The 71,060-nt window shown below is 40.5% G+C and overlaps 2 protein-coding genes and 1 long non-coding RNA gene across 10 annotated transcripts; 2 read left to right on the top strand and 1 right to left on the bottom strand.

Moving 5' to 3' along the window:
• Positions 1-15,652: 15,652 nt before the first annotated feature.
• NDUFAF6 (NADH:ubiquinone oxidoreductase complex assembly factor 6) lies at positions 15,653-35,753 on the top strand. 4 transcript variants are annotated; one of them, XM_017837750.1, is made up of 9 exons: positions 15,653-15,743; positions 19,211-19,314; positions 20,226-20,348; positions 24,661-24,717; positions 26,374-26,476; positions 28,898-29,031; positions 30,942-31,043; positions 34,984-35,040; positions 35,546-35,753. In XM_017837750.1, exons 2-9 carry the CDS (start codon positions 19,294-19,296, stop codon positions 35,672-35,674), a joined length of 726 nt encoding a protein of 241 aa, XP_017693239.1. In that variant the 5' UTR covers positions 15,653-15,743; positions 19,211-19,293; the 3' UTR covers positions 35,675-35,753. The 4 variants fall into 4 exon arrangements, with proteins under 4 accessions (XP_017693239.1, XP_017693242.1, XP_017693241.1 ...); XM_017837753.1 differs by lacking the exon at positions 20,226-20,348; XM_017837752.1 differs by lacking the exon at positions 34,984-35,040.
• Positions 35,754-37,277: 1,524 nt separating this feature from the next.
• On the bottom strand, positions 37,278-44,763 carry LOC108508724. Of its 2 annotated transcripts, none has more exons than XR_001878478.1 (5): positions 43,826-44,763; positions 42,766-42,990; positions 41,991-42,119; positions 39,685-39,783; positions 37,278-38,752 (listed from the first exon to the last, which is right to left on the bottom strand). It is a non-coding gene; the product is annotated as an uncharacterized LOC108508724 (long non-coding RNA). The 2 variants fall into 2 exon arrangements; XR_001878479.1 differs by having other exon boundaries at positions 37,278-38,318.
• Positions 44,764-49,162: 4,399 nt separating this feature from the next.
• On the top strand, positions 49,163-68,992 carry PLEKHF2 (pleckstrin homology and FYVE domain containing 2). Of its 4 annotated transcripts, none has more exons than XM_017837758.1 (2): positions 49,163-49,261; positions 65,638-68,992. In XM_017837758.1, exon 2 carries the CDS (start codon positions 65,652-65,654, stop codon positions 66,399-66,401), a length of 750 nt encoding a protein of 249 aa, XP_017693247.1. In that variant the 5' UTR covers positions 49,163-49,261; positions 65,638-65,651; the 3' UTR covers positions 66,402-68,992. The 4 variants fall into 4 exon arrangements, with proteins under 4 accessions (XP_017693247.1, XP_017693249.1, XP_017693248.1 ...); XM_017837760.1 differs by lacking the exon at positions 49,163-49,261 and adding an exon at positions 49,319-49,651; XM_017837759.1 differs by lacking the exon at positions 49,163-49,261 and adding an exon at positions 49,712-49,894.
• The last annotated feature ends 2,068 nt before the right edge of the window (positions 68,993-71,060 follow it).

Here is a 71,060-nt window from a genome sequence, read left to right as displayed (position 1 = left end):
AGTTAGTGCAAAGATTTCTGCAACATTGGCTTCAAGATGACAGATTGATTGCTTCTGCTGTAAGTCACAAGTTTCTAATGCTATTTTCCCAAACAACGAGTTACAATTTTGAGTAAGAGCAGGCCTTTCCAGACTTTTATGCAAAACAGGTGTTAGAGACCTGTTTCTTGTATTTCTAGAGCATGAATTCAGCGAATTCAAGAATCCAGTTTTGACATGACTAGGAGCCTCATGATTTGGCTGAGCAAGATCCAAGGAGGCAGAAATTACTGGATATGATCCTCTAAACCAGACTGAAAAAGTTGAGGGATTTCATTTTCTGTGGAAGAACTATTACCTTAAAACATCCAACCTGTTGTCCTTTTCAGCAGAGTGCTGGTTAGAAAAAACCTCTTTTTCCTTTGAAACTGTCAAAACGCAAATCCTGCTTTTCATATTGTTTGAGAGCAAAACCAGGTATAACTCTGTCTTCAAATTGCCATTGGCAGGAAGCCATTGTAAATCACAGCCAGACTGAAAAAATAATGGTAAGTTTTAGCCACACTTTGAGCTCTTTTCCTCCACTTTGTCAAAACAAAAATCCTCTCAGAAGTCAGTATAGATTCTGATGGTCTGAATAGCTCTGCTTTTGTCTAGAGCACCTTCAGTGGCAGCATGTGAATTGTTAGCTCGGGCTGGAGCATGCCAGGCATCTCAGCAGGTAGTGCCAGCCAGCAAGGAGCCAGGGACAGATGCCTTGTCTTGTGTCATTATGTGAATGATTTTTCTCCTGAGCCCAGAGGCAGTCATCAAACATTTTCCAACAGGATTTTCTGTCCTCTCTCATATTTGTCTCTTATACTAGGAGAAGTCCAGCATATTTTCACTATTCTAGCCTGAACCTGTCCTCTCCTTCAGTACTCAGTAAGAAAAGACTATTGTACCTCTGGGTACAGCCAGGAATCATGATCTTCACTGTTCTCTTCTTTGCCATGTGATTAGAGAGCCTTTCCACAAGCACATCTCCCTCCTACACAGCCAAGCATAGCGTTCTTAACATCTGAAAGGGAAATGACCCATGAGTTTTTTACTATGGCATTGAACGTGCATTTGTTACATTTATGAAATTCCCGCATGCTTCAGATGTTGACAGATTATTACCACGGTTATTAACCCTTCATCTTTTTTGTTCTTCGTTCCAATGTTGATGTTAGGATGATAGGCACCCCACAGCCAACATATAGGCAAGTCTGCTTGATAAGCTACTACAGGTTGAGTTTAGAAGGCACTTACCTTGATGACACAATTTATTTTCCTATGTTGGATTTATCTTTTTAATGATTGTCAGTTAATGTCCACTGAGATAATAAGCAATCTCTCTCTGTAGCATATCTATATTTTAAATCACATGGGAAGGACGGACAGTGTGCAAGAGTGCTTCCTCCTTAAATTGTTCGGCCCAAAACATGTTTTGTTCTGTGGCTAGCCAGGCTTAAAACCCTTCCTTGAATTTTTTCTGCAGAACCGCAGAGTCAGCAGACACGCTGTTCACATCTCTGAGGCATTTTTAGTCTCACCAGTGATCCATTTGTTTCCTTTCAGCTCTCCCACTGATTCATATGCTTCCTAAAATAGTGAGCACTATCTTTGTTCTGTTGTGATGAGTTACAAAAGAATTAGAAACATCAGTTTAGCACCAAGTAATATGAATCCCATCATATGCTTAGATGTGCTTGGATTTCAACTGTAAGACTCCATCTAATTGCAAATTACCAGTATTTTTGAAAGCATTCTTAGTCTTTTCAGGGTACAAAGCCACACAGCATACTTCTGCATTGTTATTCTTTTCAGCCATGGATGTTTCTTGCAAATACTGCGCCCAGTGTTTCTCAACATAGCTGACATCAGTCCCAATAGATTAAAAAAAAAAGGCCAAGTACTTCTGAGAGACGATCAAATAATGTCTATTGCAATGAAGCTTGGGGTGATCATGGTGGATGAAAAAGATGTGACCTTTCCTGCTCCCAGGTCTCAGGTACTGCATTGGTAACAAAACCACTAAATACTTCACAATGTTCTTAGTTTGCATGTTCCAACTTCATTTTAGCATGTTATATATACAAATATATACCTGTGCCTCTGTGTATTTAATAATTTTTGCAGTGTATTAAAGTATATATGAATGTTTATGTAGCTCAGAAATATGAATGCCAGCACTTTGTGCCAGCTGAGCATGGCTGAATGAATAAATAGTGTGGGAGGTCTTGTCAGTGGGGTTAAGCATTTCATGGAAACCAGGTGCGAGCGTCATCGTTGCATACGAAATTGCTGCAGCTCAGGATCTGGTATTACAGTCATCTGAGGAGCTCTTTTCAGGTAGCATTTTAAAACTGGCTCTGCACAATAACAAATTAATGAGGTCTCAGTCTCAAGATCTGTGCTAATGAAGCCTCCAGGCAAGGGACAGATCGTACCACATGCCCTTCCAGTCTGGAAAAGTCAGTGTTCATAGAAAGGTTTAGCTTCCCTACACAACAATAGAACTCCCCAGATGACATCAAGGATTGTAGTAAAACTTGCCAGCAAGGTCATCTTGTCCAGCCATTACAGCAAGAGCCCTGTAGTTCCAGATTTAGTTGTTAACCTGTTGCCTGGCTTTGGGCAGACTATGAAACTCAGCCTAAGTTCCTCATAGGTAGGATGTGGTCAGGTAGTTAGGCACTCCACTGGGATGATGCAAGAGAGTAGTTTGCACTTAACCCTTTTTACTCTAGGCTGTCTATGAACTTTTCAAATGGCAGTAAGGTGTTGCAAAGGTGCTTGGATAAGGTGAAGTAGAGATGCTTCCGGGGTATTCTTCCAGCTGATAGTTCAGCATGTGTGGTCCAAAACACAGAGAAAGTAAGTTAGTATGCTTCAATTCTTAAACATATACACCTAAAACAGCACTTTCTTGGCTATGAGTGACAGTGTGACAGAATGTGACAACTTGACAATGATGCTCTCAATCTCCAAGATCCTGGTAGTCCCCAGGGCTCAACTCCAACAACTGATGTGCTAAGAGCCATTTGCCTCACCTGCGCCAGTGCTTCGACACATGCTACCTGATGTATTTTAAAGATACATCTTTCATCCTGCTGTGGTGAAAGTGCTCAAGTATTAGAAATGTTTTTTTACGAAAAATTCCTGGCAGAAGCAGGGCCTTACAGAGTCTTCCAGGGTTTTTGGAAAAACATCATGACTGGTTGTGACAGAGTGAGGAATATGCTGTGAGAAAACACACAGTTCAAGAGAACAGCTAAATAAAAGACACTGAAATTGGAAGAACCCTTTTTCTCTGTGCCTAAATTTTGGACATATTATCACTCAAATGTCAGTGTTTGAATTATTAAGGTGGTGTAATAAGATGTAATGGCCAGAGCTGCAAGGACAGTAAACATAACTGCATTATTATCAGGACAAGCTGAGCTTCCAATAGTGCAACAGGTCAAACAGCTATAATCAGACCACTGTACCTGGAACAGGATAAGTGAAGGAGCCATGTCCAGGCTGCACATGAACAGACTGTACCTGGACTCTGGGACTACAATTAGAGCAGAGCTGAAGGTTTATAGATCCCAGGCACAAATCAATGTGATAAAGCTAAAAAAAAATTGAAACTAAGTTGGAAGAAATACAAGTATTTGACTCAGTATTCAACTGAGCAATTTCACATTAAACTACAGAGCTGGGATTGCTAGTGAAGAAAAATAGGGGGCTATTTAAGAATATGAAATCCAATATTTTATGTCTGGTTCAGAATAACTCACTGCAAGAAACACAGACTGAGGAGCAAATGAGTAGGGAGCAGCCCTGAAGAAATATTCTGGATGTTGCATACTCTTTCAAAAAAAGCAAACTACATACTGAGAGGCATACAAATATAAATAGAGGCAATAAAACATATGAAGTGATTCTTCCACTTTCCTCAGTACTGGCAAAGATCAGCTGAAGCTCAGCAAGCCTGGCTTGGGCCACCATGGTTGAGTAAGATAAAACACTCATCAGGCTACAGAAGAGAGCAACGTGTATGATCACAGCTCTAGAAAAGCACAACTTACATGAGAAGATTGGAGAAATGGGGTGCTGGCTCTAGTGAAGAGAACAGAAACATGACAGCAGTCTTCAAAAATACAGATACTGCAGATTAATAAGACATTCCATTGCAGCAGAAATAGACTTTGGTTAGACATTGGGAAAAACTTTCTAAAAATAAGGCTAATGATACATTAAGCTAGATTGCCTGGGGACTGTAAATCTTTTGAAAAGAGATCAGATAAAACTTAGTCAGTAATGACAGAGATAAAATTTATCCATCTGTAGAGAGTGGGATGGTATAGATGACTTCTTGAGATCCCTTTTCATCCCTATTTTCCATGATCATCCACAAGATGAGTGTTTGGTTTTTTTCTGACTTGCTTGTTTATTCATGCTATTCATCTGCTTCTTCAGCTTAGAAATGGAAATCCCATTATTCAGTCCCAGTCAGCACTGACTTCAGGTTTTTCTTGTACTCCATAGCAACACAGTGTCTGTTCAAGGTGAAAAGACATCAAGACAAAGTTTAAAACTGTGTTAAATTAATAACTTTGAAGCAACAATCATACCATACAAAATACTTATCGTTGGCGTCAAATCAAAAGAGTTCATGAAAACAAGTCCTAAGTCATGAGACTCAGGTAATTCATGGGGTCCTTTTGACACTTCAAAGAGACCAGGTTGCTTGGATGAGATGTATAAGTTTACTGGGGCAGGCAAGATGGACTCAGGAACAAACACATTCGGATCCACTCTGCTAAGCAGCTATTCCCACTCTTGCGACAAGGGAAGCAGGAGATCTATCACCTTTTCACTATGCTTCCAGCACCATTGACACTTCTATACATATCCATATCCACTGCCAACAACAAGGAATCCCTCTAACACAAAGGAAGGGGTAGGTGGATTTAAAGCCTGCCCACAGTGCTCCCACTGGATGACTGGGGCCTTCAGTAGGATAAACGTGAGACAAGCTCAGCAACATAGGCCTCTTCCTGCTTCCATGATGCCTTTGATGTTTTTCTTCCTCCAGTGTTCCTACAGCAGTGGAATCAAAGCACTGAACAGCTAATCCTCCTGCCTGTATTCTGGAAGATTCAGGCAACATTTGACTATGTTTCTGTCTCCATGTAATTTTGGTTATTACTGAAAGAATTTTAGCTTGTTTTCGAACTATTTAACTCCATTACAGTGATCCTTGTTGTGGCACGCTAAGGCACTTACATCCCGAGCAAGTGCTTTACAAGGATAAAGTGCTTTTACCTACTATGATTAATATTACTTTGTTAAACATGGAGGGCACTTTGGCTGCCCTCCCCCTAGGTTGCTAGAGCAACACACATCTGCAAGGACTCATTCTTCTAATCATGCCAATTAGGCTTATATAAAGGTATTTCAGTGAGCCAAATGCTGTGGAAAGCACAGTCTGAGGTCTGGCTGAAGACGAACCTCCTGCTCCAAATGCTAACAAAATTATTTTAAACTTCCTTCTGGTGTTACTGTGTTAGTCATGGCGAGCAGGAAGCAGTGCAGTGGCTCGCTGAGCTGGGCAGGTTTGTTTGCCTCTCTGATGGAAAGGAGCACAAAGGGGAGCTTCTGAAATGCATTTCTGAAACAGAGAAGAAAGTGAGCTTGCATTTTGTTTGCAAACATTATCTTATGATCAAGCAAATTAAGTTAGAATGCAAACCCAGCATGTAAAGAGGTGAGATTAATGATTAATACTTCACATCTAAGTGGTGCCAGATTAATGACTAATACTTTACAGCTATCCATTGCTTTTTGAATAAAGCCAGCCTGTGAAGAACATATAGATGCACAAGTCAGCAACAGTGAAAGTGCAGCAACTGTCTGATTGACACCTTTGACTGGAGCAATGTGAAAGCTGCAGGGCCCATATGGAAACTTTCCAGGCAACAGCAGTGTCTTTCTCATGCAAGAAAACTGCTCCTTTCCACACAATACAATTAAATTAAGAAGTTTGTACTAACTAGCTGTTTATTTTATTAGCTCTATCCTCCAGGGGTATTTTGCAACCAGACCATTATGTGGGAATAACAAACACTTTCTGAAAACTTGGACTACTTGAGACAGTTGTCATTAAAATATTAGCAGAAGACACTGACTTGCTGTTACATGACACTACACCATCACACTTGACATGTTTTGCCAATGGTGTGACTCATCATAGGAGTTCGCTCGAGACCGGCTATTGAAACACCGTCCAATTGCACTAATTGCTGGCTGAAACCTCCTGAAACAAAGAAGACGGTATCTTTAAAATGAGACAACTATGTCTAATTACAGCCTGTAATGGTCATAAAATAACAGTCCAAACATAACAGTATGATTGTTCAAATATGTAACTCCATGCATCCAAAGAAATTAAAAAGTTTCAAAAATCAACGTTCTGACTCCGATTCTAATCTTGTGTTGTGATGGACTTACTGGCCGGGCTGGAATATTATTTATTGTGTAGAATATGGAGCGACAGGTCTTTTCACACATTGTTTTCAGATTATAGAATTACAGATTCATAGAATGCCTTGGGTTGGAAGGGACCTCACAGATCATCTAGTTACACCCCCCTGCTGTGGACAGGGACACCTTTTTATAGGAAAGTATACAAAAATGGCACTTTGAATAAAAGTTCATGTTCCCTTTACTTTTAATGCAGTTACTGGGGGCCACAAATTAACTCACAGTTGTGTATGCACAGAAGACAGAACTTGAAATGTCTTTGTGTTAAAAGATGATAGTGGCTTATATAGGATAAAAGATGGCAAAAGGACCCCTTACACTCATAGATGCCAAATCCCAATGCCACCTACATTTAAAGACTTGCTAACTGTAGGCTAAAGTAAGAATTACCACATTGGAGCAATTTATTTTACCCTTGCATCAGGCTGTCTAGTGCTGCAGCCTTTGGTTAGGAATTAGATTGAGGAGCTGACTGTGAAATGACAACACCAAAATGCTTCCCTTTTTCAAAGAGGGGTGGGGTGGAGGCAACATAGCGTAAGAAGGCAACCAGAGAAGTTCCCCAGCTTAGCATTTGCAGTGCAAGAGCTGACCTACATTGACCTGCCTCCCAGAACTGAAGCTTTGCCATGCTGGTGCTGAAAGGATTCCTTCCCTATGGTTTTTTGTCGTCAATCTTCCAACCTAATGCTCCTTTCTCCTTAAGGTTCTCAATAATTGTTCTGTTTCAGCAACCAGAGAATCACCATAAATCACCTTTCTACATTGGCACTTTATCCCCTTCTGTGCTCTTTAAGGTTTTGTCATTGATCTCGTCTGCCCTGCAACTCTTTTCACTATTTTAGCTGCATTTAATTAGCATGACCATTTATAATGCTCAGAACTGAACTCTGGACTGTTTGTGTATTTGAAAAGAGTTGGTTTATAAAAGGTGTTTTAGAAATGCTTTGAGATCGCACATCACCAGAAAAATGTGGGGAAGTGAGAAGCAGGGCAGCAGCTAGGCATCACATTTTTTTCCAGCAAATTCTATGTTCTTCTAGTTATTATGGTTGGCTGATAAGGAGCGCTTTTGGGGGTGATTGTTTCTACTTACGACTGCAGATTTCCGTATCAAAATTCCTATATATGCTTGTGCCCTGAAGCCCCGTGCAGAAGATCCTCCTGGCTCCTGCCTAAGTGTGTCCCCTCTCCTAGGCCCCCTGGATCTGACAAATTGTTTTGTCCAAGCAGAGCTGGGAGGGATTCTCTTTGAGAAGTAAGAACACCATCTGTAAACAAAGAAGGATGCTAACTGCTGAAGGAGGTGTGAAGTTTCCCTATCTGTGATGGCTCTGCTTTTTAGGTCCTTCATGTGCTCAGGGTCAGGGGATGGGGGGGAAAATTGGCATTATTTCCTGGCTACATGGATATTTTACTATCTGTCCGCTTCCCTGAAGCACTTTGTAAGTTACTTCAGTGTGATGTCCACAACCAGAATGTCAGCTTCCCTGTTTCCTCTGCAGGTTTCTGCAGTTCTTTCTATTTCTACTACATTGTAAGTACTCTTCCCGAGGATACTCAAATGTCTTCTGTTCATCCAGTGAGGACTGATACTATCATTTACATTTTTCAGTCACAGAATGACAGAATCAGTGGATTCTGTCAGTCTGGAATGTGCCTCAGGAGATCATCTAGTTCAGCTCCGCTGCTGCTGCTGCTCAAAGCAGAGCCAACTAGAGCTGTTCTTGGGCTTCCTTTCATCATGTAAGGGGAAATGTTCAAAAAGGAATGATCACATGGACAGCTGAAAGAGCAGGATCCCACTGTGAGATGGAGCAGACCAACGTGACAGGGTGGGAAGCACTCTGTGTGACTTCTGAGGAACCAGGCTGAGTTTCAGAAGGGGACACAGTTGCCTGAGGTAAAGACTAGGCAGAAAGCAGTTTAACTGGACATTCAGGCCCAGTTTGTTGATCTGAAGAGCTGGAAGTACCCAAGTCTTTGTCAGGAAAAATACTTAGACACCCAAGATCCTGCTTCTGCGTGTGGCTGGAGGTGCCATTATCTCAGTAGAGCTGGCTTCCACAGCATCTCTGGCACATCAGCATCCCTTACTCACCTGACGAACCAACCCAAGAAAACCTGAGTCCTCTTAACAACCATTTTAAAATAGGTACAAATAGAACAAGTGTAGAATCCCAGGAGCCTACCTAGGTGTCTCTACACTGCAGTATTCTGCAGTCCTGTCCCTACAATTGTTCCCTATGGTCTGCACTGTATAAAACTGACAAATCATTTAAGGGTATTTCAATTGAGTGAGCACCCCTGCACCCTTGCACAATGGGTTTCAAAAAGAACCTTTTTTCAAAAAGAGACTTGCAGGATTTGGGGAATTCTCCTGCTAAGCAGCTGACTCCACAGCCTGTTCTCACTGGGACTGCCTGGCACCTGTCATGAGGGTCTGGGATGAAGGAAAGAGAGAGCAGAAGAGGCTAGTTGCGTATAATGCTCAGGGAAGAAGCCTGATACTGGGAGGCAGAGAGTAAAAGTCAAAGTGAAATGAATCTGTCTGTGTCCTTGCAGCTCTACAACTTTTGGACATGTTGCTGCCAGTCATTGGTTACAGGTGAGCTTCCCAAAGCATTGTCTCATCCCTGGCAACTGGCACACTGCCTGCCCTGCAACACCCTAGGAGTGTCTGTTCTGATGGAAAGTTTTCTCTGAGCCCTTTTACAAGCTGTTATAAGGGCCTTGGAGGCAGCAAAGGTTCCTGGGTTGCTGTAGCACTGCCAGCAAATCTGTAATGTTTTGCCCAGCTGCCTGGCAGCACACTTAACCCTGCAAGAGTTTGGAGTCTGGTTAAAGTACCTGGACAGGTTAGGGATTAGGCTGAATTGACCATAATAAAAAGGGATCCCCTCAGGCCACCAGTTTTTTAAAAAGGAGAAGACAACAGAAGTTTCTGGCTTGTGTCTGGTGGAACATATTCGAGTGCCAAAAGATGCTGTCATCTTGGACTCTGCCAGGGTAACCAGCTTTTGAATTATCCTCACTGACTGACAAGGCTCGGGCAGATCAGGCGAGGGATCCTTCCTATCTGCTTTTGCAGATACAGACCTGTGTGGCAGGCAGCAAAAGGAATGCAGGTCCTTAGTCTGTCTCTTGTTGAAATGGTATTGGGTAAACTCCTCTGCAGGGCATTCACGATGCCAAGTTCTACCCTCTAACACATAAGTTCTACCCTCTAATAAATTCTGCAGTCTAACACACAAAAGTAACAAGCACCAGCATGCCTCCACAGGGAGTGCAAGGCAGAGGATAAATGGCAGAAGAGGGAGATGTCTGTACCCAGCCACAGCGAGTGCTGCTGGTCTCATCCCTTCTGTCTCAGGTAGCAAAGCTGGAAACAGGCCTGTGGAACTTTCCCCAATGGGACAGGTCTCATACCACCCTGTGTCCCCGCTAATGTGCAATAGTGATGTGCCCTGTGCACCCAAAAGGCCCTCAGATCTGAACACTAAAGATATGAGTCAGTTAAAACGACCTGGTTCATGAAGTGTAAGCTTCTCTCAGATGTGACTATTGCAGACAGTACACGTGTTGCCACAGGAACTCAGTGACAGGACTTCAGAAGACCAGCTGCCAACCTTGTGCTTTAATTACTCAATAATAGTCCCTCCTGTAAGTTTCTAAAAAAGAAAACATAGAGAAATGTGGAGATCTCAGTAGAACATGATAAGGTTCTGGAACAAATTGTTCTCTCTGCTGTTGCCTCCTTGCCCAAATGCCTGAGGCCTCTCTCACTCTTCTGTATCTGCTGTCACTTCTTTCCAGACTTGTCAGGGACAAGTCCTAGGGATGCAGTTTCTCGTTATTCACCTTTCCTCCTTCTGAGTGTTAGTCTGGTTTGCAGGGGTCCAAGCAAAGACATATAAACAAGAGCAGGGTTCAAAACAGATACACCCACCTTCAATACAGCAGACACAACATTTAGCTCAATTTTCGCTCTGGGGAAAAACCATTCACTTGGTGAATTCCAATAAAATCCTTGTTATATGTGCAGTTGACTTCATCCACATGCCCAAAACCAATTTGCACACCCCCAGCTTCCTCTCTTTCTCTCTCTCTCTCATCACCCTCCCAACAACTTCACAACAATTTCAAAGAAAAGATTGGCAAGTGGTTGAAAGAACACAAAGACCTTGTCCTTGTTAGCCAGAGAAAAAGTGCTGGCACCTGTATGTCAAAAACTTATGGCTTTTCAGTTTGCATGTTTCTTGCTAATACTGTTTATCCAGGTAGCACAGATGGGGCATATCATTTGGCAAGCTCACCCCTAAGCTTTTTACAACAAAGATGATAACAGGTGCAAGATAAGGGATACAGATAAACCCAAGAATTCATTACAAAAAATTTGCATCCAAAGCAGCAGCAGGACTTGGCTTTACTTTATCTTAAAAGTACACACTTTGTGAATTCCATTCAAATACTAACTGTATTTGCATCTGATATTGTAAGTGTGTCACACTAGCCAACAACATGGAACTAAACTGTGTCTGTGTGGGCTTCAGCTCCCGTGCAAGGGCAGCCAAGCAAGTCACCTCTTCTCATGGCAGCACGAAGGCTTTAGGACGGGTCTTGAAAAACTAGAGACAAAATTCTGAAGAGATTACATTGTCCCCACAGAGCGCAGGATTTTCAAAGGCACTCATTAGATTAATAGAAAAGGCCTCTTAATTCTAAAGGTGTTATTTTGATCTCAGAATGGAAGCTGAGCAGTTAGGATGCACTAAACACTTGAAAACTTGGCCCCAAGTTCTGCTTTTGCCTGCTTGTGTGATCAAAGAATGTGGCACAGCTGTGTAGAGGTTCCTGGTCAGAGATCATCCATAACATACAGCCAGGAGAGAGTTAGTTAGAGGCCAAGGTCAATTAGCATGATCTGAGTGCTGAAGCTATGTCTGTATTCTCAGTTACTGTCTGTAGAAGTCCTATTTTAATCCACTGTTTAAAAAGAGATAAGAGACTATCCTAACAAAAGATAGGTATGAAAAGTTGCATGACCTGAACATCCACTGTTTCACTCACAAGTCTGCAGTCCGAATCAGAAGTAATTGGGAGCTGGTAATACCTGGCCTTTACTTGATGGTGTATGTAAAGTGTGTTGATAGATCCATTCATTTCATAAGAGTAAACCTCAATCCCAGGTAAAACACAGGAGGTTTGAGAATGTCAGATGAGCAGCAATTCCTATTAGTGCAGTGGTGTATGCCCATGGTTGGCAAAGGTGCCAGTGGATAAGGAAAAATTGCAATTTCCTTTCACTCTGAAGGACAGTCACTCCAGCTCAGTTCTATAGCACAAAGCCAAGGAAGCATGCAGTGGTCCTCACACTCCATTAAATCACCAAGACCTTTGTGTCCCTCTGCTTTTAGCATACCATCTTGTACAACCCCATTTGTGCTCGAAACCAGGGAGTGAAAGAGCACAACAGTAACAAGAAATAAACAAAAGTTTACTAGCAATTTATCTACAGACAAACATACAACAAATAAAAAATGGAGCTGCAAACAAAGATGAAACCCTTTCACTGCAACATCCTTTGGGAATTTTTCATCTACTTTGTAATTAAAGACTGAGATGATTAAACCACGGAAGATGGGAAAAATGCATTTTAAAGTGGCCTAGTGCTTATTAGCACATTTATTAATGTATTATTCTGTGGCCATGACTGAAACAACTGCCATTAAATACATTTTCTTAGTGCACTCCTTTAAAACAAAGATTTTTGGTTGAATAATTTTAGTTGTTCAGGTAAAATAACTGCATAGGCCTGTTCACTGTGGCATGGAACTAGGCAGGAAACACTGTTGTTAGCCCACACAAATTTTTCCTTAACTCTGATAATCTTGAATCCAGGATTATTCAGATGAGGCAAATGAGAGGGAGAATATATCCTTGCCCATGTAAATGTAGAGAACAGATCTCCCAGATCATTGTGCATATTTCTGCTCTCTTCGCTAGAGATGAGGGATCCCAGTGACCATCCTACATCCCAGTGAACACCCCAGCCTCTGGTCACTGGATATTTTGAGGCAGGTCTCTCTCTCTCCCCCTCTGTTCTCCTCCGCATGAAGAGTTTTTTGGTACAAACACATGACTATATGTAGACCTCCTAAACTTCCACTTGTGTTTGACCATGAGGGTCTTTTTTTCTCATTTCTGTGTTGACAAATAATATCTGGATGTTCTTTTTAACAAGAGTCAGCTATAACTGATCAGTGTTTCCATGTTTTCCTTGTCCAGAACTTGTTTTTTTGTTGTTTTTTTTTTTTTTCCCAGAAATGCCAGGTTAGAGTAATAACTGAATTATCTCTGCCTAAACCAGCTGTTGCTGTCACTAGCACTGCTGCCCAAGGATTTCAGAGTTTTGTCTGAGGAGTCAGAGGGACAAAATACTTCAATAAGAAGTACACATCAGAGAGGCAGTCACTTTTCAGCTTCTGAGGGAAATATTGAAAAAGGTGATGAAATGTGTTCCTTAACACAAGGAGATAATTAAAAAAGGTTTGTGGTTGACTCTTACAATACTTCAATCTTTATATAGTGTTCAAAACTCAGTAAAACATTAAGCCAAATCCTTACTTCCACTGAGCTGGTGGCACAAAAAGCTAACTTATTAGAATCTATACAGTCTTGAAGAAGCTTTTCAATAACTACACATGACATATGGAACATTTTCTTAAAGAAAAAAGTAATTTAGTAAGAACAGTAAAGGTACAGAACAATAAGAAACAAATGTCAGCACACTGAGAATGAGGTTGGGATTGTTTTTTATAAACAACTGGTTTATTCTTTTCTTATTACAGGTTTAAATCAGTTTAGCACCATTTTTGTTCATTCAGAGACTAAAAAAAGTTAATATTTTAAAAGATTTATTTATAATACCCTTGAGGTTTAGAGTATGTTTATGTAACCCTTCTGCCAGGAATTGGCAGCAGCTGAAAGAGCTGGATTCGTTTATCTAGGGGTTCTCTCTGAAAACTTAAACAAGCAGTTTCAGCCTCCACCCAAAGCTAAATGACCTCCTTTGGGTGTCCTGACAAACAATAAATCCTGCTCAAGGCATAGCAAGGGTTTAAAACAAGGTTCAGAGTTTCAAGACAAAGAGAACTTTGGAGATGAGGGAAAGGGAAGAAGAAAGGCTCAGGGTAAACCCACAAGAGCCACTAATAAATAAAATAAATAATGCTTAAGTGATCCCTAACCTCCCGCTCCTCCTTGCCTCTGTGACACAAAATAAGGGCTTGCTCTCATTTCCAAACAGATGCCTTGTCCATTGAACATCACTGCCCACTCAAAACTCTCCCTGTATTTACTGTGTGGCTTCACTTTGCAGCTAAGCTAATGAACATATGTATCAGTGCGCACAAACCAGGAGACCCTACCCTCTCCACAGACCCTTGCTCATGCTGACACTTAGCTGACCATGCAGTGAACTGATTCAAGGCACCAAACTGGCAGATAAAGAACTTGTGAAAAACAAAAGTAAGCATTGGAGGGTTTCTGCTGGTTTAACTACCTGAATCAATTTACTGTAGTATAAAATGAAGGTCAAAGGTGGCACCAAGGAAGAGGATGGCATGGCTGGGGATAAAAAGAAGAGCCAGACTGCTGTTGTGTCTCTTCTAGTAGTAACAGCTAGGCTGGGTTAGCTACTAATAGGTGGGGCTGGTGCAGTTTCAAGATGAAACTGCTTTTAAGCATAGTGGCATTATTGTATGAATCTGCTGGCTTATTCCCATATAGGCCAAATTTTGAGTAAGCACAGCTGCTCTGTCTGTGACTATGGGGCTAATTCTATCTCTAAATAAAAGTCCAGCCGACCTGTAAGGTGTGAGGATCCCCTCTGCCAGCCAAGAGGAAGAAATAGGGCTTTTGATGCAAATCTTAAAACACCACATTTTACTAAGGACAGAGCCCTGGGGCCAGCTTTTCTGCCCAGTAAGAATTGCTCTGCTCTACTCCCTCACACAGCAGATCAGCCCTGAGACTTTTCCAGGTCCCTCAGCTGTTCCTATGCCACACTGTCCACAGCGAGGAAGCTTCTAGAACTCAGCTTCCTCAAATTTTTGGGGCATCAGATTTAAAAAGCTAATCACAGAATTAATTAGTTTGGAAGAGACCTCCAAGCTCAACCTAAGCCTGATCACCACCATGTCAACTAGACCACGGCAATAAGTGCCGCATCCAGTCTTTCCTTAAATACTTCCAAGGAGGGTGACTCCACCACCTCCCCAGGCAGTCCATTCCAGTGTCTAATTACCCCTTCTGTAAAAAATTCTTTCTAATGTCCAACCTAAACCTCCCCTGGTGCAGTTTAGGACTATGTCTTCTCATCCTGTCATCCTCTCATCCTGTTGCCTGGGAGAAGACACCAAACGCCATCTGGCTACAATCTCCTTTCAGGGAGTTGTAGAGAGTAATAAGGTCACTCCTGAGCCTTCTTTTCTCCAGGCTGAACAACCCCAGCTCCCTTAGCTGTTCCTCATAGGACTTGTGCTCCAGATCCTTCCTCAGCTCTGTTGCCCTTCTCTGGACTTGCTCCAGCACCTCAGTGTCCTTCCTGTAAGGGAGCAGCCCAGAACTGGACACAGCACTCGAGGTGGGGCCTCAGCAGTGCTGAGTACAGGGGGACAATCATTGCCTAGTTCCTGCTGGCCACACTATTCCTGATACAGGCCAGGATACCAAAGGTCTTCTTGGCCACCCGGGCACACTGCTGGCTCATTTTCAGTCGGCTGTCAACCAGCACCTCCAGGTCCTTTTCCGCCGGTCCGCTTTCCAATTACTCCGCCCCCAGCAGAGTACCCGATTTCCCAGGGAGCGGAGGAATTCTCCCAAGGAGCCTGTGGAAACACAGGCGTGGGCGGCTCTTTGCCGGGCGCCATTTGCAGCACACAAAGGGCCGCGGGGCTCCGGCAGCGCCCCGGCCGCGGCTCCGCGGGTGCCACCTGCCGGCGGCCCCTGCGCTGCGCGGGGCGGAGCGGGGCCATGGCCATGGCGGGCAGCGCGGCGGGGGCAGCGCTGCGGCGCGGCCGGATCGGCCTCCGCCACCGCCTGGCGCGGCCGCCGGGGCTCGGCGGCGGGAGGGCGGCGGCGGACTGGAGCCGGAGCCGGGCGGCGGCCGGAGGAGCGGTGCAGTACTGCGCCGAGCTGGTGCGGTGAGTGCCCGCGGCCCGGGGGCTGCAGGCGCGGCGGTGCGCGCTCCGCAGGGGGAGGCTCCGAGTCTGTCCCCGGAGGGCTCGACAGCGCTTCCCTCCCGATGGGGAAGCTGGCGAGTTCCCTGAAAGGGTGACTGGGATTCCCCCAGGCCGCCCTTGGCCTCTCCTGGCCCCGAGAACGGTCCCTATGGCCGGCGCCGGTGGGCCGGCGGGACCGCGCCGTGTTGGGAGCGTGGAAGGCAGGCGGATATTTCACCTGCGTGGATGATTTACCCTGCACACAGGATCACAGAACCGATAGGGTTGGAACGGACCTCTGGAAGGCGTTTCGTCCAGCCCCTTGCCAAGGCAGGGTCACCCAGGGCAGGTTACACAGGAACGCGTCCACGTGGGTTTTGAATGTCCCCGGAGAGACATTTGAATGTCTCCAGGAGATTCCCACGACCTTCCTGGGAAGCCTCCCACGGAAATCCACACACGGCCCCGCCCCTTCACTGCTGCATTTCTTCAGATATTTTGAATATTTCAGTTTCTTTGCCTCGGGATTTTGGAGAGAGAAATCACCGAAGTGGATGTTTAAAAATAATGGGTTTTGTCAGATTTTCTTGGCTGCTGGGAAACAGCCAAGCTTCCGGAGTGCTTCTTAGAAAAATGGGCAAAAGCAGACGACATCCGATAGCTGGACAGGCAGCTCAGTACCTTCTCTGTCCTGAATGCAGGAGGGAGGCTATGTTCCAGAAGCATGCATACATTTTTTTGTCAAATCCAAAGTGCTCCAAGAGGAGCAGGAGTACAGCTCAGGCACTTCCAGGCCAAGCCATGTTTCCTGCTGGGCTTCTGGGCTGTAAACAACGTGCAGAGCCCCTCGGCTGTTTTCTAATCCACAGAAGTTCAGTTCTTTTCAAAGTAAAATGTTTAACAAGTCTCTTTTTAAAGACCTAAGTAATTTCTCTTTGGATACTGTTGTCCTAGATGGTTGACAAAAGCAGGGAGGCAGCTTCCAAGTGTGTATAGAAAGAGTGGAACGGGATCATCTTTTCCAAACTAATGCTTGTAAAAGACAGAAAGGTGTGTATAGTCAGCAGTAATGCCTGAGGTAGGAAAACTAATGGGAAGAAATGGGACAATCTTAAATGTTCAGTGCAGCAAAAACCAGCAGATCTATACAGATGCAGCAGAGCGCACAGCCAGGTTGCAGTTTCCTTGACAAAGCTTCAGAATATAGCTTTCTTTTCCTAGTTACTCTACCCAGGATTTGTTCACCTGATGCTCAAGAGCCCAGAGGTTGTTTGTGCAGTTGATATACAAATAAAGGTAATGTATACAGGTAAAATGTTTTCAGTAACAAACAACTGTGAACAGAATAGTTAGGTTTGAAGGCACAGAAGCTGAGATGGTTGAATTAAAACGTTTTTAATATACATTTTTGTTAAATGATAAAAAGATTAATTAGAAAAATACATGACCATTCAAAATAGCAAAATGAAAGGTGGTTACGCTTTTGGCTTCATTTAATTGAAGCTGCTGTTCCCAGTAGCTCATATATTGCATGGAAATAATAAACTATAAAAAAAAGAGAAAGGAGTTATTATTCAAACAGAAATAAAACACCTGTGGCTGTGCAAGCATCAGCAATTCCCTAGTCCTGAATTTGATTATCCCACACACTAGGAAGAACAACTGAGTTATGCTTTAAGGATATACATTTGTGCAAGTTTTTGCAATATGCAAGATGTCCTTTCTCTTGGGCTTTCCTTTTTATGTCAAGCAACTCTTTTAAAAGTTGCTTAAAGCTATTTAGTTAAAAATATGTATCTCTAGTAGGTATGTTTTCCGTCTCTTGCTGCTTACGATGTCTGCTCTGGAAGACAACCATGTGGCTTGATGGTATTATGAAGTTTCATAACATGGAGGAAATTCATCATACTGAAAGTCCAATAATGGTCATAGCCAGCTTTTCTTCTGTGTGTGTGTTCATACATAAAATATACTTATGTGAGAGAAAAACTACGAAAAACACTCAATACCTGACTTAAGGTCATTGCCTTCTTTCTTCATTCCTTACACTAATACATGAAGGACGTTGAGACAGAACGTGATCTACAGCAATATCAGTTTTATTTTACACACTGTGGCTTAATAGATTTGCTACACTTCATTTTTAAGCTTGGAATAATTGAAAACCAACATGTCAACACCATTACTCTAGGGAAGACAAATTTCTCTGTTGTACTGCTGTGTACTTTGTGTAACCTGTTTCTTTCTAAAAGTAGAGGTGTTGCCTGAACAACTCAGGCAAAGTGGAACTGGGAAAATGTGGCTGTAAACCTTGCAGCTCTGCATAGAGTGGGAAAAACTCGGTATTACTGCAATCAGTCTTGAAAAAAATACTAGGTTTTGAGGTGATAATACTTTCAGAAACTGTCTTAATTGAGGGAAATTTGATGCATCTGTTCTTTAATACGAATATGACCCTTAAAGCCTGCTAAAATTCACAAATGTAAATTTTTTTGTTTATGTTTGTGAATTTGCATCAAGCTCTAAAACAAGTTTCACAACCATTGTGAAAACTCTTAAGTGTTTGTTGTCAGCTGCTGTAGGGTTAAGAAACTCTGTTAAAGCTCACTTCCATTTTGTTTGATGCTAAAAGTAGCAACCCTAATAGCCCTTGGTTTTAGTTTGGCTTTGCTATTTTAAGCTCATATTCCAAAGAAATATGAGTACATGGAAGAACAGCAAACTTCATGAAAATGAGCAAATGTGTTTTCCTTGACACCTGTTTCTCCACTTTCCAGGTGGAACTTGGAGTTGTTGGACTTGTTCTAACAAAGAATCAGGTTTTAGGCTTATCAGAAAGTACACAAAAACATTGTTCAAAACGAGCAGTTTAGCTTTTCAGAAGTGGCCAGGTGATTTTATTAGCTGCAGTAATGTCTGATTTTGCAGTCTGTGATTCTGTGCACCGTGTTGTTTTTAATTTCATGGCACACCCACGTGGCCAAACGATGGCATGTCACTCCAGGGTGACAGTGGGTTGCCTGCAGCGAAACTGCCAGCTCCCACAGTTTTTATGCTTTGAATATAATTGCCAATATAAACAAAAACTTAATGGTTAAGTGAGCACTCTTCTGCCAAGCTCCAAAGCACAATCTTTTAAAGAAATGTGGTTTCATGTTTGGAACAGAAATCTGGAGGTCGGACAAGCTGGATTCTTTTTGCAGTTCTGCCACAGCCTTTCTTCTGCCTTTAGTCAGATATCTGAGATCTGGATTTCAGAGGTGCACTGAGAGTTCAGACAACCTCCCCTCTCTTAGAGTTTGTCTTATTTTAAGCTTAAAAGCTGCTACTTTTGCAAAGTTTTGAACTATAACTTATTGCTACTCTTTCAGGAGTTCAGTGCTAAGCAGTAACACACCCAATGTACATAGAGCTATAAGTAACAAATATATTTTTTCATCCTTTTATAGAAAGCGTGACTATGAAGGGTTTCTGTGTTCTCTGCTGTTGCCTGCGGAATCTCGAACCTCTGCTTTTGCCTTGAGAGCCTTCAATGTGGAACTGGCTCAGGCAGGTATTAAAATATATTTGTGAACTCTGGAAATGTAAAATAACAATTTTGATATTCTAAATTACACTAGTAGGTTGTGTTTTGCCAGGATTAACTTTTTGTATTGTGAAGGGCAATGAATAACTAGTGCAATACAAACCTCTAGTTTTGAATGGCCCATGGAAAGTAGGCAGCCTCCCCCAATTATTTTGCTAATGTGTATAGATTTTCTCGCTTTCCTCTTTGTCGTGCTTTTTAAAATTAAAATTAAATTATAACAATTATAACAGGCAGTGGTCCTTGATACTGTTATGTGATTGCTTCTACATCCTGGCTTCACATGCAGTGACTGAATCAGTCAAGTGCAGCTAAATCCTGTCTGTAGAAGGTCTGTCAAAAACTTGGATAACCAGGACCAGGTCTTTGTTGGCAGAAGCAATGTGAGGGAAATGCTGCAAGGAGGGAAGTTTGCTGTCAGTGTAGTGGGAGAGGAGTGGCTGCAGTCTCTTCCCTTTGCTAGGTGGCCAGAAACTGCCAGTGCAGCCAGGAAACTTGGCAAAGCTTGCCAGAAAGGAGTGATCCAGGAAATGAGCTGACCAGGCTAAACCCCTGACCAGCTCCTGTAGGCTGTGCTTCTGGCAACCCATGATGTGCTGTCCTGCACTGCTGGCACCACTGCTTCCTTTCCTTCTGGGAAGAAGGCTAGGGTGATGGTCACCCGAGACTTAATCTCCATGGGTTTCAAAGTTCAGGTTGTGGGGAAGATTTCTTTTTTAGTTTATGTAGTGTTCACAAGCTGTATCGGGAATAAACATCAATTGAAAACTGAGCATTTTCCCTACTGAGTGTGGCTATGTCCTGTGTCTCTTTTCAGCATAGATAGACCAAGTGTCTTAAAGACACTGTGAGTTTCACTCCAGATGTGTCCTTTCCAGATTAAAGACTCCATAACTCAGAAGACTACGGGTTTGATGCGGATGCAGTTCTGGAGGGAAGCTGTGGAAGACATATACTGCGATAACCCACCACATCAGCCAGTTGCTACAGAACTGTGGAGGGTAAAATATGCCTTTATTGTCCTAAAATTCACTTAACTTTAGTATTACCATGGGAAATAATGTCAGTGTTGTGCGTGTGCTGTGTTACATAGTTAACAGCATTATTTTATGTAAAACAGGTAATGTAAATTGTGTTTGTGTTTCTGTGTGTAAGCTACCTACAAGCAAAGAGCTGAGTTGGAGAAGGAGGATATTTATGTGGGACCTGCTTGAAAGGTCAGACTTCTCTGCACCATCTGCTTTTTTCTCTTCTGTTTAGGTGAAGGGCTGAGTAAATTGTGGTAAACCATAAGTTGATAGTTGAAGTGCAAAAGTGTACTTTTCTAAGCCAGTGCTAGTTACGTCTGAAGAGATTCAGCTGTAGAAAAAGACAGAAAGTTGAGCACAGAAGGTGAACTAGCAAATAGGTATGAGGAAAGGCCCAAGACTTTATGCAGTTACTGGATAATAGGGAAAATCTTAATACAGTCTTCTCCTCACATCAAAAGCTGCATGGTGGCTTCTGTTTATGTATTGCACAGATCTTTTTATGTGCATTGAGTGACAAGGATGTTCTTGTGATCTTAGCACTTTATTTTTACCAAGATGCCCAAGTTCTGCAGGGACTAGAACATCACATATGAAGTATTCCTACATATCTATCCCTTTGCTGACCATGGCCAAAGAAACAGAGGCTTTCTTCCAAATTTTTCTGTTTCTACTTAGGACTGTCATTAATATGTTCAATGGGAGATTGAAGGTCTGAAGGCAGTGTAAATGGCAGTGTAAATCCTCTTGATGGTGATGTAAAACCACAATGATTTCATTGGTAGGTTGTCATCTAGTCCAGCTTGCCATTCAGAGATGATCTAACATCAAAGTTAGATCAGGTTATCAGGGTCACATTGAGGTGAATTTTGAATTTTTTCAGGGATAGAAATTCCATATGTTGTTAACTTGGCATCTTAGGGCCACGGGCCACAGCAAGTGTTTGGAGCAGCAAGTCCACAAGTGCTCCAAGAGAACAGCTACTCTTACTCTATAAGATCAGACCTGGATTTAAACTAAAGATCTCTGAGTTCCTGGACAGGAAAAGCTGCAGTTTGTCTAAACCTCAGTAGCTGAATACAGTTGACATAGATCCATAGGTAGTTAGGTTTGTGGACCTGCTGAAAAACAGGCAGTGAAATGTGGAGTCTTTGTCCAAATATTCATCTGCATTGTTCCTGTTAAAATCCTGGGAAAAGCAGGACACTCACTGTAACTCTGGGTTAGAACAATGCAGTTTCTGCAGGATTAGAGCATTTCTCTTGTTGCAGTTTTGATTTCACTCAGCTTCATGAAACGGCCTGGGTTAGAAAGGACCTTGTAGATCATCTAGTTCCAGTGCCCCTGCCATGGACAGGGACACCTTCCACTAGACCAGGTTGCTCAACGTCCCATCCAACCTGGCCTTGAACACTTTCAGGGATGGATGCAACTCTGCTGCACCTCCGAGACCACAAAAATTAGTCCTTTACAAAGAACCTTGGCCTCTCCCTGACTCTTCCTCCTTCAAATGTGACATAAAGCACAAGTGAGCATTTGTTCCTGTCTGTCAACACTCATGTTTAGATTAAAATTGAGATTTAAACTGAGATACACTTTGTTTAACTAAGAGAAAACATAGGTAATGCCAGGAAATAAAATGTTACAGTCACTTCTAGGGAAGACCAGAGCTTTTCCTAGGTGTCTCCAGCTCAGATAAATCATGTGCTTTAGCTACAGCAAAGTGTTCGTACAGTTAGAATGAAGACTGGCAAATGTTGTGAGCCTTTTTATGGGATTATGGGAGTTGAAGATGTACTTAGCATTATACTTTAATGCAGATTTTAAAGTGCAGAGCACTTGTTTACCATGTCAATCTGTCTGTGCTTTTGCTTTTTATTTCCTTCTCTCTGTCACTCTTCCAACAAATGGCAAACTTCCCAGGTACAAGATGGTTTTCTCCCAAAATGCTTTTTTCACCTTTCTAAGGAGCAACTTTAGTGTAGCCTAACTTATTTTTGCTTCTGAAGATATCCTCTCATTTAGTTGTCTGATTGAGCAGGTCAGGTACAAGTTAGTTGTGGATACTATTGTATCTTTTCTTTCAACCGCTTTTATTTTCAGGCTGCTTATATGTGTGTCAGTGTGGGGTGTCTGCGTCAAAGCCCAGCCAGCCTCTTAGCAGAGGTGCCCTCTCCCTCCTGCCAACCTCCCCCTTACTTTACTGCTGAGCTGGATGCCAAATGGTCTAGAATATGTCTTTGGTCAGCTGAGGTCAGCTGTCCTGACTGTGTCCCCTCCCAACTCCTTGTGCACTCCCAGCCTCCTCCCTGGTGGGATGGTGTGAGCAGCAGAAAATGCCTTGACACTGTGTAATCACTGGTCAGCAGTAACTATAGCAGCAGTTCTTAGCAACACCTTTTCCAGCACAAATCCAGAACACAGCCCCATAAAAGCCACTGTGAAGAAAATTAACTCTATCCCAGCCAAAACCAGTACAGCATTCAGATATAAATCATTCAGATACTGGAATACCAATTGCAACCCTTCCCAGCAGCTAGGGCCCAGTCATGCTCCTTTCTCACAAAACAGAAAATTGATTTTGAAGTGGAAGAAAGGATTGCCTATCTCTCTAGTAAGATTTCACCTCATGTGTGATTTCTCTAGAGGAAGACCAATATAATACAATCCAAACAGAACTGGTTGCGAAATAAGATGTTGGAAAATAATTCAGAAGGTATTTCTAGGAGCTCTGAAAGCTCTGAGCACTGCAGAGCACTGGAATGAACTGACAATTCAACCTTACCTGGTGAACTTTTCAGTCAAGATGTGATTTTTATTTCTGTACTTTGGCAAATACCCCAAGGATGACCTATTTGAAGATCATGGCTTCACAAATGTCCAGGAATGTCATTGCAATTCTTAGAAAGAAGCATTTGGAAAGACACCTGAACTCACAAGTATTGCAGAACTGTTAATAGAATTAGCATGTCTTTGCACAACATAATCAATGTGTACTCTTTTTTTGCTTTTGAGTTTATATGAGGACAATTTGATTTTCCAGAATAAATTCTAATTTATCATGCTAAATGTGTTCCTGAAGTTTTGTATATCCCAGGATACTCACATTTGGATTCCTAAAGTTTTATGCACTAGTAAAGTAGATAAATAGCCTTTAATAGTATTTCTTGAATTATTAATAGCTCATTTCTTGGTGACTTTAATATAAATTTATACAGTGGCTGTATAAATTGTTCCTACTTGTCCATTTTGAACACATGAAGAGTGAGGCCTAATTCTCCATTCGTTTCTGGTAGAAGAAGCCAGTTTTTGAAGCTTGAGAAGTGAGGACCTGTGTGTTTGAATGAAGGTAGCTTAAAATGGATGTAATGTTCAAATTGCATAATTTAGCAGAATTCATTTTGGAGCTTTAAGTCTTGACCTGTGACTGTTTAAAGGATTTAGTTTACAAAATGATACTCGAGGTGAACAAGTGAGAATCAAACCTGACATTTGTAGTTATAACTTAAAATTTGTCTTTTCACATACGGAGTACTGTCTCAAGCAGAATTTGTTGAATCAACAAGATCTGGTCTTGTCAAACCTTGAAAAAATATTTACTAATATGATGGATGTAAAGAAGAAACTGAAAATGAGCTATTAAGCTAAATGGTGAGAAATCTGCTCCACAAATCTTGTTTGTAAATGTTTATATGTGTGAATGTAGCCTTTCTGACAATGTGTTCTGGAAAATTCAATGTGTGTAATTAAGAGGATTGAAGGTAAGTTGATAGAATGAAGTGGTACAGGAAGGAAGTTAAGTACAAGCTAAAAGCCAAAAGAATGTATGAATATGAGATGCTGTGGGATACATTTTAAACAAACCCAGAATATTCAGTATAATAATTTGTTAGGTTGCTGTCTTTACAGTTTGTATCAGTATGTTGTACTGATGTTTTCTTGAAAATGTATAGGGGAAATGTTTTTTATTGCTTGACTCTGGAGGAAACTGTGTTCTTTTTGGAAAGTGAACATAGTTATCTGCAAATATTTTGTGGGAACGTATGACTCCAAGAATAAATTACTTGCAAAAACATTTTTAAAGAAAAGCTTTTAGTTAGCTGGCTTGATGTCCAGTATTTCATTTTTGTGTGCAGCAACTTGCAGTAAATGTCATTTGAAAATTTCTGTATTTGAATCTCTGTATTATTGTATTAAATATCTAAAATATATTTCAGCCTTCAGAATGCAGTATTACCATCACTTTGTATACATTAACATGGAGGTTTTATTTGATAATTTTCAGGCTGTCAAGAGGCATAATTTGACTAAAATGTGGTTCATGAAGATCATTGATGAAAGAGTAAGTATTTACCATTCAGAGTCTGATTCTAGTTTTAGTCATATTTGGCTTTTCTTTTCCTTATTTGTGCTTATGTGTAGAACAAAAGCTTATATAATTCATCTTTTCCAGACAGCAGTATTTCTCTTTAAAAATAATACTGCTATATTTCTTTTTAATTCTCCCTTGATGCCACTCTTCATAGTTTCTGCTCTTTTCTGGCCAGAATGGCTAATAGAATCCTTTGTTTATTTTTGCTTTAAAATAGGTGTAGTTTGTGAGTCCACATAGATGTAGGATCTCAAAAATTAAATGACTTGTCTGAACCTTTCTGCCACACTTTTCTGCTTCTTATCATGGCTATGGAGTTCTTCCTAAGCAATGTTGTAAACTGGAGCATTCAAATCACATGAAGTTTAAAATATCCACCCTTTTCTGGGAAAAAATGAGGAAGAATTTCACTGGTACAGTGATGCTGCTACCAGCTCTGACACAAGGGCAAGAATGAAAAGCGGGGGGGAGGAATTTCTTAAACTATTTTTATTGCTAAAGTTAGTGTCTCATGAAGTTATACATTGAGAAAATTGATGGTCAGTTACTTGCAGAGTGTCATTGCTATGAAAGACTTCAGAGTTTATTAATCTTAAAACTGGTTCTTAATCCTATGACTAGTATGTTTTAACCACAGAAACAGCTAGGACAGGAAGAATGCTGGAGGATGTTATATTTTTTGATGTATTTTATTAGTTACTACATTATTTGGGTGTATTTTATTATTTTTGGCTGTATTATTTATTAGAGGCCCTAAGTTGATCTGGGGGCTGGAACACCTTGCCTATGCAGACAGGCTGAGAAATTTGAGGCTGTTGGTCCCTTAGAAGAGAAGGCTCTGGGGGACAGCACCTTATAGCACCCTCCTGAAGGGGGCTACAAGAGGCTGCAGAGGGACTTTTCACAAGGGCATGTAGTGATAGGACAAGAGGGAATGGCCTTAAGCTGAAGAAAGGTAGGTTTAGATTAGATCTTAGGAAGAAATTCCTTACTATGAGGGTGGTGAGGCAATGGAACAGGTTGCCTAGAGAGTTTGTGGACTGTCCATGAAGTGTTCAAGGCCAGGTTGGATGGGACTCTCTGCAGCCTGCTCTATTAGAAGGTGTCCCTGCCCATGGCAGGGGAGTTGGAGTTAGATGGTTCCTTTCAGCCCAAACCATTCCATGGTTCTGAGTCAATGATTTGCGTATGACTTTGAAACTCGTGTGTATTTGATAGATTTTATGCATGTTTTAAACCATACATTCATATTTATCCAAATTTCTCTGTGCTTCAGTTGCAAAATAACTATTATAATTGAAAACCTCACGGTGTAAGAATACCATACGATGTTTTGTTTTGGCTGTATCTTTTTTTAATGAAGAATTCTGATTTCATATTACTGCAGAAAGTTATATCTGCTCGAGTAAGCAGACATGGCTGCAGTTGCATGTAGTTGGTTATGTTAGACTTGCTATAAGCTTTAACGATTGCTTCTATCCGAGTTTCTACTTTTCTGTCTCTCAATTTTTGTCCTTTTTTTGTTTTGTTAGGTTTTTTTGTTTTGAATTAGGTTGACATGACCGTAGTAATAAACTTGTGTAAATAGCAGTTATGTTTTACTGAAGTTCTGTGTTTATATTACAGGAGAAGAATTTGGATGATAGGGCATACCGTAACATCCAGGAGCTCGAAACGTATGCTGAGAACACTCAGAGTGCTCTCTTGTACCTCACCTTGGAAATGCTGGGTAGGTGTTTTGCCCTTTTTTATGTTTTGTTGTTGACTCATTAGTGCAGGTACAATATTTGTTGATGTTTCAAAAAGCCCATTCTTTTCCCACTGGAGTTTACTTTCATAGAAGTTGCCTTAGGTAATACTTCATATATCTTTTGAATGTGGAATCGTACTACAGCTGTCCTGGACCTATGCTTTCCTTGGAAGCTGCTCAGTGCAGAGCTCATTGAAATGCAGTTTCCTACTCCTCCATTCTTTGTTGCTTTGTTTTGTCTCTTCTTGCTCTTATGTGTGGTAAATTCAACTCTTCACTATATTTAGATTGTCCTACAGAACACAAGGTGTTGTAGATATTCTGCAGCTGTTGTTCTGTATTGCAGTGATGTACACTGATTATCTTGAAACAGCCAACTTCCCAACCTATAAGCTTCCCTTGGTGATGTTTTAAATTTGGGTGTGAATCCTCTTAGAAGTAGGTTAACTATCAATAGTTGAATAGCTAGAAAAAATGCAACAAAGATGATCCTTGTGGTCAAGAGCTAGTTTCATGTCTAATATAAGAGTTACAGATTGGGAAAGAACTGTTCATCTGTAGTGAAGGAAAGGGTAATTTTCTTTTAGGTGTCTGTTGCACTATGGAAGTATTCCCTGTATAAGCTCAGATGTAGAAAAAAGGTGGAAAAAATTGTTATTTAGTAGTATTTAGTATTGTAGTAGCAATATTTTCTTCTTGTCTATCAGAGTGGTCTGATGGAAGGCCAATACTGAGGCTAAAAGACTTAATAAAAATTAAATTAAAAGAATTAAAAAGAGATATGGTGAGCACCTTATTCTTTGGAAGAAATGAGGAACTTAACATGTAATGTTTGCTTCCTCAGTAGGAAATCAGTGAAATGTTGCAAATGTCTTTCTGAACCTCTGATTGAAGAAATGTAGGAGTATGAGAAATGTCAAAATCTTTCATTCTGAGGAATGTTTTTGATCCTGAATAAGTTCAGTCATGCTTGGGTCACTCCTGGTACAAATAGATAAATCTGTTTTTGAAAATGGGTATGGAGGCTCTGGATATTCTAGGTGTTCTATTGTCATGTGTCACTTCTCTTAAATATATGAATGTAATAAAGTATCTAAGCAAAAGTCTCCTTCACTGCATATTAAACAGTTAACTTCTGTAATTTTTTCTAACCAGTCTCCACTGTGTGTGTATCTCTCCCAGTACTAGTGCTGTTTTATTCTTACTGATTTCAGGTTATCTCTCATTTTGACTGGTAATTGTGTCAGCCAAAGTCCTCGTACCTCCTCTCAGCTCCTGTCATTTAAAAATATCAATGGTTGTGCTCTCTGATTAATTGCCTCAGTAATTAGGAGTTTGATACTACTAAATAATTCTGTTAAACCTTTTAAGAATGTCACTTTTGGGATATATTCCCAGGTTGAGCATGAGTCACTGCTAACTCTGAGCTTTTTTTTCCCCCCAAATTCCTAGTTATATGTAAATCCTGAGCTGCCCAGTCAGTATCAGTAAGTTATATCCATTGATTCCTCCAAGACATACTTTCCTTTCTGTGTAGTTAATTTATAGCCACTGTTTTGCAGAGGCTTTTGAGACCCATTGAAGGCCCAGACAGGCTTCTGCTGGGAAGCTGGTATGCCTGGTACAATCTTCAGAAGTTAGTTAGGCTCATTGACTGTCATTCCTGTATCCTCATTTCTTTCTTCATGGAATGCTGCTTCTGCTAGAGCTTTTATAAGGTTTAATTTCAATTTTCCTTTAAGTTTCATTTTATCCTGGGTCAGTCCTGTGAAAACATTACAGCTTTATGATCCCTTTTTCAGTTCTCACAGTTGTGTGACTGTGCAGTAACTAAAGTTACTTTTCTGTTGTTTTGCTGATCTGATTCAGTTTTCCTCATTGTCAGAAACAGCACAAGGGAGGGGGCAGAAATATGGGTTTGGGGGGTGAAGTGTAGGATCATTCTCTATGTCTTCACTACCATGATGAATCAGCTGCAGTTAATCATGAAACCACATTGTAAGGATTAATGCTTGTCAGGAATCTCACACTTGAATGACTTTTTTTGGCAGGAAAAGCAGTTCTTGGGTTACTGTTATCCTGGGAGAGGACATATAAATGAAAACGAGTTTGTGTACTGATGTGTTCTATCTGAATAGGTGCTGCTCTGCTAAGTATACCTTTTGCAGACACTGCAACAAAATAATAGGCATCTTACTCCTGAATGTGGAAATCAATGACTTCTCCTGCTGCTTTGCACCTCTGAGATGAGATCGCAAGGCAATTTATGCACAGAATGTTCTGTCATGGACCAATGCACTTAGCTTTCCTAAAGTATGACTGTGATACACATCAGGGAAGACCATACTCCTCAAAAGGTCTGACTGCGTGTTTCTAAACATACTATTTCTGCAATTTTAGGTGTGAGGGACATCCATGCTGACCATGCAGCCAGTCACATTGGGAAAGCACAAGGCATAGTTACCTGTTTAAGAGCAACTCCGTATCACAGTACAAGACAAAAGGTCTTTCTTCCCATGGACATTTGTATGTTGGTAAGAGAAGCAATTTGTCTGGAATTGAACAGTATAATGTTTCTTCTAACTGTGTTTCTCAGTGCTAGATATGAGATCATGATTTATTCTGCCAGAAAGAAACAGGATTTTTTTTCTTTAATTTAACTTTCTGCTGTGGCCTAGTAATATGCCATTGTCATGGTTTTGTATCCTTTGGGAGGTGAGAGGAGTGACCTTCAAGAAACTCTAGGGTTTCTTTTTGGGTTTTTGTTTGTTTGGTTTTGTGTTTTGTGTGTTTGTTTTTTGGAGGGGGTTGTTTGTTTTATTTGTTTGTTTTTATTAAATGTAATATTTTGATTTTCAGGAATTTTTCCATTAATGTATAAAAATGCAACTACGTAATGGGGCCTCGGTTTTGTGATTTGGGGTTGGATGTGGGTTTTTTCTTTTTTTTTTTTTTTTTTTTTTTTTTTTTTTTTTTTTTTTGGTTTTTTTTTTTTGGTTTTTTTTGGTTTTTATTTTAATTTTCCTATGACCATAAAGGAAGCACTGTGAGAAAATTTTTTTCTGAACAATCTTCTTACAATTTCTCTGTTACCTTTTCATAAATGTGCTGGTGGGTTTTGGCTTTTTTTGTTCCATATTTGACAGCTATAGGCATACATTCCATACATTGCTGTAGGAGATGGTATAGTCCTCCAATTTAAACTATACACCTAATTTGCATTGGAATTTAACAGATCGTGCAACTTAAGTAGGATGGGATTAAAGCTCAGAATTTTTCATTAATGTTCTGTGGCTCAATCTGCAGCATCTCAACTGTAATTCCTTCATTTCCAGTCTTTATTTCTAAATGTTAATGCTGTTCTTTTTCTATTTAACCAAAATTTTTGCAATTATAGTGATGACTAAGGCAGTTGTGTTAGTATTTTCTGAATATAGTCTCAATACAATTAAAAGTTTTGATTTGAAGTTTAGTAATGTAGGTAGTTGCAAAAAATGTAGATGCTAATATAGGTCAGGGTTATAAGACTGCAAAAAGGAGCTGCACCCTGCTTGCAGCCCTTCTGGGACTGCATGGTATGGGAGGCCTTCCAAATTTTCAGCTTTTCAAACATAGCCTGAAAATTCACAGTCATTCCTTGCCATGGAAGGTGTTTTGCAGTGAAACGAAAAAAAGCTTGCATCCCTTCCGTGAAGACTGAGCATCCTGTAAGCATTTCAGCTGCTGGCAAGTATTGCAGAGTTCTCCTGGAGCCTCTACCTCCTGTGAAGCCCACCAGCCTACATTTATACAGCTTTCACATGCCTCGCTGTTGTTGAGAGGGACAGGCAGCTGGTGCAATTCTGAATATGCCATATTGTGTCTCCCATTGGTATCTGTAGTAAAAGAATAAGGTTGGGGTTGGTTTCTTTTGACGTTTGGAGGGGTGGTTTTCCAGTGGATCTGTTTTTTTGCTGTTTGGTTTTTGAGGATGGGTTTGTTGGTTGGTTGGGGTTTTTTTTGCAAGCCTGGTGGTGCACACCAATCCCAAGATTTCAAAAGCCAGCGTGGCTTCTTGTGTTAGCTGTTACTGGCTTGCTTCTGCTTAATATCTATTCTTGGTTCATGGTTTTAAAAATTGGGTAACTAAACTGATCTAAATTCCCCAAACTTTAAAATCTAACTTGGTTGTCTTACTGACCACAAAGATTTAGGGAGCAAAATCATGCAGAAAGAATCTGTACCAACTGTTCTCTGTGATTTCTTGAATTTTTTTTTAAGCGATTGACCAAAAAAAAAAAAAGGAATTAAAAAAGGAGGGAGCAGTAGTAAAACATTTAGGCTGTTTTAGTATTTTGTCCTTAGTTTGGTTGCTGGAACATATTTTCGAGAAGTTAAAATGGAAAATTGATATTTATGGTGTTTTTTTTCTCTTTTTGATTTTGTTTTTCCTTCCTATGTCTAGCATGGAGTTTCACAAGAGGATTTCATAAGGGGCAAGCAAGAGAAGAATGTGAGAGATGTAATTTATGACATTGCCAGCCAGGCCCATATTCATCTAGAACATGTAAGATTCCTTTCCTTTTATTTATTTAAATAAACATAACTGATGCTAGTCTTCTTACGCATTTGTTGTTAGATGACTTAAAACTGCATACTTAATTTCTAATATTTTGCCTTTAATTATTTTGGGAGTTTAAATTAAAAAAACCCCAACCTTTAAATATTACTACTTCTTTATGAATATTATACTTATCTTTATGTACAGGAGGCAGTTTACTCGCAGCCAGGTCCAATTTGTTATATATAAATGCTGCCTAAGAGACTTATTACTGGAAGAGAAACTTCAAGCAGACTTTCCTAAATGCAGCTATGTGCCAGCATGGGATCAGCACCATAGAAAGCACCTCTGCATATGGTATTTCGCAGCACGGTGGAATGGCTGCCAGGAAAACAGAGCATGTTGCCTTTAACTGCTGGTTGGTGTGTGTGGGAGAGGGGATTCATTCCCTAGCATGACCAGCCATGCCCAGAATTAAGTTGGGAAAAGTGCTTTCTGTTTATATCTTTTCTGGCATACAGCCAAGTGAATTATGAAAGACTTTATTTGCTTGGAACAGTGAATTATGAGCCCTGAAGGACTGCAGAGTTCTACTCTATTTTTTCTTTCATGTTTTTATTTTAGCTACACTCTGAATTGCTTGTTGGTGCATAGTACAAAAGCAAAAGAATGTTTCATCAGCAATGCTTGGTCTGCCTCCATCTGGAAAACAAAACTTGCAAGAAGCACTGTAAAGAGCTGCTTATGTCTACCAGTACATGTCTGTGTATACTTTAAGTATTGCCCTCAGTGCTTCCAGTCAAGGTAGTCTGGAAAGATACCATTTCAGAGTAAAGAAATGCCAGATTTATCTCTGCATTTGCACCATTGATATAATCCTCAATTACAGCATTACCTGTGATCACAGGATTTTTTTGCAGTAGAAATAGGAGAGCCCTTTTCTGAAGGTAAAATGAGAGATCTCTGGTTTGTTCAGTCAGATGTTAGTTAATTGATTAATGTTTTTATTTTATGTTAATAGTATGTATATATTATAACAGCTCTCCAGTACCTCCAGGGTCCTACAAGAGAGCCAGAGAGGGACTTTTTACAGGGGCATGTAGGACAAGGGGGAGTGGCTTTAAACTGAAAGAGGGCAGGTTTAGATTAGATACTAGGAAGAAATTCTTTAATGTGAGGGTGGTGAGGCACTGGCACAGGCTGCCCAGAGAAGCTGTGGATGCCTCATCCCTGGAAGTGCTCAAGGCCAGTTTGGATGAGGATTTCAGCAACCTGGTCTATAGTGGGAGGTGTCCCTGCCCATGGCAGTGGGGGTTTGAACCAGATCATCCCTTCCAACCCAAACCATTCTATGATTTTATGTAGCCTTGAGCTTTATTTTTTATAGACTAATTCTAATTTGCATGAACGCATTCCTGTTCACACTGTTTCTTCTGATGTCTCAGTTTTTGTGGTTACATGCCCAGGAAAACTGTTTATTCCATTTAGAAGTAGGGAACAGAGACAAAGAAAATGCAACATCAAAACTGTCCACTATCTTTGTTCAAGCTGAAATATTTTGATTTTTCTTCTTTTATTCTCCACCCGTTATCCCATAATGCACAGCATTTAAAACCCATTGACTTTGGTTGCAGTTGTGGCTTACAAAAATGCCAAGTGCCTGGTCTGAAATGCCTCATATCAGGGATGGGAGAAATGGAAATGAGTAATGTGTATTTATGGTCTACATGTTTAAAATTTGGTTCCTGGTATTGTATGGATACTTTGGGACAGAAGCAGGAAGAGAATTCAGTTCTTCAGAACTTTTCAGATAATTTGATAATTCATACTGCCTTGGTCCCCTCACTTCCAGAATGCCTACCAGCTTCTGAAGAGAACAGGCCTCCTTTCTTCCCACTGCATTCCTAGAGCCCTGCCCATGTTATACACTGGGAGGGTCCTGAGGAAAATATGCAATGTGATCATGTAATTGGAGACTATACAGAAAAGTATAAACAGGAGGAAACCAGATTAGGGCAGCATTAGCATTTCATTCAACTGAATGTTTGTCTTGGCACCCTCTCCCCTTTTTCTGTTAATGGATGGGTTATATCACCTTAATTAAAATTTAAAAAATTCCTCTTTGAATACTTGCTCCATCATCATCAGTGAAGAATAGTTGACAGTGCAGGATCTCTATAGAGGGTTCAAAGCACTTGAACTGGCTATAATTGGCAGCAGTAACAGGATATTTGCCTCCTTAATAATCAGATGATCTTTGTTAATGCAAGGACAAAGGTACTTTCTCCCCTAATGGCTGAAATGGGCTTTAGCTGGCAAGGTTTGCTGGGTATTTCAAGACTTAAGGTGAATGTAGTGGGCTGGTGCCTTTAAATGCATCTGTCCTCCTGTATAAAATCACCATCTTGTTTTCCCTGAGGGTCTTTTGAGCCACTTATGCTTTGTTTTAGTTGGAATTAGAGAGTAGGGTAAAGTTTAAACCTGAAGACAGGTTTCGACAATCTCAGCATTTGTTACACAAACCACATATTTTAGAGGATGAGGACAATGGTTACCAGCCCCATTTCACAACCAGAAGACATATAATCCTAAAATGCAGAATTGAGTCTCAGCAATATTATAGGAAGCATATTGTAGTAATGTGGCCCTTAATCTTGGCAGAAAAATTTCTGGAGTGTGGTCAGGGACTGATGACCAGCAGAGGGCAAAATAAGATAATGAAGATTGTAGTTTTCCTTAGGAGTTCTGTGTTTTATTAGAATACAAAGATATAATAAACATTCTGTCAGTCCCACAGACCCCCTTTGAAAGCCTGTGAATACATTTACATGTTCTCCTCCTTCCTCTTAAGCACCCTTTGTTAAAAGAGAGTGTCCTTTTGGCTTTTTGCATTTATCTCAGTTATGCTACATCATTATGGGCTCAATTTACCAAGGAAGATAACATGCTTTCTGAATGACGTGCAACCCATTCTGGGTTAAGAAGGTCAAGCAAGACTACTTTTTTTTTTCATCTCGCAATTAATAATAGTAAGACAAGATGTTAGATCAGGGAAGAATATTTTTCTTTTTTAGAGATAGACATACAAAAAGTGTTAAAATAATTTGCCTTCTAAAAGATTAAGTATTTTTTCCTTCCAAAGTTTCAGGCTGATTTTTCTCAGTTGCCTGGAAAAATTTGTGAAAAACTATCAGAAACTTATACACTCTTGTCAGTATTTGTAAAGGGTTGGTTTGTTTTAACCTGTAAGAAAAGGCAAAACAAGGAGGGATTTTGTGTTTATAAATAAACATTACGGGAAGACTTGCTTCAGCTCTGTTAGAGGAACCTGAGCTGAACACGAGTTTAAATTGTAGATTTGATTCAGCCTTGCTTTAGGTGTGATATGTAAATACTGAGGAACTGAGACAATTTTGAAGTCCCAGAAATGCAATGGGAGCATTTACAACTGGGCTCCTGGGGCTGATGGCAACATTGGACCAAAAAGATGCACTGAGAGAAGTGCATTTCTGGTCTTCCATAATTTCTGTCTATTGGCATGCAGAGAGTTATTTGGGTTGTGGGGTGGGGGAAAGGTTAAATTGTTTATTAAACCAGATGCAACTTGGGACTTTGTTGGAACAAGGGATGCTAATTTACATGATTTATAATATGTAATCTTTAAGTCTGTCAAACCACGTAAATATTTTAGCAGGCCTCTCCCAGTATTACATACTTACTGTGTAACTGCTTTTGTACACAGTGAGGGATGGTGCTGGCTTGCACATAAGGAAAAGTTACACATTCAGGATGTCAAAATAAAAAGGGATGAAGCTCATAAAACAGTTTGTTGCCTCTAACCATTCTACATAGTACTTGATGTTTAATCTGAAATGTTAAATTCTTCTGATAAGTACGTTTGTTTTTGTTTTGTTTCCCCCCCACACCTTACCCCATTTACTTTTAGGCTAGATCTTTCAGTAAGAAAGTTCCCGCGAAGGCGTATCCTGCTTTTTTCTGTACGGTGGGTGTGATATCATGCACTCTTTAAGTGATGGACTCATTCCTCTGCTAATGTTTGTGAAGAGTAACAAATTAAGCATGGTTAACTCCTGCTTCATGTGTCTGTTTTGGGAGGATGTAATACCTAAAATTCACAAAGATCAATCATAATGTGTACCTGACTCTGGAACCTTACAGTTTTGATCAACACTTTTAATCCTTCTCCTTTAACTACATCATTTCACCCAAGATGTCTGTATATTCACAGACTGCCATTCTGATGCAAGAGCCCCAAATCTTGTCTATTTTTATAATTTGCTGTTTGGTCTAGTAAAAGGTAATGCTTCTCTTCACAAAACCTGATTTTTTTATATGCTTGGAATGTGATGGTTACGCTACCACTTAATAACACAAACTGTCAAGCCTTTTTGCAGTTTCTCATTTGTTTTCATGTATTGTTTTTTTAAACTTAATGCCCAATTATTTGTATGCACCATATGGATTAAGCTTTTTTTCTTCTTTTCTAGGTTGCTTTAGATGATTTTTTACATAACATGCAAAAAGTGGACTTCAATATATTTCATCCAAGCTTACAAAAGAAGAGTACATTATTACCGTTGCATTTGTATATTAGATCTTGGAGAAAAACATATTAAAGTTTGTTTTCTTTTTTTTTTTTAATATGGGTTCAGAGTGCTGAGTTTTTTTCTTTAATGTCTCAACTTGATAGAATTGTGAAGTGTCTAACTTCACGCTTCTGCAAAGTGCAGTTCTGGGAAACAGCAGATGCACATGAACTGTAGCTGTCAGCTTGCTGGCAGCAGTTAAGTTTGTTCTTGGAATTTGAGGCTGATATCTCTGTTTCACGTCTGCCAAGTCATATGTCCTTGTCTGAGATTACTTTTCTTGTCTTTCCTGTAATAACAGCAATATGACAGAATTTTTCTTGGACAAATTCTGTGCTAATGGATACTTCTGACAGTTGTCACTCTTCACTGAAAAAAGCAAAAAAACCCCTCCAGTAACCAAGCCAACAAACAAAAACTGCTTGCTTTATGCCCAGAAGCAGTTACAGAAATGCCCTATAAATCAGCTAAGCAGTTCTATTCAGTACAAGGAGCAGGCTTCTTCCAAGTAGTGATGATGCTTCATACTTGGAAGAATGAGCATGTATATTTGAATGCAAGAAAACTGTCAGGAAAAGCTTTAGCTGTTTTAATTATGTAGTATTTATGTAGCATTTCAGAATGGTGAAATACAGCTGTAGTGCAGAGTTTAACTGTGTGTTGAGAATGAGCATTGATGTGACTGTAGGTAGTGGGAGGATAGCTTTACAACATAGGAAGAGAACCCTATACAGTTTTTGTCTCTGGCTTTTTCTCTCTGCTCTGGGCTTGGCTGTGTCTTCCTCTTGGCCTTTAGTCTCTCTGTTGTTGCCCACAGCTATCATTGCAACATGGGTTCAACATCCCCTTTGCTCGGTATTTACCATGTCTCTCAGGACACCCTCCTACGTGGCTTCCCCGAATTCCTTTTCTTTGGTACTACGAAGAAACATATTCTTGAACGCTTCAGGTCATTTTACACCACCCTGTCTGTAAGGATACTGCTCTTGTTTTTTGGTGGGAAACTGCTGGGAGCTTTGTACTCAGCATCTCTTAGGATCGAGGTAAATATTTCTGTTTGATTTGTTCTATGGTAAAATAATGGTTCCTAACATCCAGTTGATTCAATTGCACAAATCCGGTAGCTTGTTTTGCCGTCATCCTTGTTCCATTAAATAACTGCTTTTCCCAGAGATTTTTTTTTAATCATGGTTAATCTCCCCAGATGCTTGGCTGCATAACAACATCCTGTATTTCAGTGTACAATGCTACATAATGAACTTCTGAGAACAAGATTTGTGGCTTTTTTAATCACAAACTTTCAGCATGGTAGAAATCTTTGGTGGTTTTGTTTTACGTGTTTGAAGTTGGTTTGTGATACAGATCTTGGTTAATTTTGCAGTTTTTTATTCCCAAGTAAGAAATTTCTTTTTGAATTTGTTCAGCTCAGGATCCTGGTTTCTGTATTACCGGAAGTGCAGTAATCGAGGTGGTATGAACCTAGAACAATGTATGTACTGGATTGGGAGTATAATGGCTATTTTCTTAACATGAAATCCTAACAGGCTCTGTCCTCTTTCCCAGTCAGCTGCTGTATCTTATTGGTGTTCCTGAATGTGGCAAAGAGATCTGGTGAAAAGAAAATGTTTCATTCCTACGCAGGCACTGCAGCTCTTCCTGCCAAACGACGAGCAAAGGCTTAGGCTCTGTAGCTGCCACCAGGCCAGCTGCGCACTCGCTCTGTTTATTTTGTGTTCTGGAGCAAGCATTACAAATGTCTCTTTCTGCAGTTGGTCCTTGTTTTGTTCCAAACGTGCTGAGTCAGGATAATTGAGGCAGCCCTGTCTGTCTTCTCAAAAGGAATCACTCTCCTGTAAAGTTAACTTTTGGCAGGAGTGCAGTACAGTAAAGGGGAAGAGAAGGGAAACCATGCAGTATCACCAGCACCTCAAGTTGCTACAGTGATATCTTCCTTCTAGGCCACAAGGCCAGTGCTTTGCTGTGGTGTTGAAGTAGAACAAATCTTGACAGTGTGTTCACAAAGGCATCAGTGGATGAGCTGATTTGTTCTTGTGTAGAAAGAAGCCATGTGATGCAGTGATTGGTTAGCATGGTAAGGAGGACTTACTGGTAAATTAGTAAACAGGATATGGAATAAATAAATTCAGGTTGTGACTTCAGTCACAAAAAGAGTTTTGAGTGACCTCAGAAAGTAAAGCAGCATTTCGAATTGCAAATGACAGGAGGCTGCTTAAATAGGCAATCTGTGTCTCCTTTATATCCTTCAGGGAACAGCTCTCCCTCAGATGGCCATGCCTGATTCTTCCTTTAGGGACAATGTTGTGAATGGAGGCATTAAATACTTGTCAAACAAGGTAGTCTGCTTTCATTAGTATTGTCTCCTTTTATTTCTTGATGGAAGTGGGTGCCATATAAGAAATGTCCTATTTCTCCTCTTTGTTGTAATCTGGCTTATAGTTGTTTTCACCAAGTGTTGCTGGCTCAGCGTTGCATTATGCCTGGTTTCAGTTGATGTACTGAAAGAAGTTTCTTTCTTCTGTTCTTTTTTTCTGTGGCTGCTACAATTACTGAGATATGTTAAACATAATTTATCTATGTGGGAGCTGTACATCATTCGTGTATGTCAAGTCAAGTATCACAGACAACTGTGGGCTGCAATTTCTTTCTTTATTGCCTGACAAAAAAAAAAAAGACAAATCAGGAGTCAGCATGAATACAGCTTGAGAACCCTGTTTACTTCTTCATCAAAAGGATCAAGAATCTGTACATACATACAATTGTTAGTAATATTTAGGCAATATATGTGTAGGCTTATGCCATCACAAGATCTTTCTAGACCACTAGCTTCAAATGTGTCCTTAAGCACCCAAAATAGAGAGTAGGCTAGAGAGACTGCAGGAATCTGTGTCAGAGGACTGTGGATCTCTATCAATGGTATTTTCAACAATGAGAAAGAAGACAGTTCCTGAAGAGCCACAATTGAAAGCTGGAACTGTTCTTTTCTGCACTCTGAATAAGTACTTGTTAAAATCTCTGTCTTCATGTAGTAGAGCAGCTCCTGACCGGCTCACACAGTGACGCTGAATAGGAGATATTTTTTGCTTTAAGCTAAAGGTAGAATTAGAAAACCACAGAAATTAAGTCTAGTCACAAAAGCTCACAAGCCCTGAGATAACAAACAAATCCCTTCTCATGCTAAAACACATCATTATGATAGATGAGAGAAAGGTGCATTTTCAGGAATGGCCTTCCTCAATCAAATAATCCTCACTGCTGCACAGTCAGGACAGAGCGTCCATTCTAGCTCTTTCTTGGATGTGGAAAAAGAGATCGAGATGAACAGGGCCAAAGAGAAGAGGCTTCCTCTATTTTTTTTTTTTAAGGCAGACTAGGAGACATAAAAAATTTTATCTATTCTCAGACAAGCATCTGGAAAGACAAAACTTAGTCAAAGATCTGAATGTACAACCTATCCAAATCAACACAATATAGGGACTGACTCATTAGCATCAAACTGTTATAGGCAGAAAGCTCCTCACATGTCAAATTTAAGATGCTTGGACCATGCTAGTTAAAAAGAGTCTGGTGAGACTAGAGGAAAATCTCAAATTCTTGTAATGTTTTCATACTTAATTTCTTTTCAAGAACGGAATGACTACTATACAAGTGTTACCATGTGTGACTGCCTGCAAGGGGAGAAAGATGAAGCAGCAGACTGAGAAAAGTGCCTTCCTTTTGCAGCCCCCCACCCCTGAAAAGGTTCTGGAGAAGGACTAGTGACAGACTGCTTTGAGAGGCCTGTGTGGGTGGACTCACTGCCTTTTCCTGCTGGAACTGCCAACAATTATGCCAAATACAACAGTGGTTTTGCAATAGGGATAAATGTCTTCCAGACTGAAATGAAGAAGTCTTGTAACACAGGCAACTAAGCAGTAAAGAGTAATGCTAAATAAGTGTGATGGTCACAGTGCACACATACATAGGCATAATGCACATGCATAACTGTGTGACAGAAAGTGCTATTAGACAAATCAATTTACCTTCACTAATTAGGTATTGTCATCATCTTCCTGATGGCTAAGAACAGAATATAGTTTTGCCATGTGCTCAGTTACCACAGTGAGAGAATGCAACACTTGCTGAAGAAAAAAAGGGAAATTACAGTTCAGAATAGAGCAAGATACATCTTACTTTTTTATATTGTTAGATAAAAGTGGCACTTCAGAGAACTTATCTCTCAGGATTTAACTGAAGAAAATGAGTTAATCTTTCATACTTAAGAAAAAAAGAAGGCTAAAATTTCTGATAATATTTCCCTGCTCATCAGTCTATGACATCGACAATCATAAATGCCGATCTGCTGCTTCCAAAACAGCAGGGAATGACAGAATCCACTTTGTTACAGAGTAGCTGCCACAGCAAAGCCATGGTTGCATTTTGTTAGAAACACAATACAGGGCCCTGGAAAATGTGTCTTTGGAGGCCAAGGCTACAGGTCTTCCAGATACAGCTGTGCCAGGCAAAAATGGAAGCATCCTTAGGTGCTCACCTTTAGCCATTAGCTGAATGTGTACTGTGCCTACAGCATTGCTGGCAGAACACGCTGCTCAAGTCTGAAGTAGATCAGCAAGCAAAGTTACAGCAGTTAGCTCCTACCTTTCAACCCAAGAGTGAATAGCAGAGTGACTGTTACAAATTACCAGTCTCTCAGACAGTCCCTTCTGTTACCAAAGATGTGATAATCTCTGAAAAAGCACACTAACACGCAGCAACAGCACTGGTGGAGCTGTTCAGTAGTTGCGTGTTATGTAAGGCTGTCAAGATGTAGCTTAAAAGAGCAGCCACACCAAATAAAAATATTCCTGCCACACAACCGCTTGCCATTAGCTCGGCCTCCCTCAGATCAGCTACCACGAGATTTGAACATTCCCCTCAACTTTGTTCTACACCACGTGCAGAGAAGACACAAAACCCACATACGTGCTTTCAGCTGCTGCAGACACAAAAGGTCCGGCATGACAGAGGTGTGTGGCCAACATCCCGTCTGAAACTATTTCTAGTTGCTGCCACATAGGTGACTGCATGCTCTTCTATTTGTTCATCAAGTGCAGTGTCTGTTGCCAGGCAAATAAATGAACACACAAAAACCCCAGCCCAACCAACTAACCAAAAAACCCCCATACAAAAGCAAGCAACTCCTTTTTGGAGGTTCACGGAGCTTATTGACTGCAGTGAGTTCCAAAGAGGCTCTCTGGTACAAGCAGCAAGTTCCAGTGGCACCCACATTAAGGAAACAAGTTTTCCAAAAGATATGTTTCATGACTCAAGCTCTCTCCTTGCAGCTGAAACATCTATAAGCTGAAACATCTATAAGTACCAGTGGGCAATAACTTTGGAATAGGTGCTGTTAGCACCCTGACTCTAAAGAAACCTGTGTGGCTTCTCTTCCTTAGGAAGGCAGCCTTAGAATGTTAGTTTCACCTCTACAAATTGGGTCACAGCTTAAAAATATGACAGAAATTGTGTTGACAAGCTCTTCACCAAAGGGGATTCACTTTGGTCACATTTTTCCCATACAGGGGAGACATCGAAGTAGATGGATTGCATCTCATCATTGCAGGTAAACAGCAGCCTCTTCTGCTTTGACCAACCTCCAGCACTTCAACCTAGCAGTTTCCTGAATTTTCCTCATGGCAATATCCCCTGAAGGGCATGTCCTTCTTCTACCCTCTCCAATTCATGCAAAGGAATCTCTTTTACCTCCTGCAGCTAGGCCCATTTTTGATCCTTTCCCCAGTTCTAGCCTAGGAGAGTAATTTCTCTCCTGCAGGAGACTGGAAGAACCTTGTAATGCTATAACTCTGTGAATGCAAAATTTGAGAAAATCAGGTATTAGTATTTTATCCAGGATGAGCTCTAGGTCACTAAACTTCAGATTTAAAGTCATCACTGCTGAAAATCAAGGACCTTTTTTGGTTTCTAGTAAATGAGAACATGCAAACAGCAAACCAAAACAATCCTCTCCAAATCCATCATAAAAACTGCTAAGAAAATAATAACCAACAGTACTAGCAGATTGTCAGGGAGCTATTTTAAAATTTAACAAGCCCTTTTACATTGAAAACTAGGAAGAGAACCCAGTCTCCTACAATTTACTTTACCAAAAGCAAGAGCAGCAGTCTACATCAGCTGTGGAAATGTCATAGTCCATTACAGGTTGAATTGTTTCACAGCTTAAAAATACCTCCCATAAATTGTTTGAATTGGAATTGGTTAACAACCAACTTAATTTACAGCTGTACAGATAGCAAGAAAACAGTATTAACAAAATTGAAATTAGACTTACTCTGAGCTCAGAGTAATCCACAAATGCTCCCTGTGTGTGTGTAAATTTTCATTGCTCTCCCATCACATACTTGTAGTTGCTCATCCACCAGAGAACTTTGCACATGAGTCATGCGGTGTACCCATGAATCTGGAATGGCACAAATGTCTTAAGCTGGGATTTCTCTATCTGGAATATGGTACCAGTGAAGCATTGTGTACCTGGAATAGGTACTTCTGCAATAACAGAACTGTTACCATTTTTTCACTTTTACTTTCTGGCAAAAGTCAGTGCTCCATAAAAGCTAGAAACTGGGACACAAAAAAGCACTAGAGAAAAAAGGCAGGGTAAAACAAAGCAAAAACCAGTCACATTGCCATTATAGCACTGCATGGTTAAACTCCAAATAATTTAGGTTAGGAAACACATCTTGCACCACAAACATTAGGACATAATTCTTCCATTCTGAGTCCACGCTGCTTGAAGTATGGCTTTTTAACTTACGCTGCTTATTACTGGGAAGATATACAAGAAAAGAAAGTCAGGGATTGTTTTTCCATTAGGTACCATTTGAAAAACAAACTGCAGAACCAGAAAACCAGCAGCTGCAGAAAAACATAAATTTGGCCAGCATACCTAGAGGGGCAGCACCATTATGCAAGAAACACTGTGTGCTGGTTTGAGAGACACCACAGAAGTAACACAATGGAATTCAAGAAGGCTAAAACCTCTTGAACAGTGTAACCCTCCTCAGGAAGAAAAATGAGCTAAATTACTTGTTTGACCTTCCACTTACAATTTGAACCTCCATCTTCAGAAGTTCCAGCTCTTTGGCAATCCAGCATTTCACTCTCCTCTCTTAGGTCAGAATGTTCAGGAGGCATGACACTCTTCTTTCCAGAAGGAGACTTAGCCACAAAGATCACTCTCTCATTTTCTGACCAATTTTTCTATCATCCTTGAACTACATTTTCATGTTCTTCCACAGGAATATCCTGGGAGGATAAAAAATTGAACATTCCTAGGAAAAGAGGGAAGAACATAGTTATCTGAACTGGTTACTGAGATATTATTTGCCCTATTGAGACATCAAGATTACCAGGTTAGGAAGCATCTGTCCTTCAAGAACTGTGTGCATATGGTACCCAGCAGACTTGGGGTCTGAATCCTCCTTGGGGTCCACATGCTTTTCTTTGCATGATGTGGAGCGCTGGGTTATAAACCCGGTGAAGTTCCCCAGTCTCAAGTGGGAAATGTACAATGCAATGTGATACAACACTTGTGTACAATACTTCTAATTCAGCAATTCTGTTCCCCTTTCCTCTGTCCTCTTTCTTAATGTAGGCAGTTGGCAAAGCTGGGATCGGGCCCAAAAAAGGAAAACCATAAGGAAAGTAAGTAGTGATAATCCCTTAGGATTCCTTTTTAGCCTGGTTTTTGCTGAGAAGGATTACATTTGGTCACTGTCTAGTTAATTTAGTCCCCAGACTTCTGAGCTCATCAGCCAAAGTCAGCTGAAGTTGTGAGGATAGCTCTTTGATAGTGAATTTCCTCTGAGTTTTATGAAAAAAGGACGGTGCAGATAGGAGGGGATGCTATTGATTCCTTTCAGGGTTGGGAAGAATGCAGTGTGAATTCCTGCCTTCTCTTAGGCACTAGAGCATCTATTCCTTAGCTCAGTTTTTTTTTGTGACATGGATTTTCTGGAGTCTGCAAGACACAGATTAATTGTAAATCATTCTTTCAAGAAGGAGGAAATATTACAGTGTTATAAATAAGAGTTAAAAAGTAATTTGGTCACAAGATGCACAAAACCACTGGTGTGGGCAAGGTGTCCCTGAAGTTGAGCATTTTACCTTGGAACCAAATTGCTGTGCTGAGTACACACGAGCAGGCTTGGTGCTGTGAGGTCGCTTGCTGGCAGCAGGGAAAATCCATTAGCTCCAGGCAGCACATTGACAGCCACAGGCTGACTGTGGGAAGCGGTCCGAAATGCCCTTTGTGTGTAGTAACTCAAGTTCTGTTTGTGCAACGTAAGTTGTTATTTACTGAGCTCAAACTTAGTTTTATAGTTGGTGATAATCTGCTTTCCAACTTGAAAGTGCTCTTAAACCTTTCCTGTCAGATGCATCTCAACTCATTTTGCAGAAATGCTTATTTGTGAAAGCCAGAGTTTTACTTTGGGTCTAGAAATGGTATAATATCTGAATTCTTTCTTCTCCTCATGTCCTATGTTGAAAGCAGGCAGAAACATGGTAATTTTTGTGTAGTTTAAGAACATAAAACCTGTGAGTGGTATGGTCATTCACGTTCTGATGAATATGATTATGCTTCAATAGGGTATTTTTTTTTAATATAAATGAATGGCTGTGGTTACAATTTCCTCCTTCCAAGTCAGTCTGGATAAAACAAACACTTCAGGAGCCTTTGTCTTGTCCACATACTGCAGCCAAAGACAGACACTCTATAGGCAGGAGCTCACTCCACTTCTGTAATGGTTTCTTTTGTCTTTTTCTGAACTTGGTAGAGGAAGTCTTCCGTGGAAGCCTGTAAGGAAAGCTGGAGTGGGTGGTCTGGGGCAGTGGTTACTTGGTGTTTCAGTTGTGCCCCTGTGTTGCATTCTTTCAGATAAAATCTCAGGTTTATGGAATCAGCAGATTTGCATCACTTTCTGCTAGATCAGTGTCTGTTCCAGGCACAGAATGGCCGGAGAAGTTTGGTACCCCATCCCTGGAAGTGTTCAAGGCCAGGTTGGATGGGGCTTTGGGCACCTTGGTCTAGTGGAAGGTGTCCCTGCCCATGGCAGCAGGTTTGGAACTAGATGTTCTATATGGTCCCTTCCAACCCAAACCATTGTGTGATTCTTGAAAAACAGCTTCTCTGGAGATAATTCCATCCCCGCTTAGCAAGGCTGAGGCTGTTTCATGTAGTGTCAGCTGCATGAACTGTATTGACTGCTTAGGAGATGTATGGTACAAGGAAGCAGCTGCACTCGAGTGACTCTTCAGAGCGTATTGTTTATAATGATAAATGACTATCTAAAGTCATGACTATCTATAAAATGTTCTCTCTTTGAGAGGTGCTATGTCTCTTCTGTAGTTGGAATTTGTCCTATTAAAATCTGTCATCTCTGCTACATTCATTAGCATAGTGCACAAGCAGGCGGTGTCTTTCCAGTCCCTGGTGGACCATAGAATAGACAACCTCTACAATTTAAAAAGGAAAAAAAAAAAAGAAAAAAATTCACATAAGAAAACCCATAATGGAATAGTACCTATTAAAACCCCCATCCCTAAAACACACAACTCTGCTCTCCTAAACAGAACACTTCATGGATAAGACAGCAATAACAGCTAAAGTGTGAGAAAAGTCAATAGTGTTCCATTCAACTAGGCACCAAATGAATCAAGAAGATAATTTGGATCTACAAAATCTTGAGAAAAGATAGTAGCATCCCAGAAGGACACCTCCAAAACTTCTGACAAACCAACAAGGGTGGTTACAACCCACTGGAGCCAAACAAGAACAAACTTCTAGTGCAGAATCTGCGACTGGGCTAACTTAGGAATCACCAGTTCATTTTTAAATGATACAATAAATATTCATTCTTTTTTTCACAAAAGGAAATATTTGAGAGTAAAGCATTTAATTCCCCCTTAAAAAGCTTAAAGTTACTGGATTTGGCCTCCTTTTGTGGGTGACTAAGGAGTGGAAGTATTCTAAAGCTGGGAAGGTATTCTGCATTTCTGCATCTGCCAGCTAGAAAAGCCAATACACTGCTGCTTCAAAAAGATTTTCAATGAATAAAGAAACAAAACACAGATTTTCTTTTTATTGCTTGTAATACTTTTTAAAGTTACTGAAAGCAAAGAATTTAAAGTTTTATTTCAATATGCCATGACTGAGTTTTGCTGACCAAGAATATATAAAGCTAAGAATTAAATCTCTAATATTAGTTTTCTTTTGTAACACAAAACTCACTTATCTGTATAAGAAGCAGAGAGATTTTATTTTAGCCCAAGGGCAACATATGCTGCAAGGTTCTAGTTGCAAGTCCCATCAATTGTAAAACTGATACTTGAGCACTTACAAAGAAAAAAAGAGAGTTGGTGGGAGAGAGAACTGACTTCCATGGAACAAACTACAGTTGACTACCACTAGATAATTCCTTCCCACTTACAAACTAACCAAGTCCACTTGTACAGAAAACTTGAAAAAAATCACCAACTCCAGCTTTTAAAGCCAAGACACTTTTAAAGGATAGTCTTGCCACACAGTAAATCTCTGAACCTACAGATATCCTGGCATCTATCCATTTTTAAAAATTACTTTTTAGTGCTGCTAAAAAAAACCCGTCAACACTGCTGACAATATTTAAACATTTTTTTATGTTAAAGAAAGCTACAACTTCGGTAGGTTCCATCAGAAATTATATGCCAGCACAAAGGAAAAGTTCACAGCAATTTTCAAATTGCTTGAGAGAAACCTGTAAGCCAAGAGAGTTGTAGACAGCCCATTACTGAAAGCTTTCATAAATAATGCAAATGTCTCACTGACACAATGAAGTAAAAATACTTACTGAACCATATATTTGCATTGGCTCAACACCAGACAGACTTGCTCCAATTTTCATGTGATCCTTGTGAAGATCTGAAGTGAAAATGCAAGCCCTGAAACAGCTCTTTGTAAAGAGTGGCCATTCAAAAATCATAAGGCAATTCAGAAAGCATAGTATAGGACATGTATTGCAGTATGTCATTGCTATATCATGTCTTCTGAAGAATATATTTCCTCCACCCTTAAAGTGTAGCTGTGGCAAAACCATAACAGTAAGGTTATAATTAAACAGCAAAAATAAATGTTATTTTAGACGGCACTATGCTTCGAGAGAAGTTTTTTCAGCTAAATTAAAATGGCAATTAAATAATTTATGTGAAATACCCTACTTATACAAAATAGTGAAATAAATTAGTATATACTCTGTTTAGTGGGACATCCCACAGTCTCCCACCCTTTGCCTTCTATGTGTCTTCTGTGTAGAATCCATTTTCTTTGCAAGACTGCATCTGCAGTACTAAGATACAGAGTTAATATGTAAGAGCAAAGATAGATAAGTACAAAAAACTCCATTGAAACCAGCACACATGATCATTATGCCATTTCAGTACAGTGAGCACAAAGCAAGAGTCACTGACCCTTAGCCAAGTTTTTCAACACTACTTAAAAATTAGGTCAAATATTTACTTTTTTATAGAGAGATTTAAGAAAAAGTGTTTGAGGGTTTGCAAACATACACTGTTACAAGGTTTATCTTCCCCTCTTGCTGAACACAGTAAAAAAAATACTTCATTTAGGAGGAAAAAAAGAATTCTGAAGATTATAGGAAGACAATAGAAAGAAATTATGGCAGTCTTTCATAGCACTAAAGTTGCTCTGCATGATAGCATTAAGTCATTTTTAGTTCACAATCTTCTTCAGACAACAGGTTGCTCATTTTTCTATTAATTGGAGTTAAAGTCTTGTGCTGATATTCCATGACTATATGTGCTAGAAAAAGCATGTCACTGCTGTATTGCTTTGCAAACCTTTCAGAAAACAATGTCAATTTGGACTTCACGAAGAGAATTAAGACATGGACACACAGGCAGAAACACTGTTTTACTCTGCCTGCATCCAACCTTCTGCTGTATCTTAACCTGACGTTATAAAATTATTTTGTAAGCATGAAAGAAAAGTTAATTAACCATGAAGCTGCTTCTGATGTCAAGAATAATTGATTTAGAGGGCAAATTAAATCTACCACAGGTCACAACATAAACTGATCATTTTGATTCACAAGAACCAGCCCAACCCATAAATAAAAGATTCTCTGGTGTGAAGATCTCTGTGCAGCTGGCAATCCCAACATGAAGGCACTGGTGGTCAATTTAAACATTGGGTGTGCCAAAATTCTTTACACATGAAGCACCTGACAAATACATCCTGCACACACACTCAGACCTGGAATTCTTAAACTGCCACAAGCACCTGTTTCTAAAAACCTTGGGTTAAACAGCTTGGTCCACACCTTATATAAATTAATACACTAAGAATAATCACAGGACAACTCAGGCTGAACACCAGGTGGATCTGGGGAGAAGCAGATGACCAGGCTGCCATGCTGTAGGGGGGGTGGACACACTTGCTCAGCCCTCCATGTCCTGGTCCTTTCCCTGTGCCCATCTTCCATACCAGGAGAGACCCAGCTCAGTGATATGGTTCGTATCTATCTGTGTTCCTGTCTGAACAGGGACAGAAAATTCAGATGAAATTCAGAAAGTTCAGTGGGTTCATTATTACTCCACCACCAAACTATTTTTATTCTCCAAAAAAGCCAATCACATCATTGCTCAATAATGTGAAATTTGGGAAATGAAAACTGGTATGTTGCATGTAAGTGAAATTTTCTTAAAAAAGAAAACCCTTGGGCCATTTTCCAGAGCACAGATTTTGGCACCAGTGTGACACTACAAAGAGCATGGTGCTGTGCTCTCTTCTCCGCAGCTCCCCAGAACACCCCAGCCACCTTTCCCCTCTGTACCATCCATCAGTGGCTGGAAATCTTAGAAGGATCATGTTAGCTACCGAGTAGCTGGCTAGATTTGGAAAATATTGGTCTGGATTTTGCTCTATTGATGTGTAGACATTAAAAATGCTAACACAAGATGGAAGGGGCTCCTCGTGTTGACAGCGTTTCTGGTGGGAGCCGTTCTGGCACACCTGCCACACTTTCTCCATGCTGACCAGGCAACTCTTCAGACTGAAAAATGTTGCTAATTCCCTTCCGTGCGCTGTATAAAACTTTAAGTACAGAGAGGTAGTTAAAAACGTGCCTACACTGAATTACAGTTGGGAGACCGTACTTAAAGAGCCACGAGCACGAGCATAAACCCGGGACAGTGCACAAAGAATGGAAACGTGTTGGTTTAAAAAAAAAACAAAAAACCCACAACAAAAAAACCATGAGGCAATAGTCTCGTGTCTGGAGTATCCCTGCTCCACGAGGTGCCACTCGAGGGGTAGGAACGGCCGAGCCCCGCTCCGCTCTGCCCTCCCCACGCAGGACGGCCCTCGGGGCCAGCCCGGTGCTGAGGAAATGGAGGGAGGGCGGTGCCGCCTCAGCCCTTCCCGCCCAAGATGGCGGTGGCCCCGCCCCGCCGGGCGGTGTCCTGCAGGCCGTCCCCCGGCGCGGGGTGTATGACCGCGGCCGTGCGGGGAGCGGGGCAGGCGGCGGCCGGAGCGGGGTGCACTGGGTGAGGAGCGCGGGCTGGCCGTGTTACGGGCGGGGTGGGGGGGGCTCGGTCCGGCCGGGGGAGCGAGAGGGAAACTTTCTTCACGGAGCCCTTCTCCGCCGGGGCTCCGGCCGCTTTCCTGCGGCCATGTTGGGAGCTGGGGGCTGCCTGGCGGAGATGGAGCTCCTCCGGCGAGAGGCGGCGTCGAGCTCCACTGTCCCGCTGCGGGGCTGGGGCAGCGCCGCGTCCCGCCGGGAGGGAGGGAGGCAGCGGAGTGGGAAGGATCTGGGGAAGGAAGCGACGGTGGCGGGCGCTGGCTTGTCCCAGGGCGTTGGGGGACTTGGGGGGCCTCGGAAGCGACTTTGACTTCGGGAAGGGGGAGAAACAGCGGCGGCGGCCCCGCGGCGTTACGTAAGTGCCCGAAACTCCCCGACTCGTGACTCCGCCGGGGCGCCGTGAGGCGACGGGACGGGACGGGACGGGACGGGCGGGCGGGTGGAGGGCGCTTCCTGCCCCGGCGGGGCCGCTCTCCGCCTGAGCCTTCGCTCGCCCCGTGAAACTCCTCGTCGTTCTCGGAGCGAGTCGCCTGGGAAGTCTTGATGCTGTGGTAAAAAAACCAGCGGAACCGCGAGTGTTGGCGGCTGCGAGCATAAGGTGCTATTTTTTTTTCCTGTGAAATTCGCATATTTTGTATTTTGGAGGAGAATGTGACTGGTCTGCCAGAGATACGTGTGGCACATAAGCTGTTGTCTGAAAGCAGCTCGGGAGAAGACAGCCGCATGTTTTTCCTCTCGCCTCGCTTGAAATACTTACGTGCATAGGCACCGGTATTTATAAAAGGCAAAACTGCTCATCACGGCAAGAAAGTGATGGGTGAGTCTGCTGAGCAGCGTGTCCTGGCATCGACTTTGTCCCTGCTAAGGGAAACAGCTGTAACTCGAGTTTTGATAACCAAAACGACCTGTTGTATCCTTAACCAGAGATCAAGGACTGTCTTTTGGCTGAATTGATGCAAGTGGTTCCAAAAGCATCATTAAGTTCTAACTCAGGCTGTGCTAAGAGTTACTGTAAGTGTTAATGTGTATCTGAGAAACACTGTGTCTGAGACTGCGATGTGCCTAACAGTTTAAGTTCAGATGAGGTTAGTACAGTAAGCAAAGGTGAGTCTAAATTCAAACCCACAACACAGGAATCTGTTTCAGAACTGAGATTGCAAATTCCTCTTTCTCTTGAAATAAGAAGACTTTAAATACTCAGATCTCAAGTTACTTGTATATTGAACTATTTTAGAGATGGCTGTCTGAAAGAAGGGAAGTACTTAAAAACGGCAGTGCATTCAGTGCTGAGATCCTACGGATTAATTGCTTTGTATGCAGCCATCAACATGGAGAATGGAATTGATTCTTTAGCTCAGAAGGCAGTTTTTAACCTTGATAATCTAAATACTTTTAACTAATCTCGTGGGAGATAAGAGTTCCTATGTTGTTAAATGTGTTGTATATCAGCTCAGTTTGTTAAATAATATTTCCCCAAGTGTTTTAGTGCCATGCCAAGTGTGTTGAAAACAATAGTGAAAGCGAAGTGTTGTGAGCCTGAGTCCCAAATTCTTGCTTCTGAATGCAGGTTGGCTCTGTGCCTTTTGGAGTGTCTTGAGTTTTACTCTGCATGGAAACCCATATAGAGGAAGTCCCTAAAACGATAAATAAAAGCCTGTGAATAGAAATTTGGAGCTGGAAAAGCTGGTTCAGTTTCCTCTGTTGTATTCTCTAGAAAGAGAGAGAGTAGCATCTTTTCACCTAGAAGCAAGTTTTCACTAGATGCAGTGTTGACATCATTCTTCAGCAAGATCTCCATTCTATTTCCCTTAAATCATGGTCTGAGCCTTAACTGTAGTAATTAGACATGTCTCTGGCCTAAAAGAAGATCTGTCCATAGTATCATAAAGCCCTTTAGTTTACAAAAATTATTATTGTCAAAATGATTGTTATACTCAAAAGGTAGGATGACTTTTAGGTTTCACTGTTGAGGTTGGTGGGTGCAGGAAGGCTTCAGAGCAATGAAGAGATGGAACTGCAATCTCAGGTGAGGTGTGATATGATATAGCTTGGCTCATCTTGTTTATCTTCCTAAAAGCCCTGTGAGATCAATAAATGCAGGGTACAAACACTGGTTTCGTACCCTTGCAGCATTTTTGGGGGCTTGCCTTCACCAGAGAGGACTAGAGGTGTTAAAGGGAAAGCTTAGGGTCAAAGCATGGCACATAGCTGAGGTAGAGTTGAAGTGTTTAGCACTTGCAGATCTAATTTTCTGGAAAGGTATCTGTAAGAAAATGTTGGAATTGGTGTCCAAGCAAACAAATGGCATGCAAGTTTTTGTTCTTAAAGGGCATTTATTAGCAGGAGATGTCAAGTAAGGACACCCCAGCGTTAACAGTGCATACGATTCTTAGGTGATGGTAGGTAAGGAAGTTCAATTCTTGATTTTTTGAATTAAGAAATGAAACCTTATTCTGTACAACCTCAGATCCTAAGGGTACACTGGGACTTATTCCAAGCTCTGTTAATATTTAAGCTTACTTCTGCATTTAGTTTATGTATTTTTAAAAAAAGTTACAGATGTATATTTTAAACTTTGAAGAAGTCAGTAGTTGAATGAAGCTTGATAATCTGGGGATTGTTCCAAAAGAGAAAACATAAGGGCAGATACAGGGTTTTGAAATAGAAACACGTATTTAAAACTTTCTCCCTATGCAGCAAATGCCAAGTTTGCTGTTGTACAATAACTTTTGTCTCCATGGTTCAGCAGAGGACTTGTTCTTACAGTTCGTGGGGGGGTGAAAAACTGCTCTACAGATAGGTGTGGTAGAACCTGTTTACAATGCTGAAGATTATTGTTATCAGTTACAAAATGTGGTGACAACTGTGTTAGCAAGTAGTGTCCTGCAAATTCTGGGCCACATAATCAGTGCTGTTGAAATACATTGTCTGCTCACTTGAGAAGTGGCTTGACTGAGAGTTGTGGGACAAAGATTCTCCTTTTATGAAAATAAATGTTATAGTGCAGAAGTACTATTGAACAGAAGAATATTTCATGTTTTTCAGCTTGCTACTTTAATACTACACAGTCAAAAATGAACTCATACGTTTACTTTAGTTGCATAAATAGATAAGAGTGCTGCTGCCTTAGACATAATGATGTGGGGTTTCAGTGTTTTGGTTTTGTTGGCTTTTTGTTTTAGCCTCTTAGTAATTGTAAATAATTTAAGGATTTTAAAAATTAAGTGGAAGGGAGTGGCTCTCTGTTTTTTTTTCCTCTTTGCATCATTGTGCTTTACAATAAAACAATGTTAAGCATATTGTGTATGTAATATAGTAGGATTTTGGCATTTTGTCTAAGTGTAAAAGAAGAAAAAACAGTTGAAAGTTAAGGATTTCAAATACAAGAATGTTCTCGTTACATCCTCCCCTCCCAATACCTGAAGGTAGTAAGATGCCATGCAAGCAGTTAGTTACTGTGTTGAGAGGCAATCTGTTGAGAAGTTTTACTGACTCAAACAGATACAGGGGGGTCGGTAGAGATTGATGTATATGATCTTTTTATCAGCAGCTTATGCTTTCATTAAATGCTTCTTGTATCTCAAACATATCATCTAAAGGTAACCGTTTTGCTTTTAAGTACTTAGTATGCCTTCTGAAAAAGGAAAAGTTACAGCATGTTCTTTGACATTTGCATTTCTGAAGTGTACACATAATTTGTTAATGGAAATTAACAGTGGATTGTACACGCAGCCGTTCAGGTTGTCAGCATCCTTTTTGGAATGGTGAGCTGTGCAGGTTAACTTCAGTGCAAACCTTTGTGCACTAGATAGTCTGTACTCCGAGTGCTTTCCATGTAACTAAAATGCATCAAAAACATTTGACAAGCAGGAAAAGGGAAAAGGGCCAGTGAGTGCATTTCCCAAGAAGGCATCTACAGTAAGCTGCTGTGATTACTAGATTCTTTCAGGAAATGACTCCTTTACTTTTTTAAACTTCTGCTTTAAATTTCTCCTGACTTAGCTGTCAATACTTGGTAATGTAAATCTTCTGAGAGTGATTTTGGGTGTACTTCTGTTCTGAAAGCTGTGTGTGACAGTGATTTCCCGCTCCCCCGCTCTGATCTGGGTTAACAGCATGGAGGCAAGTGAACTGCCCTTTTAACACCCAGAGTATGGTTAAAAAACTGGTTACATTGAAGACTGACATTTTATTTATGGTATCATTGTTAAAGCTTTCCTTTTGGCTTTTGTTAATAGCTGTCAGATGTCAGTTTTCTAGGCCTTTACCGCTCACCCATGTGTCACTAGGTAGCAGCATTTGATCTAAAAAAGGGATTATGTCCCTTGCTCAGAAAGAGAATTCAACACTTGGTTTATTGCCTTATGTGTTTTTAAATAATGCTGGATAAATAAATTTTAAATATTTCTGAGGGTTGGCAGTGAGAGGTCCATGCTTGCAGCACTGCAGTAGTCTTGTCAAGCTTCCAGAAAATCACGTGGTTGAATTTCAAGCCCCAAATTGTGTTTCAGCTGCCTGTGAGCCCCTGGTTCTGCTGGGCTGGGGGTTTCATCCTGGTGCCAGTCCTGCTGTGCACATGGTTACTGGGGCATGAGCCATTTTTGGTACCAACTCGAGCAACTTCTTTCAGCAGGTTTAAATGGTAGGAAAAAGATTCCCTACAGCCAGCCATGTTTGCCCTTAGTCTATTATTACTTGTGAACTAATGGTAGAAATTATTTGGATTTTTTTTTTTTTTTATTAAGGAGTTAAGAATTTTAAGGGGGTCAATATGTCTGTGTATTTTCTTTTTCTTACTACGATATTGAAAATGTGCTCCAGCAGTGTTTTGTCTGACCCTGTTGGGTAGTGACCAGCTGCCTGGCCTCCTGGAAGTATTTCTACAGTATAATATAGTGTTAGGGTTGCCCCCTAAAGTGGAGATTTCTTAACTTATGTAGGCCAGGAGAAGGAGGTTGAGTGTTGTTACTTGGCTTGTATCTTGTTTAGTTTTGTAGAAATGCTTAGAATTACTGAACTGGTGAAAGAAACCTCTTTTTTGTGCAGCTTCTTTTCCTAGAACACAATATCTGAACTTAAAAGAGCACATGCACGAGAAAAAAAAAAAAGTAATAATAATGAAATAGCAATGATGTGGTTCTGGTGCTGTGCTTGTGAATTGTGAAACTGCATGTGAAAACTTTGCTCTGTTTCAAACATGGCTACTAGAAGTGAAAGTCCTTTTGTGTTGCAGTTGTTTGTAGGAAGGTAATGGCTCTGACTTTTGCCTAACTTTGACTATTTGGTAACTCTCTAGCTTGGTCATGCTATAATTGTTTACTTATAGTCCAGTCCTTGTTAGACTGTTAGTGAAGTGCAGTAACTTCTCTCATAATGGTAATAAAAGTGAACTAAAGAAAAACAGAAAGCTTTTCTTTTTGGTTTTTGTTTGTTTGTTTGTTTGTTGGATTTTTTTTAACACTAGCTGGTTTAAGTACCTGTGCATAATAAAAACGCATAAGCCAGTGAACAAGCAGTTGGTCATAGGTTTGTGTTCATGAAAAAAGGGAAAATAAAATTCTGTTAACTTGAGGAAGCTCTTTTGAGCATGTAGCTGTTCTGAGCTCTCAAGTGCTAAAACAAACAGGTGCCCTGAAATGCAGGAGGTGCTGTTTTTAGTGTATACTTGCATGTAAGAGATACACATCGAAAATCCTTTTGTAAATATCCTCCACTTGTAGGTTAAGAAGCATTGTGTGTTGCAAGAAGCATGCTGAAAAATATTATTTATTTCAGTCACTGAAAACCAAATCCCTTTTTTCACACTGACTGAGAGACAGTCTAGCTAACCATTAGCAAGTTGCCTCCGTGTGTGCTGTAATAATCCATAACAACAACAAACCACACGGCCAGTCTGGTTTTGGAGAATCGCTTGCAAGATGGATTTGGCAATAGTTCTTATAGAACAGCTGCATCTGGATCTGTTTTTCTAAATTCTAATGATGCTGTGTGCCCTCCCCCAAACAATTTAAATAGATCTGCTTCATGATTTAAAACGTTGATGCTGTGGATTCTCTTCATTGTGCTGGGTTGGCAAAACTTAAGCAGGATATAGCTTGCTCTGAAATTGGTCAGATCCTTTTGATCGATTTCTCACGTCCCTCACCCAATGTCCATTTCTGTTTACCAGGGTAGTATTTGTATCTCTCAAGTTATTTGCTAGCCCAGATGTCCAGATGTGTGCCCTGGTGCTGCCCAAGTGGGCTGTGACCAGTTAAGCTGCTCCTTGGCACGCAGCGTATCGGATGGGAAGGGCGCACCGGGCGCCTGTCCAGGCAGCCTGGAAGGGAGGGGTAAGCTGCTGTTGCCGCCAAACTGCAAAATAATGTTTGCTGAGAGAGACTCTTAAACAGCTAAACAGTGGAGTAGGGAAACACTAAATTGTGAACAGAAAAATGTATTCCAGTATTTGGTATTGCAGCCTGGTCAAGTGATCGTTTAGGTACTGGCCTAGCACATGGAGTTCATGTCTGTCAGAGCTTCTTGCGGCAGAGCAGCATCCCAGTATTGCTGTTCTCTGCCCTTGACTCTTCATGCACATTTCTAAGGTGTTGATCTGTTGTCTGCTTTTCTTCTGACGGCTTTTAGCTACCCAGAACTACGGAGAACTTCAGAAGGAACTTGAGCTTTTTTGGGCTTAAGATCTGTGGAAACTGGTTTTGAAACCATATTCTGGTGTATGTTCCCAGTACTTTGATTAAGATGAAAGATGCAGTTTGCTAGCACCAGAGGTTAAACTAACCACTGCTAGTATTCCTAAATACATACAAGTGGCAACTCAAAATACTAGGGTGTTTCCCCATGACAGCAAAGATGTGGTCTGAATATTGGGCTTTTTTAGTCACTTGTTTGTTGATTAATTTTGAAGGGTACATGTGTTCTGTAGTTTATAAATAGATAGCTTTATATATACAAAACATCAGCCTTTTTACTTATCCCCATTTCAGTATGCTGTCAGCTGCAAGTATTTGATATGCCCACAGTTGCCTCTGCTTGCAGATGAGTTTGTCAGATTTGAAATGCTGTTCATGATGGATCAGGCCTGTCTTTTTACCTGTGCAGAACTCGAGTTTTCAGGGTTGTGTGGCTGTGTACTGTGGTTTGGTTTTTTTTTTGTTTTAATATTTCCTTTTAATATTTTCTTTAGTTCTAGCCACTTGGTTTGCACATGCATGTACTGGCTACCTCCTCTTTCACATCTTGAACAGTGTTAAGAATTTTCTCATCTAAATGGCAGCACTTCAGCTGGCAGTACCGTTTTTCACAAGTGCTGCTCAAAGCCATGTAAGCCGGTGTAGGTGCTTGGGAAATGCTCAGCTTATCTGCAGATGGGTAAGGACACAGAGAAAATTCAGTGTAGAGAGCTGCTTTGTTTGCTCCAACCCTTGACTGCCAGGTGTGGAATGGAGAACTCCGTGTTTCTTCCCAGCAGCAGCTCTGTCTCTGTCATGCCAGAAGACAAAAACAATATCAGCTACCATGGTTTATTGTAAATAGAAGCCTGAGAGTGGTAATAAGCAGCTGACTTCATTAAAAAGCTGGCCTTTTTACAAGAATGTTCCTCCTGGAGCTCTGCAGTGAGGTCTCTTCTCCCCTAAGAGACATTCAGGGACTTCTTCCAGTGCAGTTGAGGACAGAAGAGAAATACGGCCGACCCCTTCCAATTTGTCTAGGAGAGCCTTGAAGCCCTCCTGGTCATGTACTTCCCTGTGGTACAAACCCTTTAGTACTGACTATGTTTCCATCTTTTGTATTTTGTTACTACCAAGCAGGAAAAGGTAGTGGGAACAGCTTCGGACTCAGCAGTTCTGGATTTCTGTGTGTCTTTCATGGGTGCCACGTGTTCCTTGCTTGGAGCAGGGGTGCTGGCATTACTGCACGTGCCATTATGGCCAAGGTGGTTCCCCTCACCATCTGTGCAGGGCTGGTTTAAAACAAGTTAAAACAAGCCCATCACGTCTGGTGGGAAGCCCTCTTCCGCATGCCTTTGTTTTCTTTGTGCGTCCTCTATTATTATTTAGCATTACAACTTGTTGGGAATGTGGGAGGTAGTGTTTCTGTTTACAGGCTGGTTAAATTGGTGTTCTTTTTCCAGCTGAGAAGCTAAAGTGCAGAACTTGGATGGTTTTGCCTGCATACAGCAGCTCAGGCAGTGTGTTAACTGTTCAGCAGAGTAGCCTGGATAGTAAAACAGCATTGCTCTGTTCTTGCTGTGTAATGCATATGCTGCTTGGCTAAACAGATAGACTGTTGCTAAAAATAGCTTTCTGTGCCCAAACTAGCTTCTGAGTGGGTTAGGCAATATAAGGTCATATATCTTCAAAGTTCTACATAGAAATTATTTCCATCCCCAAGATGGAACTGGCCTTTCTAGGCATTCCTAACTCAGTTGGATAATGGCTATTGCAAATTTGAAGAGCAATCCACTTGCCATGCAGGTTTAATAATAAAGGGGTTTTTTGTTGGTTTTGTTATGGATTTAGAATTATTTACATTCTATGAGAAATTCTTACACAATTGGTCAATTAAAGTGAAACAGCAGTCCTTGCTTGTAAGTTGGAAATTAGAGTATACAAAAATTTAACTGTAATGTATGAAAAGAATTACTAAACTGTAAGATGTCAGGGAGTTAAAACAGGAATTTCTACATTGTACTTTCAAGAAGAGCTTTAGTGGGATTTGACTTGTGACATCATTTGCAGCAGTTAAAAAGCAAAACAGATCTGTCTGGTTTGTTATAGTAATTATAGGTTTATGATGACATCCAACTAGACAAATGCATGGATTTGCTTTCATGATATATTTGGATGTGAATAAATGGGCTGAGAAATAATCTAAATATTTCGGAAATATTGGCAGGGCAGAGTATTCACAGGTTGCACAGTATGAAGTAATGTGGTTGCTGTTAACATATTTCCAGCATGGTTTCTGCAGGTCTGTGGTTGATGCCAGAACATTAGCTAACAGGCTGAGATGAATGAAGGGTTAAGCCTGCTGGTTGGTACTGGATGTACCAGTAAGGGAGTGAGCTGATCTGTGTTTCTCCACACTGCAGCCATTGCTCCACAGGCTTGCACAATGCAGGAAGCCGTGTCTTCACAGTGGGGGAGAATAAAAAATTGCATTCAGGTAGAAAACACTACACTTAGAATCATAAAAATGAGACTTGGGAGACATCCACAGTATCATTCCATTTCCCTGCTGGTGTCCTCCTGATTGATGCTTGCACTGTGTTTCTTTATAGTGTTAGGATGCAAATGTTGCAAGCATCTTTGCATCCACAGAGTAATCCAAAGCAGCCCTGGTATTGCCGTCGTCTTTTCCAGTGTTCTGTCTTGCAGCTTTTTTGACTTTATTCAATGCCAATTATTATTAAGGATGTGAAAAATGGTGCAAAGTGTCAACAGCTTACATTGCCTTAAGGAAAAGGTAAATTCTTTTGTGTCTGTAAATCAAGTCAAAATTTCTGTACCGCTGTCAGTACCTTTCTGAATGCTGCAGCCAATAACCAAGTTAGTAAAAAATGATCATATGGATAAAGGCTATGTTGAAGTTCAGAGGAACCTTATGCCTCATTTCCTGCTACCTTGATATAATCTCTTTAATCTGTTGGTTTTTCTTCTTTCTTTTCAGGATTATGATGAAGCTTTTTGTCATTCTTTATACTTGCATCTACCAGATATTATCAGGGTTATCCTCTGTATCCTTACCAGCTGGTTCTGATAGTGATGCCAAGACAGTTCATTAAATATTACAATTTTGGGAATATTTTTGTGAAGAGAAGCATTAGAGAATTGGTTATTAGAACACGGTATTTCTCTGTAAGTGACAGTAGTTGTCTTATGTTTTAAATAGCATCCAGGACAGCTAGCTCCAGCACAGGACAGGTGTTTAGTTGTTACTGTCGTGTCAGCTTTTAGCAGTGATAAGGACCCTTAGAAAACATTTTTCATGTTTGTATCCCCTCTCAATATTTTTGGGGGTGAAATTTTTTTAATTTCACTTAACTTTATGCACAAATTCGTCTTTTGACTATTTAATACAAAGCAACAAGGACCAAAAAGTGACTTGTGCATGAATGCTTGGATTCTGATTACAGCTAATCAGATCTAAGGGCATAGAAAGTGTAATAGAAAGGGTAATTTTGCCAACCAGGACAAGCCATGGTATCATCCTTCTCTGTATGTACTGAAGGAAGAAGTGTAGGAGGTGTACCTAGTGAGGCCAAAGTAAGATTTAACCTTTATGCTAATTTCTCTTCTGACTTGTATCAAAAACTTAGAGTATCTGCTGTGCATGAGTTTAGTTCAGCAATTTTCCACACTAAAACTATTTTCAAAGCATTAGATGTAGATAAGTTTAATCCTTAAACAGGTTGCACTTCAGAAATTTACTGTGTTTTACTTGGCAGTGGTGCAAAAAGTCAAGTGTTGCTCTTAAGAGCAATACATCTAATATTTATAGTGATTAACATAATGTGTTACAATACTGAGATACCTTCACAGCTGGAAGTTTGTCTACAAAAAGTAGTGATATTACCATTTCAGACAGAGCTTTAAATGAGGGATGTACATTGGTTCTGGGTAACTTGATTGTTTGTGTTTATGCAACTCTAACTGAAATTAGAGTGTCTTTCTTGCGTAGCAAAGCGTGAGACGAAAGCTGTATGAGTCTGTTGTGATAATGTAATTTATAACAATTATTTGAAACCTGTTACTGAAATACTCCCACATAACTACCAGTGACTGGTTCTGTCTGATGAACTCTTTTTAGGGAGAGTGTTATATTTTCCTCTGTAGATCCAAAAAATGAGTCATCTTACAACCCAGTCATTTAATGCACATTAGATACCTGGTCAGCAGATAGCCTTTGTCTTTGGTTTACAATTTACTTGGTTTTGTCTTGTAAAAGTTTGGGGTTTTTTGATCTTCTATACCTTTCACGTACGTTTCACTTGTGTGATTAAGTATAATAAAGCAAAATGCATTTCTGTTTGAAATTTGTTTTATTCAGAGCCCTCAAGTTGTGGAGTCAAACATGATAAAACCTTTAACTTTTGCCTTCTATTAAGTGACTCTAACCACAAACTTTTATGAAGCATGTATGCTATCTTTAGGCAAGAAGGAAAATGGTTTAATTTGAATGTATGTGGTGTAACATAGGGACTGTCCACTAGACTGGCCCAAGCCAGTAGTAGTGGAACACTGCTGGTTCTGCTCTATTGCTGAAAAAACTTGGGAATTTGAGTTGTGTCCCTCTGCTTCGTACCCTTTGTGGCTCTCCTGCAGCCTGAAGGGAATGCTGGTCGTCGTGGTAGTATACCCTGAGCTGGGGTGGGAAAATGGTTTTGTGCCAAGTTTGTATGCAGTCTGCATCACTATGCCATAATAGCTTTTTAAAATCTCATTTCTCCCCTTTACCACCTGTGTTATTTATGGTTCTGCTATGTGGTGCTAATGCCAGCTGCTACAGTGCTAAAGTAGTAGTAGTAGAAGAAAAGTTTTCTGTCAGTATTGAGTTAGATGGAACTGTCAGTCAGGTTCGTGTTGTTTTTACTTGCTTCCTTATGTCTGTCTTCAACTGCAGCTATTCTTCTGTGCAGTTTAGTCTGGCCTCTATCAAGAGCAGAGCTAGCATATAAAATAAACATTCTCCTATTTTAAATAAGACCTTTAAAAGCATTGAGTCCTGGGAGATCATCATCCCAGTGTCATCACCAGGATACAGTGGCAGAAAGAAATGATTATGTGGAACATGACTTGTCAGTGCACAGCAACTCTAACAGAATTGTTTTCCTGCTGCAGTAGTATAGACAGTCAATAACTGTAGTAAATATGTGATTTCCTCAATGTGGATTCTGTTTTAGGTAAGTAGGTAACTTATTAGTTCTTCTTAGAGGTTTCAGTGGCATCTGTTTGCTCACCTTGAAGGTGACCATTCTCACCAACAAGATACAAGTGTAAAACTGGTGTGAAATGGGAGCAAGATGATCTTGATATCTTGGTAACAGAACTATTGCTTTTGCAGAAGATTCTTTTGAATAAAAGTAGAAATAACTTAGTGTAAAACACAATTCTGTGTGTTGTAGAGGAGTTAGGGCTTTCTGTGTCATGAAATATTTTGTCACCTTTAAATAGCATATTATGCTGTGGAGATGAAAACCTTTGCCCAGCATTTTCATCATGAAATGTACTTACTGAGAGTGCGTGTGTGAGAAGGGCAAACTGAAGGTATTGCAGCATTCTGATAGTTGACATTTATTTATCTGGAAAGGCTGTTAGACCCTGCTTATGATACAGCTCTATGTAGCTAATTTTTCTTACAAAGTGATTTTTTTTTTTTTTTTTGCAATGTTATGTCTAGAAGCTAGTACTACACTGCAGTCTGGACACAAAAACTACTGAATCTGATGTCTGTGAAGACTATCAGTCCGTCACAAATGGAGTCACCCTTGCATAAGGGCCTGGGGACCTTTGGGAGTTCAAATGCCAGATGTGTGAAACTGGAGTCAAATGTGATAAAGGTCTGAACAATAGGTTTGAGGTTTTTGACTACATAGCACCCGTAAACTGAGACCATGTGTAAGATGCTGTCCCTTAAGTGGAGTTGTCTAACCTTATTTCGAAGCTCATGGTTCGGGTTTATTCTTCACTGCTTAGGGAAGGATTGGGGCATGTTTTCAGCAATTTACTGTCACTTAGGAATTGCTTTGTTTGATCAGGTCTTGAGATCCTGCATCTTGAACACAGTAATCCAGTATTTGCTGCTTATGGTGGCCAACAGCTTCAGAAGAACATCTTAGCTGGAAGAGAGGAGGGTATTGCTACCCAGTTCCAGGGTATGATCTGTTATCTCTTACAATATATCTTAAATATGCTTTAAGACAAGATTAATGTAGTCTTTAAATACTGGTAGTTGGTAACTTTGCTTTTGGACTGTGACATTTTGGGATTAAAAGTTCTTTGTGTGTCCAGACAATTTTAATTTAGTATCTTTTTGATCAGTGTGCTCTTGAGAGGAAGAGGTGTATTTCTCCTAACTTTAGCTTTTGTGGCTTAGGGATGGCTTCTCTTTTGTATTTCTGGTCTATTTTTTTCCATGTTTCATTCTTTCTTGTAATCATGATGCGTTTTGGGTGGTTTTGTATCCATTTCTGAACTAACTTTCTCAGAAAAAGCTAGTGAAGATGACTGAACATTAGGATTTCAGATGGATTTTTAATTTTTGATTCTTTAAAGACTTATGAGAAAAAAGGCAGAGTGCTTATTTTAAAAGGTCTAATCTTTTAGTGTGGGAAAATACAATTCATGCCCTGGAAAAGTGGAATCAGTATCCATCAGCAGTCTGTGGCATTTACTGCCTTAATTGAGGCTGGTTGCTGACAATGTTAAATATTATAGCAAAAAGTTTCAGTTTGGAAGACATGTGATTATCTTGTCTTCCTTAATAGTCCTTAACTTGCCCCGGATTCTTGCTTTAAGTCCAGCAAGTGATTATTTTCACAACAAGCTCGAAGTACAGCCTTCAGCACAAATTCTGGAGTCATGCGTCTTGGTTTCAAGCCACGATGATTATTAAACGATCTTGGTTAGAGTTGTTTTCTCTTAGGTCCTCCTAGGGAACAGTTAATTAAAACCTTTAGCTTTTTCTCCCCTGTTTTCTTCTCCCAGTGGCTTGTATTTTGAAAGCTTTTGTGGTGACCTTGGACTGAGTTTGCAGATTATTGGCAGGGAGGCAGAATGGCTGAGTTAGAGCTGTGGAGCAGCAACTGCTTCCTACAGGTTGCTGTAATTTCATACCAAGAGCTCTCTTCACTGAAACTCATCAGTATGGCTGTATTTGTGATTTTCTTTTGGGAGGGGTGGTGTTCCCCCTTGTGCACTACCAAAAGCATTTAACTTGCTGTAATTTGTAGATAACTTGTATAAAAGGGTACCTTTAGAAGTAGTGTATATTGATTTGTACCTGCAGAAAGTATATTCTTCTGGTCTGTCCTCTTTGCACTCTGACTGATGTCCTTCTGCACTTTACAGGGAACATGGGATTACTAAATAACTTTAGACTAACCCTGTGACTGAGTCTTTGCTTTCTAAGTTTGAAGGGCTGTTGGTTCAGTTTTGACACTTGCCAAAGGCTGTTTATTGCTCGTATGTTGTTAGATGGGCATGTTTACCTGATAGTTAATGGCAATTAACTCTCATTTGAAGTCCTGGGCTTCAGCAGTCAGGCACCTGAATTTGATTTTGAAAACTAGGACTACAGCAAGTACACCTAAAAAGGCTGCTAGTTTATCTTTTGCCTTCTCTTATTACTTTTTGCTTGGCAGTTTTTGTTTTGTCTTCACTTTCTGCAGATCAAAATACTTTCGTAAGTGGTAGCTTTGTAATTCCCCTAACCATAAAACTAACACAGTATTCACATATTGTAACTAAAGCTGTAAGGCATGTAAAGAAAGTTCAAAAATAGCGCTGAGAAATGACTTTTAGAGATTCTTCTCTCTTCAGTGTCAGACTTTGATACAAGATGATGTTGTGTGCAGGGCTTAAAAAAGGTAGTTATATCTGTGCAAGCTCACTTGTCAAACTCTTTTAGTGTGAAAATAATTAAACTTTCAAAGCAGTAACTTACGATGACCATACTTAACATTGGGCATGTGGATTTGTGTAATCACAGTAACTACTTATTTAGATGAGGCCTGATGAGAGGTTTCATCCCTATTTTGTAAGGAAATTTGTGCTTTGATATATAGGAAGAAGGTTGATTGGATCAGGTTATGGCAGAGCAAGGGAGTTTGAGCAGCATCAAGTCTGAGCCTTGTTTCAGCCCAGTTTCCTCTCTGTTGTAGGCTGATGCTGTATTAATGTCAGGCAATGTAGATCTAAAAGAAAAGGTAGGTAATGTAGAGGACTTCCCAAACGGGGATTGTGTTGTGATGTGCAGGAAGTAGAGAACGGAGTATTTGCTGCTCAGCTCTCCTTCAGGCCTGTCCAAAGTGGTGCTTGTAGCTAAGGGTATTGTGAGCATCAGCCCTGTGGAAGGCACTGGAGAGTGTCTTTTGCATGCTGAGACAAACATCTGTCCATACTACTTGCCTCTGCCAGATGTCTTGCTGCTCTCCACCAAGCACACAGTTCAGGTTCCTGGCTATATCACAAGGAGTTTGGGGGGAGCAGATCTGGGTCAGACTGGCAAGAGTTTACTTTGCAGACTTCTGCCTGGGAAACTCTAGGGTAAAAGATAGGCTAAAGAGTGATTTGCCAAGGTATGAATCACTGTAGTGACTTCTTATTTTTAGTTCACTGTTGGATGCCTTAGATATCTCACCCTTACAAGAGAAAATCTTATTTGCTACTTGGGGAATGACAAGGTGGGGTTTTAATGCGTAATTGGAACATATGTACTCTTCAATTCATTAGCACTTCGTGAAATATGAAGTCGTCTTTTCTAAACTTTCGGCTGGTGCAGGTCACCTAGTCTTTCTCAAGAGCAGTTGTGAGCTGTGTGGCTTGTTCTCTGAGTAGGTCTGCCTGTGTACATTGCCTGAGTGTGACAGATGCAGATGTGGTTTGAGTAGGTGAGGAGGGAGGCACTGTAGGGCTCCTACAAAACAGGGCAGCAGCAAGCGGGTGGTGAGCCACCAGGCATGACTCACTCCCTGCCCCTGGCTCCAGAGTTTGCTGTGAAAACAGGTGGGGGGGTGCAAGTTGTGGCCTGTACAAAATGTTTCTAGAAGGTATATTCAGGAGTTTGGCCCATGATTTGAGGTTTACATACTGGAAAAAAAGAACAGTACTGAGCTTGGGGAGTGTGATTTCCGATGTGAACGTCAATTATGTAATTTGTTTGTTGTGTTAAAATTAACGTGGGTCTTCAGGCTGCTCAGTTAAGTTGATGTTTCTGCAGCATTAGAATTTGGAATGATGGATGATACTTCTTGTTGCCATCTGGAGAGTAGGTATAGGAGGATATGCAGAGAAATGCGAGCATTAAACCGGGATGCAGTAGCCTTACTAGAGAGGAACTAGTTTGTTGCCAGAGGCTTTCAAAAGCAGTGCCGTAGGTGCTGTCTGTGTGATAAAGATAGCTGTCAGCTGCATGGAACATTTTTGCTTTTGGAAAAAAGACTAATTGGTTGCTAAAAATTCTTAGGTGTTAATACTTATTTAAATCTAGCCCAAGTCGATTCCTCTGAGCCAGCGGATGCTGTTAGATATTTTAAGAAATGCGGGGTTGGTACCTTGGGGAAGGCTGCTTGCTGTTGAATCAGTCCTGTTCTAATAACAAACTTTTTTCTAATTTTAGGATACTTGTGAAAGATGGTGGATCGCTTGGCAAACAGTGAGGCAAATACTAGAAGAATAAGTATAGTGGAAAACTGCTTTGGAGCGGCTGGTCAACCTCTGACTATTCCTGGTCGTGTTCTCATTGGAGAGGGAGTACTAACAAAGCTGTGTAGGAAGAAGCCCAAAGCAAGGCAGTTCTTTCTGTTCAATGACATCCTTGTTTATGGTAACATTGTCATCCAGAAGAAGAAATACAATAAGCAGCACATAATCCCACTGGAAAACGTCACTATTGATTCCATCCAGGATGAGGGAGACTTACGGAACGGGTGGCTCATCAAGACACCCACGAAGTCTTTTGCGGTTTACGCTGCCACTGCTACAGAGAAATCTGAGTGGATGAATCACATAAATAAGTGTGTTTCTGATTTGCTTTCCAAAAGTGGGAAGACTCCTAGCAATGAACATGCAGCTGTCTGGGTACCGGACTCAGAAGCCACGGTGTGCATGCGCTGTCAGAAAGCAAAATTTACGCCCGTCAACCGTCGTCATCACTGTCGCAAGTGTGGCTTTGTTGTGTGTGGGCCTTGCTCTGAAAAGAGGTTTCTTCTCCCGAGCCAGTCTTCCAAGCCAGTGAGAATCTGCGACTTCTGCTATGATCTTCTTTCTACTGGGGAGATGACTGCATGTCAGTCGGCTAGATCAGACTCCTACAGCCAGTCACCTAAGTCATCTTTAAACGATGTATCTGATGATGATGATGATGAAGACAGTAGTGATTAAGGACAAAACGTTTTTTCCATGTGTTGCAAGTTGTTTCAAACCATATGGAGCTGCTTTTGGGGGAGTCTGTAGTGAGGTTCCTCAGAAAAATCCTGTTCTAGCCATAAAATATGCCTGAATATCTTCAATTGCAATGTGCCTCAATCTATGAATTCTCTAGACAATAGTTGTTTTTTTCTCTTCTGCAGGGATAGACTGGTGCAAATGTTATCAGAATATTTTCCAACCTCATATACTTGAGTTGTGTCTAGGTTAGGCTTTTGTGGAAGACCAGAGAATAAAATGTACTTTCTTAATTTAACAACCCATACTTTCTAATGTTTCATATTGATATGCTATGTGGAGGTTTTTTGGATATGGGAAGGAAAACTGTGAGCATGCATGGGATGGTGATGTTTTTGTTAATCCTGTAGACTGTGTTGTTTTTCTTGCCATGGTATATAATAAGTTGAAAGGTGATGTAATTTACAAACCTAAATGTCACAAAACTTGGATACTGTTGTTTTGCTCTTACTTATGACTTCCTATGCCAAGGAGTGCCTTGTATCAATTGTGCTGATTCAGGAAGAAACAAACCTATTTTATGTCGCCTAGTGCTGGTATCTGAGAGATTGTTGGTGCTATTGAAAATAACTGCTGTGTTCAAAGTGGAGCTTTGATAGGGTCATAACTGTTCCTCGTGGTGGGTGATGGAGACCCAAATCACATGTCCTCACCTGGGCAGGCAGACCCGAAGATTCTGCAGGTTCCCACAGGCTTCAGCAGGGTTCTCCTTTGCAGAAGTTGTGTTGTGGGTCAGGATCTTGAGATGAGAAGTTTAGGGAGACTCTTTGTGGGGATTTACACGTTTTCTTTTCAGAACAGTTACTAAGTTTCAAATTTGGCAAATGCATACTGGAATTTTAGTTGGGTGATACAGCATTTGGATGTGATAGCCTGTATATTTTTGGAAATAATTCCCAAAAATGACACTAGATTTTTTTTCTTAAAACATTGGTGAGAAGATTGCGTTTTTTTCTCCCCAGGAATTTTATTGGCTCGTTTAAAAATAACCTCAAATTTTCAACAAAAAGTCTGCAAGTATCCTTATAAAACTGGCTTTCCTTTTTNGACCTCAGGATAAATGTGAGATGCAAGTTATTTCATTCTAAATGTATACCCAGGACCAAGAAAGAATTATTTAAGGACTGTAATGGAATCATCAGTGCAGAAAATGTCTCTATCATAGTATTCGTTTTTATTTCTTGAGTACCGAAGCATCATGTTCCCATATAAATGTAAAAGTTAGACTTGTAAAGACACGTTAAACCCCCAAATATATGTTTCTGTATTTTTATACTGATAGCATCAATTTTGAAGCAGAAAGACCTCTTTGAAATAGTTGTATGAATATAGTAGCAACTGACTTTATACAAAAAAATGTTAAACTTTTGTATCTCTGAATGACAATTTCTGCACTGTTTGCCTTGGTTGGCAATAATTGGGTTAAGTATTTATTGAATAAACAATCAATGCTGCATGTTGCACTAGTCTCCCATTCTGTACGCTGAAAGTGTCAGTCATATTTTTTAATAAAAATTAGCAGAGCACTTCAAAGCTGTACCCCTCCATGAGATTTCTGGTGGCTAAAGATGCACTTAGCATCTTTAGAGAGGCACTCTACATTCATAGTTTGCAAGACATTGCTTCAGGTGAAAATTGCATTAATATTTCTATCTTAGACAATTTCTAAAAATACGGCTTTTTATAAAAGCACTGAAGAGTATTTGTTCTACTTGGAAATAAATACACAAAGGGGAAAACACTTTCTGATGCAGACTTGGGACCAGGAAGATTCTGTAAAATTGCTAGCTTGAAAGGCTGGCTGAAATATGCATACTTTTTTCTTGAAAGATGGGGGAATGGTGACCTGCAGCAGGGAAAAATGGGCTATTCTGGGAATGCACTTTGAGTTAATAGTGCTTACTTTTTGTACCTCTCAATATTTCTATTTCAGGAGTGGAGACTTGTCAGCTTCAGTTTTTCTAGAGAATCAAAGTACAAACCTCCCTTGTACAGACCTTCTAATGACTAACAATCATTTTCTTCGTGATGCAATTGTTTCCTCTTTCTTAAGCTGTCAAATATTAACTTGTCTTGTTAACGAGTCCATCTCCTTGTTTACTTTCCCCTTTGTTTCCATACCTTATGCTTATCTTCAGCACCTTTTAGGGGTGAGAAGAGGGTTGCTGAGAGATCACATCCTGTATTTTTTGAGAATGTATTTGTACCTACTTCAGATATCTTTTTATCTGTGAATGGAACTTGCACTGTGCTGCACTGATCCCTGAAGCTGTAACCAAACTGATGAGTGTGTGTGGAATTTTTCATCTGAAATTGATGTATATGGTTAGAGCTTTTTTAAAAAGCATTAAAAAAAAGGTGTTTTATGGTAATACTCCTATTCCTCAGTAATACTTGTTTAAAACTTTACAAGATGGACTTAACATTGACTTCTCTTGTAGTTAAGAATTCCTGAAAGGGCTCATTTCGTACTTTGTAATTTTGTTCTGTCAAATTATTTTATTTACAAATATATGGTGTAGCTTCAAGCCTATGTGTTTAATTTTCTTTAACTGTGGGCCTTCGGAGGTGAGAGAAAAGAGGGCAGCTGGTTTTTATATTGACAAGTAAGTTAGCAGCAGGTTTATTCACTGTCAGGAGGGATTAATAAGCTGGGAGCATGAGCACATGGGAGGAGTTTTAAGACTAATTTAGAACTAAATGTGGTTATGGACTTAAAAACCACTTGCACGTTTAAGTAACGTTTTAAAACAAGGATGACCAAACGTGTTGCAAAATTTGGCTTTTGTTGGACCAGTGACGGTTGAGCTACTGGAAGAGGCTGGAGGGGCAGCCCTTGATGTCAGCAGGGTGCTGAGCAGCCCAGTTCCAGTGCTACAGGTCTTTACTGTTGGCCCTGTCAAACCACCACTGGGGACAAAACTTCTTGTGGTATCAAACTGGAGAGTAACTTGGTACTTTTCTCAGAGCTTCTGCACTCTTTGGATGCTAAAATAGTGATTAAGTATGGACAGTCTCTGTGTATTTTGTGTACTTTTTGTTTGTGGTAGATTTAACCTGCTCTTCTTCTGTAAGCTTTCCAAATTCAATGGAATAAAAGCAGCAGCCTGTGTGTCTCATGTAAGGCTCTGCAGTCAGCTTCTGCTTTGTAGAAGATTCTGTATTGGAGAAATAAGTACATGTTTGCTTTAGCTGAATTCACAGTTTGCACAGTGTTTACCAGTACTTCATAGTTCACTTGCTGGAAATATTAAAGGAAAGGAAATATTCTTTGTTTTAAAGGTTTTAATTGAAGTCTACTAATTTTATCCTCTGCACCTAAACTGCCGTTAAGATAAATTAAACTGTTTCCCTTTCAGATTTGATGCAGCTGAATTTGCTATAGCCATAATCTGAGGGTCAAGCACTGCTACTCAGTTGAAGAAAAGTTTAATAAAATGGGTGGGTGGATTAATGAGTCGTGAGTTTGCAGCAGGGGTTTTAAGGTCTCATCTCTAATAGGCAGATTATGAAAATGACTTGCAGACACATTGTATTTCTGTGGGGCTTTCCCCCTGGGGGAGGATAGGCTTTAACTGACGGCTTAATGCAAATGAAACAGCGGTTGTCGTAGTTCCCGGTTAATGTTTGAGTGGAAGCAGATTATGGATTGTATTGTGATTTTTGTATTTTCCTGTAATCCCTGAACTGATAGAAGAATGCCTGGTTCTGTTAGCAGATACAGTCAGAAAAGACTCAGATGTCCCCCCTCTCCCCTCTGATAGCAAATTATTGTAGTAAATATTAGAAAGTCTTTTGGCTCTTTACTGCCTTTCATTTGATGAAATCTGAGCTACTTGTTTGTGCTGCAGCTGCTCTCTTGCCAGTGCTGGCTCCTGTGACTCATTGGGTCTCTCCTGGCACTCTCTCTGTGAAGAATCTCTGCTCTGTTCCCATGCCGGGATAGAGTCTGGAGCTGCTGGGAAGCACAGCACAGTGACCATTGGTCTGCTGTGCAGTGATAGACAGCTCTGCTGTACTGCTTCTACCTGCAGGATTTTTTTATTCAGTCAGGAATAAGGAATCTGAACATCACTCTTCAGAACAGAGATTCATTGCATTCTAAATTTTTAATTATCTGTGAAATACTACCATGTGCCCAGAGTAACAATCAAAATGCTTCAGCTGCACTTGGACACATTTCGGGGAAAAACTAACAATGTAAATCAGTTGACAGTGAAATAATATGCTGAGGAGCAGAAGGCATTTCAGGGTCACTTAGTGCATCCAACTTGTTTAGCTTGTGTAAGTGGCAGAATCTGTGCACTGGGATGAAATTTTACCTTTATAATTGTAACTAGTATTTTCTGCAAACATAAAAGGCTACGACATAGCAGCAGCAGCAAAAGGCAAGGTGATGCCAAGAGACCTGATTCCACATTCAACCTCCCTGCTACCCCCAGCCCTTTTCAGGGTCATTCTCAGTAACAGAGAGGGTAACTGGATTAAATGGTAAGAACTTCTCTAAAAGAAACCTCCTTTACAAATCCTTTTACACAAGATGATACCCCCAGCCTAAATAGTGTTCAGGCAGAAAGCAAGAGCTCAGTTTATTCA

The sequence above is a fragment of the Lepidothrix coronata genome, unplaced genomic scaffold, assembly GCF_001604755.1.
Source record: "Lepidothrix coronata isolate B3197 unplaced genomic scaffold, Lepidothrix_coronata-1.0 Scaffold309, whole genome shotgun sequence".
Classification (NCBI taxonomy): domain Eukaryota; kingdom Metazoa; phylum Chordata; class Aves; order Passeriformes; family Pipridae; genus Lepidothrix; species Lepidothrix coronata.
This window is presented reverse-complemented; position numbering and strand designations above follow the sequence as displayed.

Coding starts and splice junctions, on each gene's coding strand:
- NDUFAF6 (XM_017837750.1), top strand. CDS start 19,294: ATGTGGAACTGGCTCAGGCAG. Junction 29,032..30,941: donor CCATGGACATTTGTATGTTG/GTAAGAGAAGCA, acceptor TCCTATGTCTAG/CATGGAGTTTCACAAGAGGA. Junction 35,041..35,545: donor ATCCTGCTTTTTTCTGTACG/GTGGGTGTGATA, acceptor CTTCTTTTCTAG/GTTGCTTTAGATGATTTTTT.
- PLEKHF2 (XM_017837758.1), top strand. CDS start 65,652: ATGGTGGATCGCTTGGCAAACAGTGAGGCAAATACTAGAAGAATAAGT.